At 36.7% G+C, this 72,089-nt stretch overlaps 1 protein-coding gene and 1 pseudogene across 2 annotated transcripts in view; both read left to right on the forward strand.

Annotated features, from left to right (window-relative positions):
- The first annotated feature begins 17,069 nt into the window (after window positions 1-17,069).
- Window positions 17,070-54,719, forward strand: LOC105540831 (annotated as a pseudogene).
- Window positions 54,720-64,633: 9,914 nt separating this feature from the next.
- The window catches only part of ASZ1 (ankyrin repeat, SAM and basic leucine zipper domain containing 1), a 70,019-nt gene continuing 62,563 nt past the window's right edge, over window positions 64,634-72,089 (forward strand). Inside the window, exons 1-4 of one of the 2 annotated variants that reach the window (XM_011981583.1) lie at window positions 64,634-64,801; window positions 65,218-65,317; window positions 69,975-70,097; window positions 72,055-72,089. The exon at window positions 72,055-72,089 is cut by the window's right edge and continues 77 nt beyond it. Coding sequence is in view for 1 of the 2 variants with exons in the window: in XM_011981582.1 (XP_011836972.1) it covers window positions 64,697-64,801; window positions 65,218-65,317; window positions 69,975-70,097; window positions 72,055-72,089 (363 nt within the window). In the remaining variant the exon portion in view is untranslated. The remainder of the gene's footprint in view (window positions 64,802-65,217; window positions 65,318-69,974; window positions 70,098-72,054) is intronic. The other variant, XM_011981582.1, reaches the window with a different exon arrangement.

Here is a 72,089-nt window from a genome sequence, read left to right on the forward strand (position 1 = left end):
TGACTGCTAATAGGAATGGAGTTTCTTTCTGCAGTGATGAAAGTGTTCTAAAACTGGTTATGGTGATGGACAACTCTTTGAATATACTAAAAAAAAATCATTGAATTGTATGCTTTAAATGGATAAGTTGTTTTGAATATGAATTATATCCAATAAAGTTATTATTAAGAACAACAGCATACAGAAATCAACTGTCAGTGTTAATTTTAGAAAGTTTTACTAAACATTTGATTTTTCACTCCTAGAATGGGTGAAATCAAAATTTTCATTATAGTGACTTTGATACACTAAGGTCTTTCAAATATGTTAAGGGCTGGTGGCTACAGCAAGCGAGTTAAGATTTCATGCATAGCTCATGAGAAGATCTAAGGACTGGTGACATGCACCATGAGTTGTGTAAATTGTCTATTTTCTGTCCTCTAGAAGCAAGGAACTTAACTTTTGGGACAACTATGAATTTATGACTTCAGATAAAAAGTTGTAAGAGCAATAGTATTGTAAAGAAACCAAGGAATGTGTACCATTGGCGTTGAAAGGCCATTTCCAACAGCTGTATCTAACTCACTCACATGACTTGGATTTCAAAGACTTAAGCACTTGAGAGGCAATAATAAGCAATGCTACAAAAAACAAAACAAAACAAAAACAAAAAAAATCCCCACCCATCTTGAAAGATAACAGGAGAAACAAAGCATTGTGATTTATAGATGATGCCCATCTACTTTAGAGAAGCATCCTCAGAGTGCCTTTCCATGATTTTGGTTTGATTTTTATTCTATCTGGGAATGAAGCCACTAACAAGAGCCATAAAACTGTAGCTGGAACAACTGGCTAGAAAGAAGAATGATTAACTACCCTATAAATTGCTGCATCCTGTATAAGTTCACATTTAGGAACTCTTCATTCACAGGACAAGGGATACCATTGCTCTCTAATTTAGGATTTTTATTTCCATTGGCAATAAAAATATATTTGAAACCAAAAAAATAAGGAAGAGGGGAAATGAATTGGCCTTAAGATTTTATGGTAGAAATGCCACTGGGTTACTGGCTGGCATTTTTAAAAGTTTAAAGAAAGAAACTTGTGCAACTGTCAAAACGTCATCACTGTTACTGTTAGACAATCACATTTTAGAGAACAGAAGCAGAGAAACAGTTTTAAGCATGTCCATTCCTAGCTGAGAGGGAAAAAGGAAAACAAGTTCCACCTCTCTTCTGCCTAATATAGAAACAAAATAGACATCACATGAGTGATATAAGGATATCTACCACATGATATATTGATTTAACTTTGCTGGTATTTGTTTTATAATTATTCCATTTATTTGGTATTTCCTCTTTTTTTCTAGACCTCAAAATCCCTTATTGAGGCTCTTTGTTCACCTAGCTTGTTCAGATACCATCACTAGGACCCAAAGTAAACACTCTCTACTAGGTTTCTCTGCCCTTTGACAGAGAAATACCCATATTTTTCTGAGCCATGGTTGTCATTCTGGAATTAACTCAAGATTTGGAATTAAAGTACTTGATTTTTCTCGGCTAAAGTGTGTATTGAAAGGTGGAGGTGGCATTTCTCTCTGGGGACATAAATCCTCTGATAAGCTCTGGGCTGTAGAGTCAGGAACCTGCCTGGCATGAACCACTACAGGCAAAGCGCATGCTAGACTTCCTTACGACTTTCAACAACCAAATGATTTAATGACCTCTCACTATGTGTACAGAAAAATTACTATTTATTAAATCCTTTCTAACACTTGCTTGCAAGTTACTGCCTTGAATCGACTTTTCCCAAAATAATAATTAAAAAAATACTGTGTAATTCCACCCAATAGAGTTTGGGGACTTTTATTTGTTTCTTCACTGGTGAAATAGAGACTAGAAGTGACCTCAAAAATGTTCAAAGATGAAGATGATTAAGAATTAATACTCCAAGGATAATACTGAAACTGATGCTGCATCACAACGGCAAAGCTGATGATTTTTAAAATTCAATTGTGATAAAGTTGGTCTCCAGGATTCTGCCTGAAATCATCTAAACAGACAAAAATGATCAGTCAATTCTGGAATTTTTCTCATCTGTCTTAATCATCCCTTCACCTTCATTTGTTTATATTCTCTGCTCTGTTTTACAGTTATGTTATGGCTATGCATGATTATTCCTCAGAAGGATTCAAAGAACATCATGGCATTGGATTCAGACTTCTCAGTGATAGCTGATTTCCCACTTTCAAACTAAACATGGAATTGGGTTCTTGGTGCCATTTTAACCCTTTTTTTCTTCCACTGTTATTACTTAACCCTCAAGAAAACAAATTGCTAAGTACTGCAAATTAAAGTTAGCATCTTCTTTACTTCTCCTTTTGGGGAGCAAGGGAATGTATGTAGACACAATTGTATGACTCAAGATTTAAGTTTCATCCTGTTCTTGAGTTTGAGGACCAATACTTACACTACTTTCATTTTCTTGAAGCTTTACTATCACTGGGAGGGAGACCAATAGCAAAACTTGAGAGAGGCAGGATTGGACAGCACCCCCGGATTAACAATCCCCCATTCCCACAGTGAATTACAGAAGCAAGGAGCAAGACACAGGCAGAGAATATAGACAATTGGTTCAAGGTTTACCAAGGAATCAATAAGACTCTACTGCTAAAACCTTGCTTTAAATCCCTTTTACTTAATATTTACGTCTTTTTTTTTTCATAAAAGCAACATATACCTAAGTAAAGGTCTGCAAAACACTTAATTTGACATTTTTTTCCAATAGCAAAACACACAGTAAAAGATAATTGATTCATTAACCAATCCTAATAAGCAATTTAATAATTCAAAATGTTCATCTTTGCAATCAGGTCATTAAAAGCACAAATCATGATAATTTGGAGATAATAATTTTTATAGGCATTTCAGAATTTTTTTTGATCTCAAAATGTTATAATCTCTTGCTTCCATTCACACTCTAGGAGAATGAACTTTAAAGGAAACGTTGCGCCAGATTCTCTTCTTTTAACTCTGCAGGAGCTCCCACTGAATGGAACTATTGATTCATTAGGTGGCTCTTAATTTTTAAAAAGATTCTCCTATTACCATCACTGGACATGGCATCTTTGACTCAGCCACATCACACTAAAAAAAAAAAACAAATGATAACTTCCTTAAAATAAAACCTAGCCTCTATTTCCAAGAAACCTCAAATGCACTGAAATAGTCACACATAAATTATGTATGTGTGAGCCTCTCTGAAGTCTAGGTTAATTCCCCGTCGTGTGCTCTATTCTATCCTGTACTTCTTCCACCTGAGCCTTTACCACAAAATGTGTATTTACTTGTCTGCCAATCCCCCATACTTCCAAACACCCTAGACTGTAAGGTCCACAACAAGAAACACTTCATAGATCTTGTTTTTTAAAAACTATTGTATCCCCTGTGCCTAGCATGGAACATGGCACATAATTGACATTACAATTTGTTTGCTAATATCTTTCCCTCAGAAGACTAACTTCTTGAGGACAGTGTAAGTGTAATATTTATCTTTTATCTCCATCATGTTGTTCAGTGCCTGGGACAGAGCAGAAATTGAACAAATTAATGTCAATTAATTAATTACACAAATATGATATGTTTAGAGCCCACATGAGGACACCGATTGCAAATAGGTGTTGCTTAGCCTTCACTCCTAGTCAAATATATTAAAAGCCAAAAAAAAAAAAAGGTTAGAACATTTTTCAATTCTATAGTAAATGCAATGCATATGTGAGGGTGTCTATACTTGTTCAGGGACCATTCTTTAATAATGTTTCTTCTCTTTCTCTGAGTCCTAAAGATGATCATCCTAAAACTTCCAGCCAACATTATTTAATTCTCCTCAATAAAATGTTTTTATATGCAACCTTCTCCATTATCAAAATATTCTTCCTAATATTTGGCCTTCATCCTATTTTTAGTGGACATGTACCAAAATTTCATAAATGGAAAGTCATTCTTCAGTCCTCTCAAGAGCAAAAGGTCCTTTTTCTTATAACCCTCTTGGATTGTTCCTGTATCATATCCCTTAACATCCGCTGCAATGTCTCCATGCTATTTATGGACCACTATACATGAGGTACATATGGCTTTCAAAAGGTTTCAGAGATTAACTCCCTACATGTATATATTTTATGGTTTCAAATTACTTCCATATCTCATTCTGCTCCTAAAGACTGTTATTGATTGTTATAGGTCGAACTGTGTTTCTCCCAAAAAAGGTATGTTTGAGTCCTAAGCCCCAGCACCTAAGGATGTAACCTTATTTAGAGATAGGATCTTTACAGAGGTAATAACATTCCAATGACGTCACTAGAGTGGACCCTAATCCAATACGACTGGTGTCCTTATATTAATAGTAAAGAAGTCTGGACTCAGAGACAGGCACACAGGGAGAACGCCATGTGAAGATAAAAACAGAGATCAGGGTGATGCCTCTGCAAGTCAAAGAATGCCAAGGATTTCTAGCAAACCACCAGAAGGTAGGGAAAGACATGGAATAGACTCTTTCTCATGGCCCTTAGAAGAGATCAAACCTGCCAACACCTTGATCTTGTACTTCTAGTCTCCAAAACTGTAAGATAATAAATTCTTGTTATTTAAGCCACCAAATTTGTGGTATTTTTTTATGGTAGCCCTAGCAAACTAATATGCTGGCCCTAAGCAACAGAGAAATTCCACATTAGGACGATGCACACAAGGGGACAAACGAACAAAGGTGATACTTTTAGTATATAAGGTACAGTCATGCACTGCATGACATTTCAGTCTACAACAGACTGCATATACAACGGTGGTCCCACGAGATCATTACATAGTATTTTTAGTGCATCTTTTTTGTGTTTAGACACGTTCGGATATGCAAATACCACTGGGTTACAACTGCCTGCAGTATTCAGTACAGGTTTGTAGCCTAGAAGCAAAAGGCTCTGTCATATTGCCTAGGTGTGTAGTAGGCTATACGACATCTAGGTTTGTGTAGGTATACTCTATAGTATTCTCACAATGATAAAAATGCCTAAGGACATATTACCCAGAACGCATTCCCATTGTTAACTGACATATGCCTGTAAATTTAAAAGCTAGGGATAAAAGTCAATGGCAAAGGAAGCCTACAGATGTGGAATTGGGAAGGGGCGTTTGTAGGAGTGTGACCTCCATAATTCAGAGAAAGCACTGGGTCTAATTCATAGGAGAGGAGAGATAAATTTAGAGAAGAGAGGTACTTTCTCAGAGCCCAGACAGAAAGATCAAAAGGTGCTAATTATAATAATCCTGTTGTTGCTGATAACAGTGCTTACCATTTATTAAAGACACCCTATGTCTGGCATTATTTGCTATCACTTAATGCATAGAAAGTGCTTACAAAGAATGATGGTTAATTTTATGTGTCAATTGGGAGGGTGTTTTTGGATGAGATTAACATTGAAATCAGTAAACTTTGGGTAAAGCAGATTGTCCTCCCTAATAAAGGTGAACTTCATCCAATCAGTTGAAGGTCTGTATAGAACAAAAAGACTGGCCTCCCAGAAAAATACTGAATTCCCCAACAGACTGCCTTTGGACTCAAACTGGAATATTGACTCTCCTGGGTTTCCTGCCAGCTGAACCATACTGCAGATTTTGGACTTGTCAGCCATCATAATTATGAAAGTCGATTCCTTATAAAGTGTGTGTGTGTGTGCATGCGTGCATGTGTGTGTACCATTGGTTCTACTTCTCTGAAAAACCTTGACTAATATGCAGAGTAAATACTCAATGAATATTTGATATGAAAATAATACTGTGCCATGTTAAGATAAGGATAACTCATCGTACTGATGTGAATAGCTGAGGTTCAGAGAGATTAAGTAAATTGCCTAAGATCACGTTGTTAATAAGTGACAAAGTTAGGATTCCAGCTAGGTCTGTCTGATTCCAAAGTACATGCTTCTTCTATCATATATTGCTACCTGAGAGTTGACAGTGAAGATAAAGATGAAGTAGAATATGAGATCATTTTCTAAGGATACAAATGGGTGAAATAAAGGACACAAGAGAAGATCAACAACCACCAAGATGGGGCAAGAACTAAGTCAGTGGTTTTCATACTGTGAACCCTAATACCGAGTGTTCTCTAAGAGATATATCAGAGAATTCACCAACTTCTGATTTGAAATGTATATATTTTAAAATATTATTTTATAGATAGGAACAAAAAAAATCACACATTCTCAAACGTAGGACTATATGTTAATTTGAGCACACTAGATTCATCCAAACACGATCCTGGGCTGTCAGGCTTACTTGTTTAGTATCCACTCTGTAGGAAAGCTTCTGCTGACATCTCTTTGCACATATTTAAACCTGTTATGATCTGTTACTGGTTATCTCTGCACTGCAATAGTGAGCATGTCACTACACCATATGTGGGTCAAGCTCAGTTAACAGTCCATCATATCTTTGACATACCTGTTTGCATGAGGTCTCATCACAGCATAACAGAGTTGTACAACACTCAGATAACAATAATAAGCCACATATGATATTATCATGGTTTTATAATACTTTACCATGCTTACTTGCTTTAAGGTGATATTGGTTATAGAATTTACCATCAATTTAACAATAGCCTTTCCAAAAAGAAGTACTACATTAACTACACACAGTTTTTAGAAATTAACAAATATTATGTACTTATTCATGCAATCACCTACCACTTTCTTCTTCAGCATCATAAAGTTTTAGTCTAAGCGTTCTTCATATTCAGAGCAAAAATATTCTTCTGAGTCACTCTCAGCCTTTCAGAGCTATGAATAGGGTTACAGTGACAAGCTGCATTCATAACACCTTCACCTGTAGGACAGGCAGTATAATTTCAAGGCATAATAAAGTGCTGAGCTTAGGCAACTTCTACTTTAATTACACTGCTTAGTATGTCAGACAAACTTCAGACTAAATATTACCTGTTTTTTTCAAAACTAGATCACAAAGTAATATATCCCAAGACATTTCAAGCAACAAACTAAATATAAGAGTCAACCTTGTGGGATGCAACCAATGCAAATAATTCAACTGAGGTCACAGGAGTATATACCTTTATGTATTGCTAAGTTCCCATATTACAACATATTTCTGGGTCTGGTGGCTGACAAGTTTCTTTTGATATCAATTATGAAAGGTGTCTCAATTTCAGAAACATAACTCTGTGAAAAACACAAGCATGCAGGATCAAGAAAACTGCATATAAATGTTACACAAAATCACTGTAGCCTTTACTTTAGAGCACTAGGTTAACTGTTTCTTTGTATTTATGGGAGAGTTACTATTTTTTATTGTCACTGCTATTTGTATATACTGTGGTCCCACGGAACATTTTATTTGAAAATTGATTACAGTATAGTTCTTTTAAAAACCTGTGAAAAACATTGCCCTGGGAAAATGTAAGACACAAGATAGATAAGATAGAGCCTTTGCCTTGAAGGACACATTAAAAGATGCATATTCCAAAAAAAGAGGCAATGAAATGATCAACAGAGGCTTATAAGTCAAAAATTATTCTGGACAATAATCTAATAACTATTAGGCTATCATTTTCTTCTCCTGAAAAGTTCATTTTACATGTCTAAATATTTCATCGACTTTTAAAATTATTCAGTTACTGAAAAAAAAGTTATAAAAGCCTTAAAATTTTTTCTAGATTTTATTTTAAGCTAAGAAAGACTAAAAACTGTATCATTGGCCAGGCGCGGTGGCGCACACCTGTAATCCCAGCACTTTGGGGGCCAAGGAGGGTAGATATTAAGGTCAGGAGATAGAGACCATCCTGGCTAACACGGTGAAACCCCGTCTCTACTAAAAATACAAAAAATTAGCCGGGCGTGGTGGCGGGCGCCTGTAGTCCCAGCTACTCGGAAGGCTGAGGCAGGAGAATGGCGTGAACGTGGGAGGCGGAGCTTGCAGTGAGCCGAGATCGCACCGCTGCACTCCAGCCTAGGCAACCAGTGAGACTCCGTCTCAAAAAAAAAAAAAACAAAAACAAAAACTATATCATTCTAAAGCATATTGCAATAGAATTTAAATAAAGAATATTTTGCAACATGTAAAAGTTATATGAAATTCAAATGTTAATATCAATAATAAAGTTTAATTGAAACACAGCCATGCCCATTTGTTTGCATATTGTCTATGGCAGAGACTTAGGTGGCCCACAAAGTTGAAAATATTTACTGTCTAGCCCTTTACACAAAAAAGTATGCAATGGACTTTGGTTGAAAAAGTGATGCTTTTGTGTTGGTATTGTTGTTTTAATTTCTAGAGTTTATAGAGATGTTTAAAATAAATAAAATGTACAAAGGGAGCCCCCTATATAGTTTCTCCACCTTGCTTCCTCTAGAACTGTGGTTGCTAATCCCAGCCAACATAGGCTTCATTTTCTTGTCATACCCATAACCAATGCTGGACTCTAAGGTCTGGCCCTTGAATCACCTCTAAACACAGCTGTCAGTACCCATGGGATTCTGCCTATTATGTTTAATTTTCACATATTTATCTGACCGGTACCAAATGAAATTCTAGAGTCCCTTTTTGAAATTCTTAAGCCTTCACTAGGCATTTGGGAGTAGATGTGAAGTCAGGTAGGAGGTAGCTGCACCTCTGTAGGCCATGCTAAGAAAGAGAACTCTGTGTATTTAACAAAGCTCAAAGTTTTAACATAAAACAAGGATACATAACCTTTTCAAAAGTAATGAAAACTTTCTTTTAACACACATAAAAACCTCATAATAGTAGGTGAGCACCTATTTTTATTCAATCACTGGAGACAATATCTGAAGTCCTAAGCAGATTTTCATACCTCATGGAATTTCTATGATCTCTCATATGTTGTGTCCCATGATCTGAAAAGCACTCCCTAAAGGAGTGAAGTTATCAGGAGGTTCAGACATCAGTTAGCAGGTTATATAGGAGAGTTCTAAGTATAATTTCTAAGTAGAATTTAACCAATACTGTCCCTAGAACTCAGCTGCTTCTTCCTAACACTCTCAGGTCACACCTATGCCACAATAAGGCCAAACAAGTGGGCACTCTACATGTTTATAAAACTGTCACCTCAGATATCTTATATCTCTTACCTAAGACTAAGCTCTAAATCACTTTAATACATTTTCAAATAACCATATTACCTGACCCTGAGCCATATACATCATTTCCTCTTCTTGTTTTGAGAGAAGTAGAGTCACATAGGTCTGCACTCCTACTCCATGCATTCTCTGATTAAATTTTCTCATTCAGTAAGCAGCACCACTATCCCCTCTATTATCCAAATCAACAAATATAGATGTTATCCTTAACTCTTCTCTTTCCTTCACCTTCCACTGCCAATTAATTACCAAACCAGTTGATTTTACCTCCTAAATGTCTTTAAAATCTCTCTCTCTCTTCACCCCACCCCCGCCCCCACCATGGCCACTCTTTCAGCTCATCTTTTCTCTTACAAAACTGCAACAGTATGTGAACTGATTATGTGCCTCTCCTGTTTAAAACCCATGGCTCTTCACTTCCAGTATGATAAAGCCCAAGCAAAGCCTACAAAGCCCTTTATGATCTGGCCCCTGCTAGAGTTTTCAGACCTATCTCCCACAAATCTCTGTCACACATTTTATGTTCCAGTCATAGGGAACTTCTCAGGATACTTTGAAGGTGCCATGCTTACTTATCCTGTCAGTCCTCCACACTATCTGTTTAAATTTTTCCTAGCCCATCCCCACCCTCTTTGGATAATTCTAATTGAATAACCTCCTTTAGGTGTGAATGCAAAAGACACTTCCCCCAGCAAGCCTTCCTTAACCAGCCTTAGACTCGGGTTAAGTGCCCCAGTTGAGTGCTTCTATGAAGCCCTTGAGAAACCTGGGTTTCAGATAATGTGTTCCATAAAGGCAGCAACAATTTCCTTCTTGTCCACCTCTACCTTCTTAATGTCTCACATAGAATACAGAATACGAATGAGGTCATCTTTCAAGTTACCCAGAATCATGACCTAAAAAGGAAGTACTGCTTTATCTCAGCTCCCTGGAGCAAGCTATGGGAGAATTTTCTGGCTATATCCAGGCATAGCTTCAGGCCTGAGAGTCCTAATAATCCTACAGACCTAGCAAAAATCTTCATTTCCTTACCCCATGAGCAAGAAATTAGCAAGCATGCTATCCTACAAAGGCTAAGGCAGAAGGGACACAAGAAAACTTTGATGGAATAATTGTTCTAAGTACTAAAAATCTGCCCACAGTCCCACTTGCTTTGACCCCTTTTTATCAAAATGATGCCACCACTGCAGGACTGTTGAATGTCATCGATCTACAATATACATAGGTTTCTAGGGTTGATCACCATGAACTCATAACCATCACAAAAAGATCTTTATTAAATCATCCCATGGAAGAGTCCTGAAATGGTCTGAATATTATACTAAACAAATTAGAAAAGGCCCTGACATCCAGAGCTTTACAATTTGAAATCATAATTTATGTCAAAAGATAGTAATAAGTTAATAGAGCTGCACAGAAAATAGCAAACTTGACAAGCCTTGCAACTTGAATACAGCTGTGAAAAACTCTGAAAAAAGATTTTTCAGAGCTCCGTAGGAATGTAATTCTCTACATCAAGCAATCTAATAGTAAATTAAATTCTTACAAGCTTCTTGCTAAAAGAAGCCTAAGCTCTTTGCTGACACAAAGCCCTAAAATAAAGCCACTTTGTAATGCTAATTCCACACTGAAGCAACTATGTGGTAAATCGATTCTAGAGGTCTAAAGAGAACCAATAGAAATAGCAATGTTTTCCTCCATGATTCATGCACTTGACATATTTGTAAATTAATCTTTCTGCCAAGATCTCCAAACAACCAGACCTTTATCATAGTCTGTTTTCCCCCTCTTGACCTCATTGCATCTCAGAGGTTTTTCGCCAGGAAGATGCCCTACGCAGATGCATCAGGATCAAAATTGCCAAAATTGCTGCTGAGTCAGAGATGTTTTTAAAGTTTGACAACCAACACATAACTGCAAGCTAAATAGTTAACACCCTTCCTGATGGTTTTGCAATACTATACTTACATTGTAGCTCTATCACACTGAAATTATAGGCTCTTGTGAAATGACACTAGCAACAATAACGCATTTTATAGCGGTATTCACTCAAGGACCTTCAGACAAGCGTTAACATTTATGTATTGAATATTATTACAATAAGTTCCACTCCCTCCTATAAAACATAAATGGAAAACTGGAAAACCATGATTTCCCTAGTGTAACAGTTAGCTGTGAGAGATATTTTGACTGTCACATCAAACATAAAATATTGATGAAGCAGCTAAGAAAAATAGATTCCACTTCTCTCTTTAGCAAGGAATTAAATATTAAAACTATACTATTCCTTATAAGTATATAAGAATATTCCTTGAATCAAGTGATTAATAATTAAACTAGCATATAAAAAACTACAGGAATAAACTTCAAAACAAAGGTGAACTTTTTAAAACTTGCAAAATTAACTAAAAGAAACTTAATCATATAATCATATATACACAGATATTTTATATATAAACATATGTGATTATAATTTTAGTCATATATCATGTATAGGAGGTACTTTTAGAACTCTGAGAGTTAAGCTAATCAAAATTAATACAAAATTAACACATATTCCCAGTTGAAAAATCTCAACTGTGTAATAACAAAACATGGTCAGCAAAAGGAAGATAAATAGAAAAGACTATTGAGGAACTGGTGTAGAAAGTCAACATTTGTTAGTGTGCAGGCAACATTGTTCAAGACAGAAGGGCTCCTATCCCAGAAGTAGAGCCCTCCAATTCCTACAAGATACAAAGCCAAGAGAGAATATGGAAACCCTGGGCTTTCATTGATGACATTTGCTCATGGACTGACTAAATAGACTCATGGTAATCAGGAACCCTTGGCAGTTGTATATCACAATATAATTGTTCAACACATATTGGCCTTTGTTTTATGCATCTATTTTATTTTGATTTGGATAGCCTAAGGTTTGTCTGATAGACAAACCTGAGATAATGCATATGTATTGATCAGACCTAGATTAAACCCTTGTTTGAGTAGTCAACTGGTCTTCCTTGGCAACATTTTTACAAACACCCTTGACAAACTGCAAAAGTATTTATGGCTCAGCCATAATTTTAGCTTTCCTCACAAATTGCCAACATGTAAATAAAATATAAATATAAAATAATCATGATGAATTTTTAATAGTGTATCATAATTTATATAACCAAATTAAGTGTAGTCCCATTCAAAATGGCCATTTTTAAATCTTTCATTATATAATTTTAATTATACTTCCATTGCTCAAAGCACTTATATTTCTCTTCATTAAGCATTGTCTTTAGGCTGAAAGGGTGAAGTGGCTTATGCCTGTAATCCCAGCACTTTGGGAGACCGAGGTGGGAGGATAACTTGAGGCCAGGAGCTCCAAGAGCAGCCTGGGCAACATAGTGAGATACTGTCTCCATAAAATTTAAAAAAAAAAAAAAAAAGCCAGGCATGGGGGTACACACCTGTACACCTGAAGACCCAGCTACTCATGAGGCAAGATGGAAGGCTCACTTAAGCCCAGGAGGTGGAGGTTGCAGTGAGTTATGCTTGTGTCACTGCACTCCAGCCTGGGCAACAGAGTGAGACACTGTCTTTTAAAAACAAACAAAGAATTTTCTTTAAAGTTTGCAATGTATTTTTTTTTAATGAAAACACCTAAAATTAGGTAGAATTTGGCTGTTAACAAAGGAAATTATGATGAAAAATCTTTATATTTTCAGAGTGAATTTGATTTTGTGGTACAGTCAAAAGTCACTTGAAAGCAAGTCCAAGAGACCAGTCTGGGTAATACAATTTTTAATCTAAAGCAAGCTATGAATATAAAATAATAACTATAAAATAATGAGGCTAATATATACTTATGAGAAGAAATTTATGGATTACTTAGAAAGGCAATTTCATAATGAGACCCAAAATTATTTTGATCAAAGGCAGAATGTTTAGAATACGAGTGTGGTTTTTATTAGGTAGCTATTTGGAACCACCATACCTATTCTAATATATAAATTCAGGTGTATTGGTTTGTTTAAAAATCTCTCATTACTTTGTGTGTAATAATTACAAAAGTATCTCAAATTATCTTACTGTTAACTTGAGACTTAGACTATGTGATTCTTTGCTGAATTTCCACCTTAGATCCTAACAATATTTTACTCTTTGGTCTTACTTGAGACTTAATCTGCAGAGTTTATAAGAGACCCCACATCCCTTGTAAGAAATCAATGGCACTGTATACTTTGATTCTGTGGGGTTCCCACAATTCCTCATTATAGACCTAGACTTATAGCACAGATTTCATGACCAAAATTCAAGCATGTCATCTGACACACGATTTGATATACACTCTTACAACTAAGCGAAATATGAAAAATTCAGGGCATGAGAGAAGAGACAGAGAGGAACAAACTGAATAACTACCTTAAAAGTTGTGAGAAACTGTAAATTTTTAAAATTTTCCCAAATTAAATAGCACAGTCTCCATTGGTGACCATTTATAAATCAATCCCACTTGTATATGAATTACAAATTTTATACTAATATATCACTTCTAGTTTAAAAATGGCTTCCTATTTCATAAATGTCATTTTCATAAAAGTTTCTATTTAATTTACTTGTTTGCCATGATAGTCATGAACTACCTGAATTTTTCATGGTAAAATTCTCTCTTAGATTATGTTTATTGTTTATATATTTATATATATATATATATGGATTATGATAGTTCAGATGTTCTTCAAATTTTATACTTGCATAAAAATACATTCCAAATTGAGTATTAGGAGAATACATAAAATATATATATGATTTATATATGTTTATATACATATTTATTGTTTATATATTTATATATATATATATATGGATTATGATAGTTCAGATGTTCTTCAAATTTTATACTTGATGAGAAATCCATGCAAAATTAAGAAAGTAAGAAATAACTTAGATTTTTTTCCAAACTTTTTTGGTTTTCCAATGACAAAACCTAGACCTATAAAGAGATACTCAATACAATCTATAACCCATACCATAACAATTTTACTGTTGTATGACTCTCAAACTGAAGAGATCCTATTCAGAAAGTTAAATTCTAAGGCATTTAACAACCTATGATAGAAACATATGATGTGTTTCCTGTATATCTGGTAAGGCCATGTGAAACACAATTTTTCATAAATTAAATTCTCATCCAGGCCCACTCATTGCATATCCAGATTAAGAGTCACAAAATTATACTCAAAGATGAATTGAGCATCTTATATTAACAAGGTACATGTACTGTAATGAATGTAAAAATATGGTAATCCATAATAATAGCAGTTAACATTGGGCTAACCCTTCACATTCGTTTTCTCAAGGGATTAACCCCTATGACAGTCTCCAAATTTTAAAGGTCAAGTCACACACAGAGATGTTAAGGGACCTGCCTCAGGCAACACAGCTACTAAACAGTAGATGTAGGATCTGAATCGAAATAATCTGACTCCAAAATCTACCACTTTTGAAAACTAAGCAATACTGCCTAACTTAATGCAAAAAAAATATGTTTTTTACAAGAATTACAGTCCAGAAGGCCAGAAGGAAGTTTGTAATCATTGGTATTTTAGGTGATTGTCAGTTCCTATAAATAGTAGGAACTTAACTTTTAAAAACATACCTATTCTTAGAGCAACTTATGAAGTATTTTGGAGAACAGAAATGAGTATGCTCTTAACACACTTAGTAGCCTTTGTAATACATTTTCTTTGCAAACCAGCCTGATAGCATTTTTTAACCTATATTAAATGTGTCAGGTGATTTGTAAAAAGAAAATTATATAAAAACCCACTTTGACAGATCAATAGTAAGCTATTTTAAAGTTCATTAGTATTTAGAACTATCCACGGAATATTAATTCTTCTGAAAACTGCATTTTTAGACTGATTGGCATTTAGCTTCCTCAAAGTTCTCTGCTAAAAAGGTCTATAATTTATGCCAATTAACATTCTGATTTTATAAGGAGTAGGAAAACAGATCAATAGATAAGCCGATTTTATAGAACAAGTAACAAAAGGTGCTATAACATCAATACAAAAAGGTAATTCCAAAGAGTAAAGTCCTTCTCTCTCATCCACCGGGAGGAGCTCTCCTTCAAGGGCCACAGTCTCTCCTTAGCACCGGAGTTCCAGGATTAGCTGCACATGCAGAGAACTAAACATAACAGAAATGTGAAAGCTAAATCTCTTCCCTCCTACACACATATATGAGCTATTTATAACATATTTCACTTTTTTGATACCTCAGTATGCTTATTCATTGGGTAATTATGAGTCAAGTAATGTCCCATGAGAGAGAAGTACCTACTCATTCATTCACACAGGTATAACAGGAACAAAGTAGATGCAATATCCAAAGAACACTTCAAATATGAAGTGCTACATCTAATAACACTTTACCTAAGATTCCGAACTTAGACGCTGTTTTTCAAAATCTCATTAGATAAAGTTTGCAAGCTTCTATGGCTCAAAGTTTGCAAACTTCTATGGCTCATCACATTAGGCTAGGAATACAATTTATTAAATGTCAGTTGGACATAACTTCAGTATCTATTCCTATGGCTTTTAAAGTTTATAGCTTGTAAAGTTAACTTTTTTCAAAATAAATATTTCAACAAATTTGCTTTCAATTTTTAAACAACAATGTACTTGTGACAAATACTAGATTTATCCAGTATCATAACAATAAATATTTTAAGCACATATCTTCTACCTACCCCAAAAATTTTTTTGGCAGAATTCAGTCAAGAAATGTTTTCTGAGCACCTACTATATGCAGGCATGGCACCCGTATGTGCCAAGAAGATAATCAAGTGTCCAAGGCATGAAGGGGGAAAACCAATAAACCACACTTAAGTATTTATTATTAACAAGTTTTTTTAGTTTCTTAGAAAAATCAAATAAAATAACTGCATAGTAGCATACTTGGGTCTTGAGATTCTAACTTTTCAGTTGCAAGTAGATGTGGCTGTCTATTCAATCAGCTTCAATTCATTCTTCAACCTCTTCTTAACGCTTTCTGTTTTATTCCACAATACCCACACTTTCTTTCAAAACAATGAATGATAGCGCATCTTTTTAAAAACTGCTTATTCCTTTTCCCCAAATCCAGCCCATACACACGCCCTAATCTTTCGTGGGCACGTGTCTTTCCAAAGCTCGGTTGGCCACCCTCTCACCTGAAAAAAAGTTTGGAGACAAAGCTGGCCTTTTCCAGAGGCGACCTCTGCATGGTCTCTCGGGCGCTGGGGTCCCCGCTAGGGCCGACTGGGCTCAAGCTCCTAATGCCAAAGGACCTATTACTCTGGGTGCCTGCCGCTCAACCCTTTTTCTCTGACCTGCTGTGATGTCATTTGCTTCCAACTCCCCCCACCCACCCCTACTCCACACACCACCCCTTCCTTTTGCTCCTTCCCCCGCCTTCACTGCCCAGGTTAAAAGCCGAGTGCTGCCTGGTCCGGCCCCAAATTTGCGCTAGCGGCTTTCTCCACCCACTACGCACCCCCGGCAGCACCCCGCCCGCTCCTTCCTCCTCTCCTCCTTCGCTCCCTCGCCGCCCCGCACCTCCCTTTCCCGATTCTGACTCCCAGCCTCCCTCCCTCGCGCGCGCTCCTTCCAGGTCCGTGTCCTTACCGCCCAGCACCAGGCCCATCCCGCAGGTGGGCGACAGTCGCGGCCGCTCTTTAGGTGCGGTTGGCAACGCTGGAGGACAGAAGAAGCCACCGGCAGAACTGGCTCCCCGGAGAGCCTCCTAGACCGTCCTTCGCGGCAGGGTCCGCCAGACCCAGCACTCGCTGCCACCAGCTTCCCCCAAGCCTGCCTTCCTCCTCTTCTTCCTTTTTCCGATGATCCTAGCTGGGTTCCTGTTACGTTTGCAAGGTGCATTTTGAAAAGGGAAGGAAAATGTGCCTTTCATGTATCAAAATACAGCCTTAGAGAGCCGAAAAGTTCCGCGGCAGTGTGGGTCTGATGCATTCACCTTAGCGCTTCCTCTGCGTGTTGGAGAAAAGAACCAAGCTTTATTAGTTTCAGGCTTAGGTGAGTGAACTCCAAGGATGGCAAAGAAATCTGAGGACACGTACTTAAAGGGGGAAAAAAAATCTACAAGGAGGTAAGAGGAGATAGTGCTTCGCCTAATTACCAGCCCAGGATTTGTTCCTTGTCTGTGTTTTTAGTCCAGTGTGCATTTTTAAGGAAGGCTTTGGAGTGTTTTAGTGACAATGACAAGCAACAATGTAAACTAACCCGCCCTCCTATAGGTTTCCTAGTCTCAGTCAGCAAAACATCTTGACTAATCCACCGAAAGGAATCCAAGCAGTCTTTGAAGCGAAGGTAATCTGTTAACTTTGACCTGACTCAGAGAAACGCCATCTTCAACTCTCTAAGGGCAACTGGGCATTCCCAGGCGTAGGCGCCTTCCTTCTGAGCACTTGGTGTAGGATTGCCTGTGTCTCTGACGGTATTTAAAGAGCCAACCCTCTAATCCCTGAACCCTATTGTGTAAAAGCAAGCACACATTGTGTTTGAATTGAAAAATTCAAAGGAAAGTAAAAATTTTGGCCTGATTACTTCATTGTCGACACATCTAAGGCAAGGGTCTTGTGAATGATCTTATTGTTAACTTGTGGTCACCCAAATACAGTACAAATAAAACATGCATTTCATGATGGAAAGACAAGAACATGTGTTGAAAATAAAGAATGTGTTCAGCAGGTTTTCATAGCTCTGCTTTGCACTTCAGTGGACAAAAGCATACCTTTTTTCTTGAATATTGTAAAGTAAGATTTAGAAACATTTAATCTTTATTATCCTAAATTTGAATAGTAGAGAAAAGGGAAAAGAGATAAACCACATTGCATTAAGTTAGACACCAGGAAAGAACTTTAGCATTTTTAACTCACCATCCACTCTGTTGTTTGAAATCCTCTACCTGTGTTTTCATCTCTCCAGTATGACAAAAATTGAGACTCTGTCTTCACTATTGACTTTTCCCAGACATGTGACTGAACTCACTCCATCCACTTCCCCATCCCCAATCTGTTGTTTGGTTTATAACTATTAGTGTGGCCCATCAAATATAATACATGCGTTTGAAATAAATTATTTCAAAAAATTATTTTTGAAATAAATTATTTTGAAATAAATTATTCTTTGTTATCAACAAGCAAGTGAAAATAAAGGGATTAAGAATTAAGCTCCAAAGAGAATCATAGAAGCTGACCAAGGAATATGGCTGGAGGAGACTCCAAATATTTTTCAGTCAATCTCCTTCTGGAAAGAATGAAACAGTTACTTGAGTTCTTACTATTTGCCAGACATTATTCATATAACGCTTACAACAACCATGTAAACAAGTGTTATTATCTTCAGTTTTCAGTTGAGTAAGCAAACAAGAAAAATTAAGTAAATGCCTATAATGATAGAGCTAAGATTCAAACCTGGGTCTAGTTCTAAACCATTACTCCTATCACTGTGTATTACTGCTTCTAATCAAATCATCCCTCATGTATTTTTATAATGTCACTTATACATCAACCTAGTCTCTTTCCTCACATTAGTTTCAAGAAATAATAACTTTTAGGCCTGTTTAACAATGAAACAGGAAAGCCGATATCTACAAACCAAGTAGCCAAACCAAGTAGCCACTGGAGTTATATACTTGTAAAGAATTACATTTAACTATAACATTCCATTTTAAGCATGTACACACACATGTACATAGGAAGACCATAGATTTTTATCATAAAACATTACGGTCCAAATTTGTTTTGGTAGAAATAAAACTTTACCATTATTCAGAGTTTTAACACAGTTAGCAAGCATGTCCAAATGCACTAATTGCGACATGATATTCAGGATTTGCATCTAGGTACATACATAATGTGGGAATAAGGACTTATCCATCAGAAAACCGTTCAAAAGTGACTTAAGGTCATGACTGAAATCCTAAACGTATCTTTGAAATGTCAGGAACAGGAAAGAGATTAATGGGCCAGGGTGAGAGTAGGTGAAATAGTGAAGCTCTTCTTTCATGCTGCTCAATGATAGCTCATATCATTTTATAACAATTTTATAATAGCCTATGGTTGTTGGGCACTTACCATATATGCCAAATTATAATGACAAATACACAGCCTAATTTGCCTTTTTTAATCTTTACAACACCTTCATGGGACAGGTAACTTCTTCATTAACTATATATTACAGATAATGAACCTGAGGAAAAACAAGTTTCATATTTTCCCAAGCAAGTTGCACAATTAATAACAAAAGAGGAAACTTGGATTTAAACCTAAACAATCCGTGGCCTGAGCCCAAGCATTTAATGATTACACATACTTCCCCTATAGAATTTCCTAATGCCCGAACTGATCTTAAATATCGAAGACTGTGTGGCCATTTGTGTGGCATCATTTTAAAGGTATATTAAAAAGAAGAGCAAGGAGGAGTAGGAGAAAAGGAAGCCAACATTTATTTAATACCTACTTTGTGTTCAGCAATGTGCTGGGTGCTTCTTACACATGATCTCAATATATGAAAGATTATGAGTGATAACCTTCTTGTCAAAGATTACTCACCCTGCCAGGTTTCGCCATTAGAAATCATGAGAGTGAACTTTCACAATACTTTACTTATCCATCATGTTCAACTTAATTTGAGAGTGTTTCTCAGATTCTCTCCTGAGTAGACTTTAACAGTAATAAGTGGGTAGCAATCACAAGTACACTAAAACCTGAAAATGTGGAAGAAGAAAAGAAATAGTCACTCCTATTGGGAAGAAAAGCTCATTTAAAAAAAAAGACAAGGTCTCGTCAGCTTCATATATGTAGTCTGGTTGTGCTTATAAATTTATCTAAGCTAGAAGGGTAAGAACGGCCACAGCTCTTCAGTAGTGGGCCACAGTGATTACCTAGGATGTAAACACACATTACAGTCTTACAAAGATGTTTCAGGACTTGAAAGAGGTGTCCTGGGAAATGGCTAGGTCAGATTCTAGTTTACTTTTACTGCTTCCAAAATAATGTTTGGTCTGACAATTCTGTTTATAAACACACACGCACGCCAACTTCTATTTACATACATACATAACCCCTCTTCCCTACAACCTCCTTGGAGGCACGAATTGCATCTTATGTTTTCCTTTGAATTCACCCCTTATTTTGTAATACAGTATATGCACTCAAACAACCATTTTCTCTTGGGGTTACTGACCTAATAGTTGAAATGTCATTCTAAAGGGGATATTTGAAGATGCTCAAGAGATGAATGGTTAACATTAATTTTTCACCAAGCAAGAGCTTGGATGCTAAAGCAGATGTACAAAATAAGGCAGTGTCTCCATCCTTCAAAATTCAGAATCTACTGATGGACATCAACATTCTCTGAACATGACAGAGTATAGTGGAAATAGCTTGTGCTAAAGCAATAAAGAATTAGGTTTTCAACCCTGGCACCACACTTAGCTCTGTGACCTTAAATAAGTTACTTAACCTTTCTGTGTTTTTTTTTCCTTGCCTCAAAACAAGGTTAAACATACCCACCTTAGCCAGGTGCCATGGTTTATACCTGTTATTCCAGCACTTTGAGAAGCTGAGGAGGGAGGATTGCTTGAGCTCAGGAGTTTGAGATCAGCCTGGGCAACACAGTAAGACCTTGTGTCTACAAAAAATAAAAAATAGCAAGGTGTAGTGGTACATGCTTCTGATCTCAGCTACTTGGGAGGCTGAGGCAGGTAGATGGCTTGAGCCTGGGAGATCGAGGCTGCAGTGAGTCGTGATCATGCCACTGCACTCTAGCTTAGGCGACAGAGTGAGACTTTATCTCCCCCGACCAAAAAAAAACAAAAAACAAAAAAAAACCCCACCTCATAGGGTTGTTGAACAGATTAAGTTAGGGTCTCTCAACTTCAGTACTATTGACATTTGGGTGTGGATAATTCTTTGATGTGGGGGTTGCCCTTGTACTGTAGAATGTTCAGCAGTATCTCTAGCTTCTATTCCTTGGATGCTCGTAGGACCACATACATCCTAGGTTGTGACAACCAGGACTATCTCCAGAGATTGCCAGATATCTTGGGGAGAGAGATACAAAACTGTCCCCAGTTGAGAACCACTGGATGAAATAAATTAAATGTGATATATATATCAGAAATAAAGCACTTAGAACCTAATAAACAATAAATGTTAGAAATTATCATTACATACCACTGGTTATAAATTAGAAATTTGTGTAGGATTGCAAAATGGAATGCTACAGAAAACTGAACTCTCTAAAAGCTATCAGAATTCTCAGGAACACTGGAATTTCTCATTCCCTAAGAATTTATTGGTATTGGAACTAAATGAAAAGGGGTAAATCAAGTACTCTTGCAATTGTAAAATCATTTTTATTTACAGACAAACTTCTATTTTTATATGGTGAAAATGTCCTCTTGTATTGAAATAGCATTTTAAAGCTCTGTTGTTTGGTTGCTCTAATTTTCAGCTCATAAACCGTGGTGTATTTGTAACTCTGTCCAGATGGAATTTGGCACCCTGATGGGTCTTCTATAACTTAAAGGTAGTTTCTCATTAAGGAAGTCTTAAAGATCTTCAAGCTGTTCAAAATGGGAGCTTATTAATGCTGCTAACGAACTGAAATAATTATGAACAATATCAAAAATACAATTTTGTCATAAATGTAAAAGCTACCAAATCCTGTAAGATTTTCTAAAACTGCCAGTCATGAAATGTTTTATTCATATGGGTTCTCTTCCCATGTTCCCGCTGAAGCCTTTCTAGAAACAAGGGAATTCATAACACAGATTAAATTTTCATTGGTGATATCATGCTGAAACTCAGATGCTATCTATAGATGTAGATAATTATAAATTTGAATTCTAAAAAGAAAAGTAACCATTTTTTTCTCAGAAGAGTTCTGTGATAATTTACATGATACATAGAAGAGTTATATTTAGAAAGGCAGGGGTGCACAGTAAATAGAACAGTGAATTATTTATTTATAACTGTTTCCCTCTAAATAGATAATCAGTAATCAAAACAGTTAAAACAGGGCATTTGAAATAATAATAATAAGAGAGACATGATAGAAAAATTTCATTGCACATGGGCACTAGCAGCAATTCTGAAAGTCTTGGCTGTCAAAGCCCAATCCATTGTATTATTCTCATGGTCTGATATCTGAGTAAAGGCAATATGTAAGTTCACCTGGAAAGAAAAACCATCCTCCCTCCACCCCATTCATGGAAGAGTTTGCTGTTTAGAGACTTCCATCATTGAGTGGCATCATGAACAGTATTTTCAGCAATAGTTTTCTCAAAAACATTTATGGTCATTTCTTATACCAATCTATGATCAAAAACTAAGTACAGGACATGAAGTCACTTAAAGAAGGCTTGTTGACCTGGAAAACTAAAATTCAAGAATTCACAGGTTTAGGGACTCCTTTCTGATTTGCTTTAACTTCCACTACATAGAAAGAGTCTATGAAATCTCATTGTTTTAGGGTCATTTATTGATCTTCAAGTTCAATGTGATTCGTGAAACTACAGTGATTAATCTGTATGGTCAAAAGGATAGTCAATTCCCAGTTCGGTGACTGTGGCTCACTGGCCTCCACAGCCTGCATCCTTGTGTCTGAGACACTGACTGGAATCTCCTCACTTCAAAGGCTGTTGAGAGGCAACACTGACAAAGTGATGGCAAAACACTTTGGAACTCTTATTTACATGTGCAAAAATTATATTTAAAGACATGTATGAAAATTGCCTAAGTCCTTTCTAGAACAAAGTATATCATGCTAATGAAGAAAAATCAAATTGATAAATTGGTATCATGTTTTTCATCCAAAAAAATTAACTTACAAAGTTTTACCTAAAAATATAATTTTTCAAATAAAGCAAATTAAGTTTAGTATGGTACTGTCTTTGTAAGAAAAAAATGTCTGTTATGTATACTTGTTTGTTGTTTAAATTGCATTATGTGCCTCAGGAAAGACCCTATAAAGTTAGTACATTTTATTATTAACATCACAATTTAAAAATGAAGAAACTGAGGTACAGAAGGTTAAATGCCATGCCCAAATTCAAGAAAGAGTGCCAGAATCTGAACAAACCCAGTTGTCTGGCTCCAGAACTGAGTAGTTAATCACTGTGATCTCTGTGTAACTAGACCACATAGAACTCTTCTGTTTATTTAAGAGAAAGGTGCCTTACATAATTTGTGTTCTTGCTTCTCTGTTTAGGTGAAAACAAGGACTTATCACAAACTAGACTTGTATTTTTTTCTTCATTTCTTCTGAATGTATTGAATGGACCATCTTCATTAGAAGAATGAAAAGTATGTAGGTGTCTAGGAGGAGAAGAAAGAAGAACAAGCTCTTTTCTGTGGCTTGACAAAGACTACTTCTATTTCTTTTGAGATTCAGTGTAGTTAGAATCTGTTTGGTGCATTGAGATAATCCCAACTGGAGTGAGCAAACAGAAATACCGAAGATACCGAGGAGAACACACCACACCGTAAGAGAGAAGTTTAATGCCAACACCTACTATGTGGTGGGAGATGGGTTCTTGTTTCTGCAGCTGAAACTGGAAACTTGTCTTTACTTACCCATCCTTAGGTGCCAGGTGGGCTTTGGAAACTACTATAGCAACTTTGAAACTCCAACAATGAAGTATTACTGGCTGATATTAAGGCTGGGAGAATGAGTTTCATCTTCCAGGAACTACTGTGACCCGTGCAGGGATCTGTTCCAACAGGGTGATAATAGTAGCAATAGACTGCGATGCATCTGACTCTGTGGGAGGACCTATTTTCATCAGTGACATAATGCTGTGGTGACAGAGGCTCTTGCAGCAGAAAATGGGGTGGGGCATGTGACAATGGACTAGTCAGATCCTTCATATTCTCCTTTTTCTAGTGTTTAGAAACAGAAATTACCTATTTGAACCAAGAAAGACTTGGAGTTCTTGGACAATTAGGGGTGGAAAAAGTTCTTTAGAAAAAGTTTCTGGACTTCTTGCTAACTTCAATGTTTTAAACATTTAAAGTTAAGAAGAGATGTGACCTTATTTGTACTCCAAAAACTGGGTAAAAGGAGACCTACAGGTCACATATACATGTTTGCATAAGCACTGAAGAAAGTCTGGAAGGATGTATGTCATAATCATATCAAAAATGTATAAACTTTTTAAATATTTATCTTTCAAAATAAAGAATTGCATCTTGGAAAGTAAAGTGACTTTCTGATTCCATTCCACAGATGTTTTTGGAAAGCCTATAGTGTTCCATCTCTGTGCCAGGCAGTGGACACAGTAAACAAGACAGGATTCTGCTACAACTTCCAATGAGCTTCTTAGATCTAAATTTTACTACAACTCTGACAAAGCAAAGCATTACTTCTCTGAGCCCAAAGAAAATTACCAGCATCTTTGCCTCTGGTATTTATTCTGACTTTCCTCAGCCCTGCAAAATCTACAGTAACTCCCTTGTCTCCTTTGGTTTCCCCTTTTTGTACTTACCGAGGCCTGCATTTTTCCCCCATTCCTGTTTTAAGACTGAAAACAGAATCTTCTCAGGAGTCATAGTTACAAAGATGCCCTGTTGGGAATAGAAGACAAACACTTTCCTCATCTAACTTTCAATGTTAATTAGATCCCTCTACTGTTCATTAGCAGTTAATATTCTTATAAATCTTTTAAGTTGTATTATCTTGCATAAGTGCCAGAATTCCACTGCACTTTACTTTTTACGTGTTAAGAGCATTAATTTTGGCCAGGCGCAGTGGCTCATACCTGTAATCCCAGCACTTTGGGAGACTGAGGCAGGTGGATCACCTGAGGTCAGGAGTTCGAAACCAGCCTGGCCAACATGGTGAAACCCCGTCTCTACTAAAAATACAAAAATTAGCTGGATGTGGTGGCAGGTGCCTGTAATCCCAGCTATTCAGGAGGCTGAGGCAGAAGAATCGCTTGAACCTGGGAGGCAGAGGTTGCAGTGAACCGAGATCATGCCATTGCACTCCAGCCTGGGCAACAGGAGCAAAACTCCATTAAAAAAAAAGAAAAGAAAAGAAAAAGAAAGCATTAATTTTTTAAATGCAAATTTAAAATCTAAAAATTTTAAATTTTTACAATTCATTTTGGCTTTTATTCTTAACAAAAGGTACTAGGAAACTAAAAAATGAAAGTGCCTCAGTTCTGTTTTTCTAAGAGGAAACTCAAACTCCCACTCAAACTCCCTACTCATCTCAAAGGCCAGGCTAAGACATGTGAGGTGTAAGAGCAGGTTCTTGAGCCCCTGTCAATGCAGATTTCTTACCCAAAGCAAAGCAGGAACTTCACTTTTCATGCCCCTCATGTCAGACGACCTGCATGCCCTCAACACTAATGGGGAACAGAAACCTTCATCCTTTCTGCACCTGCCTTGTGATTGGCACTGTGGGAATCCCAGCGACTGAGAGCTCCCTGGACAACAGCCAAGCTGTGGTGGAACACCCAGTCCCATGCTGCAGGCTCATCGCCAGCCACCAAGCCAGCCACCAGCTATGAGTACTGCTGTTTTTAAGACTCAGTTTGGTTATGATTCTAATTGTCTTTAGGAATTCTTTTTGTTAATTACTTATCCAATAACAAAGCAAATGGCTCTTGGAAATTATCTGCTCTAAAATGGGGTGGGGGAAAAAACCTATTTGATTATTACATTCTATCCTACTTGCCTTGAAGAAAGTAAAGATGAAAAAAAGTTAATGTGAAATAAATTTTAACATCTGGGAAAAACTATATACTTCTATCCAATCACCTAAATGTGTTCTCATACAAACAAAAATGAATTTGAGGCTTGTAACAATTTGGATAATTCAAGAAAGATGGACTATTTCCTGTAATCTGTTTCTATAACCACTCATTATTAAATTTAAGACATACTTTCCTTTAGCTCTGTAAGTAAACAAACCTTAGATCATCTCATTTTAAAATATATTTTCTATCAGACAGCACTGCATAGGGGTTTAGAACTCTTCTACTGAGTGTGATCTAAGGTTTCTTCCTTTATAAAATGGTGGGAAGAACAGCTGCCATTACACAGGGCTGTAGTGGGAATTAAATGAGTTAATATAAAAGAAAAAAATTTAGCACACTGATTGACATAGGATAAGTGCTCAATAAATTGTGTGTGTATCAAATTTTACATCCTCACATTAATGATTCACTGAATACTGAACTGACTCTTCCATGATTTTTCCCATGAAATAATAGAATGTGTATCCTACAATTCATTATGATTTTTTAAATGCATATCTTCTCAACCAGTTTTATTGTGTTTATTTACTCCATTCAAAAATGAAGGAATATAAAACTCAATGATAAGAAAACAATCAGCTGGGCATAGTGGCTCATGCCTATCCTACTTGTAATCCTAGCTTTGGGAGGCCAAGGCGGGCAGATCATCTGCAGTCAGGAGTTCAACACTAGCCTGACTAACACGGTGAAACCTCGTCTCTACCAAAAATACAAAAAAAACAGCCAGGCGTGGTGGTGGGCGCCTGTAGTCCCAGCTACTCAGGAGGCTGAGGCACAAGAATCACTTGAACCCAGAAGGGGCAGCTTGCAGTGAGCCAAGATCATGCCACTGCACTCTAGCCTGGGTGAAAGAGCGAGACTCCATATCAAAAGAAAAAAGAAAAAGTAAAAGAAAACAATCAACACAGTTTTTAAAAGTAAGCAAAACATCTGAACAGACACCATACTAAAGAAGATTTACAAATGGAAAACAAACATATGAAAAGAAACCCACCATCATTTGTCATTAGAGTATTACAAATTAAAATTACAATGAGATACCATCACTCACCTTTTAGAATGGCTAAAATCCAAAAAACTGACAATACTGGATCACTGGCAAGAGTTGCTGGTGGCACAATGGTACAGCCACTTTGAAATACAGTTTGGCAGTTTCTTGCAAAGCTAAATATAGTCTTACTATATGATCTAGCAGTCATGTTCCTAGGTATATTGGTATACTTCAATCAGCGAATGGATAAACAAACTGTGGTACATTTCTATGATCGAATACTACCCAGCAGTAAAAAGTAATGAACTACAAGCCACATAAGGACATGGAGGAATGTTAAATGCATATTGCTAATGAAAGAAGCCAAGGTGAAAAGTCTACATATTGTATGATTTCAATTATATGCATTCTGGAAGAGGCACAGCTCTATGATAAACAGATCAGTGGTTGCCAGGAGTGTGGGAAAGGGGGGTAAGGGTTGAATGGGCAAAGGACAAGGGATATTTTTAGGGCAGTGAAACAATTCTGTATGACACTGTAATGATGGGAACATGACACTTTGCATTTGTCAAAACCTATAGAACTTTACAGCACAAAGAATAAACCTTGATGTATGTGAATTAAAATAATAATAATTTAGGAGACCGGAGAGGAGGGAACCCTAAAATGGAATGCAGACTGCAAAAAAAGAATCTGTGTTACTAACATATGAAACAACTTCACTAGGAGGAGCATGAGTGAAATGTTCTGGACTAAACAACTTTGGAAATGAGTAGAGTCAGTAAAACTAAAGATAACAGAACCTGCATAAGCACCACTCTAGTTGACAAAGTTGTATCCCACACGGTTATATGTAATAATTCTGAAACCACTACATACATAAACTGGAAATGAGAAATTAGGTAAGCAGATAGTAGGTGGTGGAAGACAGATTTTTCACTGTTTGAAATAGGAAGTTATAGATAAGCAAGAGGAAGAGGCTAGAATAATCTATACTGTAATTGATTAGAATTGAAGACACTATATGAACTCATATTTAGCTTAATAAAGATACAGATGTTACATATCAAAATAATCATAGATGTATGTGTATACATAGGTTAATATACACACATATATTTCTTTGCTCTGTCAGCTGGGAGAGAACCTAAAAGTAATGACATCTCGACAGCAACCACCATACCACAGGGCCCAGACCTTAGTTTCTAACACCATTCTCCAATAAAAAGAACCCTGACTTTAGTTAATACTAATGTATCAATATTGGTTCACTAATTGTGACAAACATAACATACTAATGTAAGATGTTAATAGTAAGAGAAACTGGGTGGGGGTTGTACAGAACCTCTTTGTAGTATTGTCATAATTTTTCTGTAAATTTTTATTTAAAAAAAAGAATTTTTTTATTTACTGACATTTAGCACATTTTCTATGCAATAAGTTACTAACAATTTAAACCTTTAATAATTTTAATACTTAATATCTCAAGCCCAGTGAGATCCCTTTATGTCATTTTAGCACTTTCAAAATTAATGCTCTTCATATTTAATTTTTTCAATTAGATATTTCTCTTGTAAGGGTGACCATGAGATCTAGGGCTTACAGCATGAACTGCCTAAGTCTGAAAAACTAGCTTGAAGTTGGGTTACTCTGTGACTTACAAAAATACATTTTATGCCCAGTGGAATTTATTTTTCAGTGGGAAATAAATCATGTAAAAAATAGTCAATAAACATTTCTTAAAAATTAAAGAAAAAAACGCTAAATTTCTTCATCCCAAGAAAGCTCACAGGAAAAAGTAAATCTTCATGTTCTTATGCCAACCCAGGACCATCAAACTGGTCTGCAATTATTCAAAAATCTGTAGCAATTATTAACAGGATGCAATTCATCAACCATACCAAACTTTCAAGGTAATATTAACTACTGGCTATGAGAGTTGTATGACTTAAAAATAAAAAGTGTTAAATTAAATTAAAAATAACACATTTACCTATGTAACAAACCTGCACATCCTGCACATGTATCCTGGAGCTTAAAGTAAAATTTTTTAATGTAAAAATAAAAAAAGAAAGAAAAATGAGTTTGAGCACAGAGTGGTGACAAAATCTACTCCTATTGTATAGTGTAAAAACACTTGCATTTGAGAAAAACATTACATTAAAAGAGATTCAACCTCAAAGTTCTACTTTTTATTTTCTCTAGGAAAGTATTTTACTTAAATAATTATATTCAATCTGTACCTTTCCATCTCTCCACTCATTTTATCCTCTAATTCTTCTATATTTACCATTACTGAGTTTCAATTTTAAATATTTCAGTATTATTGCAATGAACTAACAAAGAGGTGTAACATCTCACTCAAAAAAAGCATTTTGGAAGTAGTCAAAGTTGACCAGCAATAGTTTTTACATCCTTACTGAAAAACTTTTAGTAAAACATGTTTTGAAAATAAAATATTTTTATTTGTAGAACTAATATACATGTGTGTGGGTGTGTGTGTGTGTGTGTGTGTATGTGTGTTTGAGACAAAGTCCCACTCTGTCACTCAGGCTGGAATGCAGTGGCATAAACGAGGCTCACTACAGCTTCAACCTTCTAAGGTCAAGCAATCTTCCTGCTTCAGCCTCTCGTGTAGCTGGGATCACAGGTGCACACCACCATGCCTGGCTATGCTTTTTATTTTTTGTAGAGACAGGGCCTCACTTCATTGCCCAGTCTGGTCCCAAACTCCTGGGCTCAAGCCATCATCCTACCTCAGTCTCCCAAAGTGCTGGGATTGCAGGCATGAGCCACTGCACCTGGCCAGAACAACTAATATTTTAAGTCACTGAAGCATGAAACATGGATCCTTGTTGCTATCTTGTTTTCCAATCTGACACAAACCCATGGTATATCCAGGATAAGCAAAATGCAAGAAATTTATTTGTATTAAGTCTCTAATATGCTAAGCCTTTTATGTGGTTTTTATTCCCCATTTAATGCTCTCAATATCCTTATGAAATAATCATTACTACACATACCATTTTACTCTTGAGTAAAATAAGATTTCAAAGAATCTTTAATACACTTGCCTATAGCCTCACATCTAGTATAAGCAGTCCTGAATTACGTCTAACCAATCGCAAAACCACACTTTTTCACTATATTGTTGTAGGGTAAAATGTCAATAAATCAAAATCATTGAGAATAGGAAATTGTAAAATTAATTTTCTTTAAATTTTTAACAAGAGACCTCAAACTGAAACCAAAAAAAAAAAGTCTTTTGGTTTTTTTTTTTTTTTTGGTTGTTCTTTTTTTTTTTCTGAGATGGATCTCGCTCTGTCGCCCAGGTGACAGACAGTGCAGTGGTGCGATCTCGGTTCACTGCAATCTCTGCCTCCTGTGTTCAAGCAATTCCCTACCTCAGCCTCCCGAGTAGTTGGGATTTACAGGTGCCCGCCACCACGTCCAGCTAATTTTTGTATTTTTAGTAGAGACTGGGTTTCACCATCTTGGCCAGGCTGGTCTTAAACTCCTGACCTCGTGATCCACCCAGCTCAGTGTCCCAAAGTGTTGGGATTACAGGCGTGAACTGCCAAAAAAGTTTTCTACTGTGTAACACTTGTGAAACAATTTGCACTGAAAACTTCAACTGGCTTCTTGATTTTTGGCATTTAGCAAAGAGGCTGTATGGTTTGTTCCCTTGAGTCCCAAGAGAGTTATGTTATAATGCAAATAGTAAGAAAGGAGTGAATAAAGAAGCAAAATCCCTTACCTTTTCAACACTCAGGAGAAGTCCAGCTGATGGGGCACCTCTCATTCAAAAGTTCAGACTAAGACCTCAAATCATTGTCCAACACCTTTGGTTGGCAGAAAGAGCGAAGGATAAATTATGGATGTGGAGGGTAATGGAAGTTTTGTTGGGCTTCAGTATAGAATTCCATGTGGTTATATATATAAATCAGGCCACATACTGGGTTTTGTTTTATAATATTGTACAGAAATATTAAAGTTTATAGTCCTTCCAAATAAGATACATTTTAAATTTTCATTGGAGACTTTGACATGATTGGGACTATGTTGCATGTTTCACAATTAGATAATTAACAGAATTTTGTCTACAAATAAGTGTGTATTTTCAGATGCCTGTTGGACATATACATGCCTACTCAACTGTAAAGTAGTAGGCAGTATGAAAACTATCCTTTCAGGCATATTTTTGTTTGTTTTGTGAGACAGGGTCTCACTCTATCGTGCAGGCTGGAGTGCAGTGGTGTGATCTCAGGCTACTGCAACCTCGACTTCCCTGGCTCAAGCAATCCTTCCACTTAAGTCTCCTGAGTAGCTGGGACTACAGGCATGTACCACCACACCCAGCTAATTTTGTTTATTTTTTGCAGAGATGAGGTCTCTCAATGTTGCTCAGGCTGGTCTCAAACTCCTGGGCTCAAGCAGTCTTCCCGCCTCAGCCTCCCAAAGTGCTAGGAGTACAAGAATGGGCCACCGTGCCCAGCCTCAGGCATATTTTTGTATGTACAAACTGTCCTCTTGAAATTCTTCCTTAGGTTTTATGAAACTGTCCTCACCTTTTTCCATAAAATCCTATTTTGATCGCATCTGCATATTGATATTCAGTTTTCCCAAGGTTAAGTTCTATTGTGATTTATTTAAAATGCTTTTGTGTGCGTTAGTTAAAAACAAATTGTAGGTTAATAAAATGCTTTTTACTTTTGGTGAATATAAAAATTTGTGGATAAAAATGAGAATATGAAAGAGGTGTGAGAATGGCTTATTCAAATTACAACTTACTTCTAGTCATAGAAAAACCTTTAGGGCTATTATGGATTTTTAAATGTTTTTAACATATGATACATTTTACATAAATGTAAATAAATTAACATTTAAAATAATCAATAAATTTCACAAATAACAATCTTTCAAGTTTTTCTGTATTTAACTATGTATCTCTTACATGTGATTCTTGCAGAGGACATTTCAGAAGCACCTGCATTTAGTACAAGTTAATTAATTCAAACATCATCACCCTTTATGTCCAATCCATCTCTATCCTTGCTCCTTGAGTGACCTCTGCTCCTTGAAAAAGCATCAGATATCTCAGTTGTATGGAGGTAGGAGAAAAACTTGATGCCTAATGTTTAAACAACCAAATTTCCTTTCTTACTGCTGAATTATAACAACTCATTTCTTGTTCTCCTTTTCACTATAAAATAATTTTATAGGAAAGGTTGGGTTCATGTTAATTTAGCAAAGTAGGGCTTGAAACATATCATCCTACTAACTAGTCTAAGGGAATGAGATTATATCATTAAAAAAATCTAAATACATACATGTCAAAAAAATAAACAATGGTAATTCTTACGATGAGTTCTTACACACCCAGGTGTGCCTGATTTATATGCTCTATACTAGAAAGAGAATTACAAAGACACATAATTCATGTATTTATGCTCCTCAGGTATCCCATACCTCTACGCAAAATTAAGCTGTATTGTCCAATAACAAAGAATGATTGAGTATTCATATCAATTTGCACTCTTATGGTAATGATTTCTAAATACACTGAAGTGATAGAATTCTTCATTATTTTCCACCTGTAGGGCAGTTTTGAAAAATAAATTATACTAATTCTCATGAAGCATTCATCTTTGTTACTAACTCAGAAGAGTCATAGAAAATACAATTTGACTCTTCATGTGCCTCATAGGGCAGGGAAATATAAAATTAGTTAATCAGGCAGTAAAAATGAGTACTTTTTTTGGAAAAGTGTCTGTTCATATCCTTCACCCACTTTTTGATGGGGCTGTTTGTTTTTTTCTTGTAAATTTGTTTAAGTTCCTTGTAGATTCTGGATATTAGCCCTTTGTCAGACAGATAGATTGCAAAAATTGTCTCCCATTCTGTAGGTTGCCTGTTCACTCTGATGATTGTTTTTGCTGTGAAGAAGCTCTTTAATTTGATCCCATTTGTCTATTTTGGCTTTTGATGCCATGGGTTTGGGTGTTTTAGTCATGAAGTCTTTGCCGATGCCTATGTCTTGAATGGTATTGCCTAGATTATCTTCTAGGGTTTTTATGGTTTTAGGTCTTATGTTTAAGTCTTTAATCCATCTTGAGTTAATTTTTTTTATAAGGTGTAAGGAAGGGGTCCAGTTTCAGTTTTCTGCATGTGGCTAGCCAGTTTTCCCGACACCATTTATTAAAGAGGGAATCCTTTCCCCATTGCTTTTGTCAGGTTTGTCAAAGATCAGATGGTTGTGGATGTGGGGTGTTATTTTTGTGGCCTCTGTCCTTTTTCATGGGTCTATATATCCGTTTTGGTACCAATACCATGCTGTTTTGGTTACTGTAGCCTTGTAGTACAGTTTGAAGTCAGATAGCATGATGCCTCCAGCTTTGTTCTTTTTGCTAAGGATTGTCTTGGCTATATGAGCTCTTTTTTGGTTCCATAAGAAATTTGAATTAGTTTTTTCTAATTCTGTAAAGAAAGTCAATGGTAACTTGATGGGAATATCACTGAATCTACAAATTACTTTGGGCAGTATGGCCATTTTCAAAATATTGATTCTTCCTATCCATGAGCATAATGTTTTTCCATTTCTTTTTGTCCTCTCTTATTTCCTTGAGCAGTGGTTTATAGTTCTCCTTGAAGAGGTCCTTCACATCCCTTGTAAGTTGTATTCCTAGGTATTTTATTTTCTTTGGAGCAATCGTGAATGGGAGTTCACTCATGATTTGGCTGTTTGTCTATTACTGGTGTATAGGAATGCTTGTGATTTTTGAACACTGATTTTGTGTCCTGAGACTTTGCTGAAGTTGATTATCAGCTTAAGGAGTTTTGTGGCTGAGACGATGGGGTTTTCTAAATATACAATCATGTCATCTGTAAACAGAGACAATTTGACTTCCTCTCTTCCTATCTGAATACTCGTTATTATGCGGCCAACAAACATATGGAAAAAAACCCTCATCATCACTGGTCATTAGAGAAATGCAAATCAAAACCACAATGAGATACCATCTCACGCCAGTTAGAATGGCAATTATTAAAAAGTCAGGAAACAACAGATGCTAGAGAGTATGTGGAGAAATAGGAACACTTTTACACTGTTGGTGGGAGTGTAAATTAGTTCAACCATTATGGAAGACAGTGTGGCGATTCCTCAAGAATCTCGAACTAGAAATACCATTTGACCCAGCAATCCTATTACTGGATATATATCCAAAGGATTATAAATCATTCTACTATAAAGACACATGCACACGTATGTTTACTGCAGCACTCTTCACAATAACAAAGACTTGGAACCAACCCAAATGCCCAAAAATGATAGACTGGATAAAGAAAATGTGACACATATACACCATGGAATACTATGCAGCCATAAAAAAGAATGAGTTCATGTCCTTTGCAGGGAATGGATAAAGCTGGAAACCATCATTCTCAGCAAACTAACACAGGAACAGAAAACCAAACACTGCATGTTCTCACTCATAGTGGGAGTTGAACAATGAGAACATATGAGCACAGGGAGGGGAACATCACACACCAGGGCCTGTCGGGGGATGGGGGGCAAGCATTAGAAGAAATTACCTAATACCTAATGTAGATGACGAGTTGATGGTGGCAGCAAACCACCACAGCACATGTATACCTGTGTAACAAACTTGCACCTTCTGTACGTGTATCCCAGAACTCTTCCCCAATATCTAGTTCTCTGACCTTCAAAGTGTAAAACAACTGAAAGTTAAATTTAGATATTAAATTAGATGTTAATAACTTTCAAGCTTATTTCTGAATAATATGATTATACAAAAATAGAAATTCATTGTATAATATTTATATATAGCATCATTTTGGTGTGTAATTAAACTGAACTCATTTCAGTGAACATTTATCAGACATCTACATATGGGGACCCCTCACATAGAGTCTAGAGGGTCCTTTGGTCGAGGCCTCAAATTAACAGTCCTAGAGGCAAACTGACGAAACAGAAAGAAGAAAATCAACATGCAAAACATACAACACTACACTTGTGTACAGTTATCAGACTATGCCAACTGAAAAACACTGTGAGTTAAATATTTTAGAAATCCTGTAATTATCTTATGCAGCACACAATTACACTGGGGATTCTTGTGGGCTGTATGTGTTTTTATCACATCCATTTTTTGATGTTAACATTTAAAATATGCCACAATTTTGTAACCCTGGCATTTTTCAGTTTTTAATATACTGAGGGCCTGAAAAAATACAAAGAGCCCTGGTGTCTCTGAATGACTCTGCCAGTTGCAGGACACCATGTTAATCTCTGGGGACACCAAGACACAGTCCCTGCTCTCAAGGAGTTTATGGTTGGCATATAAAGAGAAACGAATATACAAATACCAATAATAGATAATAGAATATGATGAGGGCCACTCTAGAGATGCGAATAGCCATGAGACTTAAGGGCACCAAAGATCATCCACTTAAGAATAAGATATGTCTTCAGGAGAAAATGTCATTGACAATGGATCTTGAAAGACAAGGGGCCACTGACAGGCAGAGATGACTGAGAAAGACATGAGTGGAAAGGGACATACTTTTGAAATAGAACTGTTTTGTGGTTTGTGAAAAGCAGAGGAAGGAGTAAATGTAGAAAATCAGACTGGGACCTTGTTCAGAGTCTGAAACGGCAGAAAAAGAAGTCCCACGCCTACTATCATTGGCAAAAGGAAGTCAGCATGGGGTTTTCAGTAAGGAAATAACATCAACGTGTTGCATTTTAGAAAGAAAAAGGTAGAATAAATACACATGGTGGCCTAGTGGAAAAGGAAGACATTGTATGGGCAACCAGTAAAGAGGCTGTCACAGCAACCCTAGGCCTGAAGCTTCATCACTCTGCCTAACTGGAAGAATTTCCTTTTTGCTTAGTCCGGACGATCCTTTCCTTGTGTTCTCCCCTACACCTATGTTCTTAGCTATAATAACTGTAAGCTTCCATTCATTAGGTGACCTGAGGAAGTTCATTTTTGTCCAGTATTTGGAAATATTCCTTAGTATGACCAAGGGGAGTCCTCATACATAACCTTACTTGACAGTTAAAAAAAGACTCTTAAAGATGAGGTTCTCAATAAGCAAAGGAAAGAAGTAATTTCTAGTACTTGGAATAAGCAATATGGGGATTTATCTTCCCAAGAATTACTCAATCTCTCCCCACTACTGAACTTCAGAACAATGCCATTATTCAAGGTGAAAAGGCAAAAATCCAAGTTGCCACCTGACTTTTGATTTAACAAAGGTTATGTGCAAGGTGTTCTGAACTGCTGAATTACATAGTTTATCATATCATCTAATGTTTTGAAAAAGATGTTTTATTATTAATTAAACATATTTAAAGTTTCAAGAGAAAACATCCTAATATACCTACTAAACTGTATTTAAACATTCCTGTAAAGTATATTGTTGAAAACAAAAAACAAAAAACAAAACTCTATCACATCCCATTTGAGTTTCCTTCAATTATGTTTATAAGATACATTACTTGATTAATAAAACTGAAAACCATGCTTAACAAATCTGCATGTTGAAGGAAATGACCAAATGGCTATATTAAGATGTCTATGGAAAATATTCACATAAACTTACCCATAATTGAACTAGAAAACCACAAAAGGAAAAAGTCTAATTAATTGAATTACCCAACATAAAAGGGGATATTTTTTATCGCTTCAAAATATAAAGAATATTCAGACTTTTCAAGTCTGAATTTATAATTCGTTTATAAACTTAATTGAAAATTCAAAGTACTAATTTCATTGGAGATTCATTAAGCCAAATATATGTAAGAAATTAAAATTTATACTTAGATCGATTGTTCTCAAAATATAAAAGAGAAAACAAAACAGCTCACTTTGTAAATATATCAGAGAAGTGTTTTAAATAGTTGAATGGAGGACGAGATACTTTACAGTATTTTCTTTTCTCTGCCTTACCTGCCCTCTGCTGGTGAAAAGAGAAAATTGAAAAGTAAAGAAGCTTCAAACACCACCCCGGAAAAGCACACTTTTATACAAGGAATATTTAGTGTTATAAAATTTTTCATTAGACCAGATTAATTTGCCATCATATTATCCCACCACTCTTCTTGGAAGCAATATTCATACATAAATGTTGCCTGAGAGTTAGGATTGGAGTAAAAACAATTAGGAGACTTTGGAGATATTTCACTATTTTATATAGTTTAGGTAAATGACCATGTTAAAATAAGAGTATAAACATCTAACAAACCTCTAAAACATCTAAAAATACTATGAAAGATAGTTTATGTCATTTCTTTTTTTTTTTTTTTTTTTCTTTTTTGGGATGGAGTCGTGCTCTGCTGCCCAGGCTGAAGTGCAGTGGCGCCATCTCGGCTCACCGCAACCTCCGCCTCCCTCGTTCAAGCAATTCTCCTGTCTCAGTCTCCTGAGTAGCTGAGATTACGGGTGCCCACCACCATGACTGGCTAAGTCTTGTATTTTTAGTAGAGACGGGGTTTCACCATGTTGGCCAGGCTGGTCTCGAACTCCTGACCTCAGGTGATCCGCCCACCTCAGCCTCCCAAAATGCTGGGATTACAGGTGTGAGCCACTGCGCCCAGCCATTTTATGTCATTTCTATCTTTATATTCTTATTGACCAAATAAGCATGGACTAGATGTGAGTTCCATTAGCAGTAGTCATAACTGACTGACCATTTCCAAAAGGGTCTAATGTCTCACTGTGAGCCAAGATAGAAGTCAATAAGGATGGTCTACAGGGCTTTATCTTTAGTCCTCCCTGACCAACATTTTCACCAATGTTGAATATAAAATTAAGTAAATCCCAATCCATAAAGATTTCAACAGACTGGAAATAGAACAAATTGTACCAAAATAAAACAAGAATTACTACACAGGTTCAAAATTTGCAGAAGCATGAGGTTTGCAGTGGTATCATTTGTGAAAGAGACTCTGATATTTCAGTTAGTAGCAAACTCAAGAATAAAGTGGGATGCAAATATCAAAAATTTAATAATAATTTATATCTTAAGTGCTTGATATGTGCCGAACCTATGTTGAACAGTTCATATATGTTCTAAAACCTGAGCCTAAAACAAATTTAGATCAGTAATTGACTCATTTACTGCCCAGCTCTTGTTCTAGAAAAGGGATGAGCTAGAATTCTTTTACTGGGTGGGGGAGAAGGATTAGGAAATGACTGTCTCTGTGTATTTTTCAGATTTTCCCAATACAAAACTTACTTTGTTAAGTGCAGCACAAGTTTCAGTGTTTTTATATTGTGCTTATTATGAAAGGATAGACTCATCAATTACACAATATGGCAGCCCTACATTTTAGGTTAAGTGGAATTTTTAGACCCACCTATGGCCAATTTTTCCTTCTAAAGTTAATTTTTTTGAAATTTAATATACATACAGAAAAGTATAGAATTCATATATATATGAGCTATATAAGTATATATGAGTCATATATACCTATAGAGAGACAGATACATAGATATACATCTCAACAAACTTTTACAAAGTGAATACATCCAAGTAGCTACCACTAGATCAAGAAATAGAGTACATCAGCAAAACAGAAGCCTCCCTCCTGTCATCTTTCAATAATTATCTCCTCCCAAAAGAAACTATTCTGACTTCTACCACTATCAATTTTTTTTTGCATGTTTTTGAATTTCAGGTAAGTGAAATTACAGTATGTACTATCTAGTGTCTGGCTTCTGTCACTAAATTTGTGTTTGTGGGATTCATTCATGTTGTTCTATATAAAGGTAGTTATTTCCTTACTACATAGTGTTCCATTGTATGTGTACTCTTGATAAATATATCATTCTACTCTAATGAATATTTGGATTGTTTTTGCATTTTAAGGAATATGCAAGGAGGAAAAAATCTGTGTCATAGGATTTGTATATGTTCAATTTTAGTAAATATTTAGATCGTTTTCCAAAGTGTTAGTACCAATTCATAATTTATAATCTACCAAGAGCATATGGGAGTTCTAGTTGTTCCACCTCTAAGACAATACTACGTACTATCAGGGATTTTGTTTTAATGTTAGTCATTGTGGTAAATAGAAGTATTTTGTAGTTTAAAATTATATTTTCTGATCATTAATAATTTTGAGTACATTTTCATATGTTTATTGTCCAACTGAATGTATTCATTTGTGAAGTACCAGTTCAATTCATCTGCTCATTTTTCTGTTATCTCATATGCTACCTCTTGTTGATTTTTAGGAGTTCTTCATATATTCTGGATATAAGTTCTTCATCAGATACAGTATACTGCAAATATCTTCTTTCCCTCTGTAAGTTGACTTTTCACTTATATTAATAGTATCATTTGATGAAAAGTTCTTAATTTTAATGAAGTCTAATTTATTAATATTTTCCTTTATAATTAAGTGCTTTTGTAGCCTGTTAGAAATCTATAAGCATCTTAAAAGCAAAATCTGAACTTTATTCTCTAGTATCTTGGCCTCTCTAGTCGTGGCTACTAATCTTGAGCCATGATTAAGATTAAGAGGAAGAAAGTAGGAAATATTTGACATTGTCTTCGAATATTTGACAAGCTCATGGGGTGAAAACATTAGACTTGCTCTGCACAGTCTCATGAAAGGAGTAAGACCCTAGGCTGGAAAGTCAAAAGATGAAGATATACTCTCAACATAAAACAGTATGTCTGGCTGGCCGCAGTGGCTCACACCTATAATCTCAGCCCTTTGGGAGGCCAAGGCAGGCGGATCACGAGGTCAGGAGATGGAGACCATCCCGGCCAACATGGTGAAACCCTGTCTCTACAGAAAAAAAAAAATATATATATATATATATATATTAGCTGGGCATGGTGGCGCGTGCCTGTAATCCCAGCTATTCGGGAGGCTGAGGCAGGAGAATTGCTCGAACCAGAGAGTTGGAGGTTGCAGTGAGCCAAAATGGTGCCACTGCACTCCAGTCTGGCGACAAAGCGAGACTTCATCTCAAGAAAACAAACAAAAACAGTATGTCTGAATAGTCCAATGATGAAATGAAACTGTGTTCTTTCTGACATTGGAAGGGTTAAAGTACAGATTAATGAACAGTTTGTTGGAGATTGAAAGTTTAACAGATAACCTTTAAGCTAATTCATCTGGCTTTAAAGATGTGACTACAGCATGTGATGTGGGACAGTATAGTTGCCTTACATGCCATCAGCTTAAGGACTGCTTAAGGCCAGGAATTCAAGACCAGCCTGGGCAAGATGGGAAGACCCTGGCTTTACAAACAAACAAACAAACAAATTAATGAATTAATTAAAAACAAGTTAGGGTTGAAGTCTCATAATATCCTTATTTTTTCTTAATAGAATATTTGAACCTATATAAACCCTTATTTATAACTATCCATATTTTCAGTCTCTATGACTTCTACTTCTTAAATAATACAGTAATTCTCTTTACTTAAAATTTTTCTTTTGAAAAAATTTAAGGGAAGATCTCTATTTCTAATATTCCAGGATTTATCAAAAAAGATTCTATTTATCCTAAACATATCCTTCAAGATTTAACTCCAATCATTTTGCCTTTCTACCTTCATCTATTCAAAGAAAAATTATCTATTTGTTAGTTCCTGCAACAGCAAATCCTTCAATTCTGTTTACTCTAAAATTTCATTCCCTACATGTTCTCCTATAGCTTTATATATTTCTTCTTAAAATTTTTTTGTGGGTACATAGTAAGTGTATATACTTATAGAGTGCATTAGATATTTTGGTACAGGCATGGTATGTGTAATAATCATATTATGGAAAACAGGGTATCGATCCTCTCAAGCATTTATCCTTTGTGTTACAAACAATTCAATTATGCCCTTAGTCATTTTAAAATGTACAATTAAATTATTATTGACTATAGTCCCCCTGTTGTGCTATCAAATGCTAGGTCTTATTCATTCTTTCTAATTTTTTTTTTTTTTTTTTTTTTTTGCACCTATTAACCATTGCCACCTTCCCACTTCCCAACCTCTGGTAACAGCCATTCTATTCTCCATCTCCCTGAGTTCAGTTGTTTTGATTTTTAGATCCCACAAATAAGTGAGAATGTGATGTTTGTCTTTCTGTGCCTGACTTATTTCACTTAACATAATGACTTTTAGTTCCAACGACGTTGTCATAAATGACTGAAACTCATTTTTTATGGCTGAATAGTGCTCCATTGTGAATAAGTAACACAATTTCTTATCCATTCATCTGTTGATGGACACTTAGGTTGCTTCCAAATCTTGGCTATTGTGAACAGTGATGCAACAAGTATTGGAGTGCAGCTATCTCTTTGGTACACTAATTTCCTTTATTTTGGGTATATACCTACCAGTGGGATTGCTGGATCATGTTAGTTTTAAGTTTTTTGAGGAGCCTCCAAACCATTCTCCATAGTGGTTTTACTAATTTTCATTCCAACTGATAGCATACAAGAGTTCCCTTTTCTGCACATCCTTGCCAGCATTTGTTATTGCCTGTCTTTTGGATAAAAGCCATTTTAACTGGGGTGAGATGATATATCATTATAATTTTTATTTGCTTTTCACTGGTGATCAGTGATACTGAGCACTTTTTCATATGCCTGTTTGCCATTTGTATGTCTTCTTTTTAGAAATGTCTATTCAAATCTTTGCCCATTTTTAAATCAGATTAGATTTTTTCCTATAGAGTTAAGCTCCATACATATTCTGGTTATTAATTTTTTGTCAGATGAATAGTTTGTAAATATTTTCTCCCATTCTGTGGGTTGTATCATCTCTTCACTTTGTTGATTGCTTCCTTTGCTCTGCAGAAGCCTTGTAACTTGATGTGATCCCGTTTGTCCATTTTTGCTTTGGTTGCCTATGCCTGTGGGGTATTGCTCAAGAAATTTTTGACCAGACCAAAGTCCTGGAGATTTTCCCCAATGTTTTCTTGGAGTAGTTTCAGAGTTTGAGTTCTCAGATTTAAGTATTTAATCCATTTTGATTTGATTCTTGTGTATGGCAAGAAATAGGGGTCTAGTTTCATTCTTTTGCATATGCTTACACAGTTTTCCCAGTAACAATTATTGAAGAGACTGTTCTTTCCCCAGTGTACGTTCCTGGAACCTTTGTCAAAAATGAGTTCACTGTAGATGTGTGGATTTGTCTGTGGGTTATCTTTTCTGGGTTTTCTGTCCCATTGGTCTATATGTCTGTTTTTATGCCAGTATCACGCTGTTTTGGTTACTATAGTTCTGTAGTATAATTTAAAGTCAGGTAATGTGATTCCTCCAGTTTTGTTCTGTTTCCTCAGGATAGCCTTGGCTATTTTGGGTCTTTTGTAATTCCACATAAATTTTAGGATTCTTCCAATCCATAAACATGGAATATCTTTCCATTTTTTGGTGTCTTCTTTAATTTCATCAGTGTTTCATAGTTTTCACTGTAGAGATCTTTAACTTCTCTCGTTAATTCCTAAGTACATTTTTGTGGCCATTTTACATTGGATTACTTTTTTGAATTCTTTTTCAGATTGTTCACTGATGACATATAGAAATGCTATTGATTTTTGTATGCTGCAATTTTACTGAATTTGTTTATCAGTTCTAATAGTTTTTTGGTGGAATCTTTAGGTTTTTCCAAATATAAGATCATATCCTCTACAAACAAGGATAATTTGACTTCTGGCTTTCCTACTTGGATGCCCTTGCTTTCTTTCTTTTCCCTGATTACTCTAAGACTTCCAGTATTATTTTGAATAACAGTGGTGAAAGTGGGCATCCTTGTCATGTTCCAGATCTAACAGAAAAGGCTTTCAGTTTTTCCCCATTCAGTTTGACACTATCTGTGGCTTTTATTATGTTGAGGTATGTTCTTCATATACCAAGATTTTAGAGTTTTTGTAATAAAGGGATGTTGAATTTTATCAAATGATTTTTCAGCATAAATTGAAATGATCATATGCTTTTTGTCCTTCGTTCTGTTGATATGATGTATTACATTGATTGATTTGCATATATTGAACCATCTTTGCATCCCTGGGATAAACTCCACTTGGTCATGATGAGTGAGCTTTTAATGTATCATTGAATTTGGTTGCTGGTATTTTATTGAGGATATTTGCAGCAATATTTGTAAGAGATACTAGCCCGTAGTTTTCTTTTTTGATGTGTCTTTGTCTGGTTTTGGTATCAGTGTAATACTGACCTCACAGAATGAGTTTAGAAGTATTCCCTCTTTGTCCATTTTTTGGAGTATTTGTTCTATAGTGCAAATTAAGTCCAATGTTTCTTTGTTGATTTTCTGTGTGGGAGATCTGCCCAATGCTGAAAGTGGGTTGTTGAAGTCTCCAGCTATTATTGTATTGGGGTATATCTATCTCTCTATTTAGCTCTAATAATATTTGCTTTATATATCTGGGTGATTTTGTAGATTTCAGCAGCAATGCTATTAATATATATTGTAAATATATATGCACTTGTTGGGTGCATATATATTTACAATCATTATGTCCTCTGGCTGAATTAACCCCTTTATCATCATATAATGATCTTGTCTCCTCTTATAGTTTTTGTCTTGAAATCTATTTTTCTCTGATATAAGTGTGGCTACTCCTGCTCTATTTTGGTTTCCATTGGTATGGAATATCTTTTTCTATTCCTTTATTTTCAGTCTATGTGTACATTTATAGATGAAGTGTGTTTCTTGTAGACAACAGACCACTGGGTCTTGTTTTTTTCAGCCACTCTATGTCTATTGATTGAAGAGTTTAGTCTACTCACATTCAATGTTATTATTGATATGTAGGGACTTACCCTTGCAATTTCATTATTTGTTTTCTGGTTGTTTCACAGCCTTCTCTTCCTTCTTTACTTTCTGTTTTCCTTTCAGTGAAGGTGATTTTCTCTAGTGGTATGATTTAATTTCTTGCTTTTTATTTTTTGTGTATTGTTGTATGTTTTTCTATCTGAAGTTACCATAAGGCTTGCCAATACTATCTTATAGCCCATTGTCCATTATTTTAAATTGATGCAACTTAACACTGATTGCATAAACAAACACACAAAAAGAAAATTAAAACTTTATACTTTAAATCTGTCCCCCTGCCTTTTAACCTTTGTTTCTTTATGTCTTATTGCACTGTCTAGGCCTTGAAAAGTAGTTGTCATTATTAGTTTTCATTAGTTCATCATTTAGTCTTTCTACAGAAGTCAAGTTTACATACCACAATTATATGTCATACTATTCTGTGTGTTTCTGTGTGCTTGCTATTACCAGTGAGTTTTGTACCTTTAGGTGATTTCTTCTTGCTCATTAACATCCTTTTTTTTTATATAGACTGAAGAATCCCCTTTAGCATTTCTTGTAGGACAGGTCTTGTAGGACAGGTGTTGGTGATATCCCTCAGTTTGTGCTTGTCTGGGAAGGTCTTTATTTCTCCTTCATGCGTAAAGGATATTTTTGCTGGATATACTATTTAGGGTAAAAGTTTTATTCCTTCAGTACTTTAAATATGTTGTGCCATGATCTCCTGGCCTGTAAGATTTCCACTGAAAAGTCTGCTGCCAAACATATTGGAGCTCCACTATATGTAATTCACTTATTTTCTCTTGCTGCTTTTAGGATCCTTTTTTTAATCCTTGACCTTTGGGAGCTTGATTATTAAATGCCTTTAGCCAGTCTTCTTTGGGTTAAATCTGCTTGGTGTTCTATAACTTTATTGTAGTTGAATGCTGATATGTTTCTCTGGGTTTCAGAAATTCTCTGATACTATCTATTTGAATAAACTTTCTACTTCTATCTCTTTCTCTACCTCATCTTTAAGGTCATTAACTCTTAGATTTGCCCTTTTGAGGCTATTTTCTAGATCCTATAAGCATGCTTTGTTTTTTTATATTCTATTTTTCTTTTGTCGCCTGTGTATTTTCAAATAACCTGTCTTCAAGCTTACTCATTCTTTCTTCTGTTTGATCCTTTCTGCTATCAAGAGACTCTGATACATTCTTCAGCATATCGACTTTATTTTTCAACTCTAAATTTTCTTGATTCTTTTTAATTATTTCAATCTCTTTGCTAAATTTATCTGATACAATTCTGAATTCCTTCTCTGTGCTATCTTGAATTTCTTTGAGTTTCCTCTAAACAGCCCTTTTGAATTCTATCTGAAAGGTTACATGTCTGTTTCTAGGCACCAGGATTCGTCCCTAGTGCCTTATTTAGTTCATTTGGTGAGGTCATGTTTTCTAGGATGTTATTGATGCTTATAGATGCTTATATATGTTTCCTGGATGTTGTTTATAGATGTTTCCTGGATGTTGTTGATGCTTATAGATGTTTCCTGGATGTTGTTGATGCTTATAGATGTATAAATAAGGCACTAGGATTGGTCTCTAGTGCCTTATTTAGTTCATTTGGTGAGGTCATGTTTTCCTGGATGTTGTTGATGCTTATAGATGTTTGTCAGCATCTGGGTATTGAAGAGTTAGGTATATTTATTGCAGTCCTCATTGTCTGGACTTGTTTATGCCTGTCGTTCTTGTGAAGGCTTTCCAGGTATTTTGAGGGAATTGGGCCCAAAGCCCAATAATGCTGTGGTTTTTGCAGACTCATAGAGGTACCACCTTGGTGGTCTTGGATAAGATTTGGAAGAAGTGTCTGGATCACCAGGCAGAGACTCTTATTCTTTTCCCTTTCTCCCAAACAAAAGGAATATCTCTCTATGCTGAGCCACCTGGAACCGGGAAGGTAGTGATATAAGCATCCCTGTGGCCACCACCATTGGGACTGTGCAGGGTCAAACATGAAGCCAGCACAGCACTGGACCTTGCCTAAGGCCTTTCCCTTCAGAGTAGTGAGTTCTCCCAGGCTGTGGGCATGTCCAGAGATGCTGTCTGGGAGCTAGGGATTGGAGTCAAAACAATCTTGGCAATTTACCTGATGTTCTATTGTACTGTGGCTAAGCTGACACTCAAATCATAATACAAAGTTCTTCCCACCTTTCTCTCCTCTTTCTACAGACAGAAGAGCCTCTCCCTGTGGCCACCAGCACCAACGGTCCCCAGGGGGGTTCTGCCAGGCCACCGCCGATGTTTAAAGCCCAAGGGCTCTTCCACCCAGTTTGTGGTGAATGTTGCCTGGTCTGGGACTTCTCCTTCATGTCAGCAGGCTCCTCTTCTGACCCAGGGCAGGTCTATAAATGCTGTCCAAGAGCCTAGGCCTGGACTCAGGGACCTCTGCTTGTTGCTCTACCCCTACTGTGACTGACCTGTTGCCTAGGGTGCAAAGCAAAGTCCCCTTTACCTTCCCCCTCTGCTTTTCTCAAACAGAAAGAGTCTTTCACCATTCCCACCACAGCTAAGAATGTGTTGAGTCACCCCTGAAGCCAGCACATCTCACAACCCAAGGCCCATAGCATTCTCCCGGGTTATCACTGGTGGTTATTCAGAGCCCAAGGGCTCGTTAGTCATCAGGTGATGAATCCTACCAGGACTGGTCCTTCCCTTCAAGGCAGCAATTCCCTTGAAATATCAAGAAATATCATCCAGGAGTTAGGGCCTGGAATGGGGGCCTCACAACTCTCCCTGGTGCCCTATCCTACTGTGGTGGAGCTGGTATCCAAGATGCAAAACAAAGTCCTTTTTACTCTTTGCTCTCCTCTCCTCTAAGCAGAAGGAAGGAGTCACTTTTGTTGCTGTGAGCTATGCGGCCTGGGGTTGGGGAAGGGATGGCTCAAGCACTCCCTTAACTGCAGCAGCTGGTGTCTTCCTAGGTCAGGTGCCACCCTAGTTCACTGGCTCTAAGCCCAGCCTAGCACTAGGGGTTGCCTAGGAATTGTAGTCCTGTACCCTAGACAGCCTTTCTAGTATACCTAGACCCCAGAACACTTAAGCCTACAGTGGCGAGGCTTGCTGAGAAACTCACATTCCAACCGCCAGGATGGTGATTCATCTCTGGCTAGGGCTGGTCTAAATGCTCCCTCCCTGTGCAGGCACTGGCTGAGCCCAGCATGGCTTTATTCTCTGCTGTGACAGGGCAGCACTGAGTTCAATGTAAAGTTTCCCATTTGCTGTGCTCTTCCTTCCCCAAAGTGCACAAATTCTCTCCCTGCACCACACTGGCTGCTGCTGGGGAATGAGGGAGGGGTGGCATCGGCGATTCAAGACTGCCTTCCTCAATGTCTCTTTCCACAATACGAAGTTAAAATTAGGTACTGTGATTGCTCACCTGATTTTCGGTTCTTGTGATGGTGCTTTTCTGTGTGAAGATAGCTGTTAAAATTTGGTATTCCAGTGAGGGGGACGAATGGCATAGGCTTCTATTCTACCATCTTGCTCTGCCCTCATATAGTTTTTGAAGTTCAGGATTGTCAATTGAACAGTAGAGATAAACAGACCTAGTTTAAATCCCATCTCCACCACTTACTAAAATATGGTATTTAAACCTTCTAGGGCAAAGTGTTCTCATCTATAAATTGGAGATAATAATATTATCTACTCTATTAGCTGTAGTGAGGATTAAATGAGATATTAGCCATATAATATTTAACATAGTGCATGGCTGATAGTATACACTTTCTTTTTAAAGAAAACATATAAGCCAGGCACAGTGGCTCACATCTGTAATTCCTGTGCTGTGAAAAGCCGAGGCAGAAGGATCGCCTGAGCCTAGGAGTTTAAGGTTACAATGAGCTACAAGAGTGCCACTGCACTATTATAGTTTGGCCAACAGAGAAAGATCCTGTCTCCAAAAGGAAAAGTAAAAGAAAATATACATACAATGGAATATTATTCAGTCATAAAAAGGAATAAGGTTCTGATACATGCTATAATATGGATGAACCTTGAAAACATTATGCTAAGTGACAAGAAAACATTATGCTTGAAAACATTGCTAAGTGATCAGACAAGAAAGGACAAATATTATATGATTCCACCTATAGGAGTACCTACAATAGGTAAATTCACAGAGACAGAGAGTAGAGGTTACCAGGGCATAAGGGGTAAAGGGGAATGGGGAGTTTCTGTCCAATGGATACAAAGTTTCTGTTTGGCATGATGAAAAAGTTCTGGAAATGGATGACAGTGATGGCCATACAGTATTGTGAATATACTTAATGCCACTAGAATTGTTATAATGGTAAATGTTATGTTATGTATATTTCACCACAATAAAGATAAAATTAAAAATGTTTTAAATGTGAACCATCATTTTTAACTTCCAAAAATCTGTAGGGAAGGTCTAAGACCTCATAAGATCATGTCCCCACAATTATAATTTGAATTATTTCTAGCCATACACCTTATTTTATACTTAGCCATACCAAAGTTCAACTCTCTTCCTTCTGTTCTCTCTCCTGGCATCTCAGACTTTTAAAACCTCTTTGTTAATTTCTTTTCACATATAAAAATCACTTGTTTAATACAACTGTGAATGCAAAGATTTAATATAAGTGCTTGATCTGTAAAAAATTTAGATTAATGTCAGTACCTCATACTGCGGAAGCCGACTACCGGTTTTCTTTTTTAAAAAGCAACTGTTCCAACTCTTCATTCCTGGTTTCTTAGTCAATTTCTAGATAAAATAAAGCATTTCCTCTAATCTTGTAGTGTATCTTTTTAAGAAACAGTTTGCGGGGGATGTGTGGGTGTTGGGATGTGTGTGGGGATGATAGGGCACAGCAGGGAAAAGGGAGACTTTGTCAAAGGTATTTTTTCTAATGTTAATAAGTTACATCTAATTCTTCCTCTTTTTTTTTTTCAAATAGCTATTTATCATTTTATTAAACCAAACCTGATTGGTTGGCATGATTTCCCATTACGTAAATCATACTGTTCACCTCCAAATAGACTGTGTTTGTTTAAATGTTCAACAATTATACCATTCATTACAAATTCTATCCGCTTCCCTGACCTTGAAGTAAAAATGGACAATCTGTAATCAACAAGGACCTCCACTGGAATGCCTTGTGTGGATTGATTACACAGAAGTTATTTGTAATGATAAGACGTACATTTCAGTCAGCCAATGGTAGAATATTAATGTGTGCTTGGAAAAATAAAGTTCTTTGTGAATATCATCTAGTATTCTGTTATCAAAAAGTATTCAAATTTTCTAATTTTGCAATTTTTACTATCAGAAAAAATTGTGAAGTATTAAACTTAATTCTATCCAAAGGAATGCAGTCTAAAATTTTTACTAGAAATCCTTGGGCCAGCAGTTCACAAGACTGATTACAAATATTCATCTATGTTCAACTTTAGAATACTGTCCATGAAAAGAACAGAGTGTAAGAACAACTGAACCCGATCACAAGATGCATTCATCATAGAGATTTACTGTATTGTACTATCCATTTACATGAGCAATTGAGGCACTTTATAGTAAGGAAAGAAATAACTGAGTAAACTCTCTTGGTCTTATAAAAAAAGAGGACAGTGTACTGCAGTAGTTAAAAAATTGGATCATGGGTCTGGTTTAAGTCAGGTTTCCTAGGAAAGCATGAGATGAGTTTTCTTGTCCAAGTGATTTATTGGGCTGTACTCTCTAAAGAAGAAAAGTGAAGGAAGTAGGATAGGTCAGGAGAGGCAAGAATGTGGCTCAGTTAGAGACTAGTTTCAGTTTGATCCCACAGGAATGCTCTGGAGCACAAACTGCACCACAGAATTAGCCCTACCTTGAAGCAAGTGGTTAGTCCTTTATAACTCCCTATCATTGAGTCATTGGTCAGGATCTGCCGGTAGGAATTGGAAGAAACATAGTCTCTCAGAAGAGAGTAACTCTCTGAATTATCAGCCCACAGTCATATGAGCTGGAGGATGAAATGGACAGCAGGGTAAAGTAGATATAGCTGCACATCATCTTCTACAGGGCTTAATTGTTCTGGCTTTTAATCACCACATAGCTATTACCTATGTGACACTTGGTGAGTATTTAAGTTCTCTGGTCTTGGGTTCCTTATCTATAAAATTGAGGAGAATAACCCTTGTTTCTCAAGGTTATTTCAAGGATAAAAAGAAAATAATGCATAGGGCTGGTGCTGGTAAATGTGCTCAGTAAATAGATGCTTTACAAAATGCTAAATGGCTAGAAGGCAAGAAAGATTTAATGAATGATATGGTTTTTTTTTTTTCAATAAGACACTGTCCTTGGCAAAACTCCACAAGTAAGGAAATATTTTTGGGTTCCCTTCCAGTAGAGCATGACACAATAAAGACATTCTTGCCTATTTTTATAGATGTCTGTGCAAGTGCCTAGTCTCCAGCAACTCAGTGGTGGTACTTAGTGAAAAAGCCCAAGTGGTGGGGTTAGTATGTGATTCTCATGACAGCAGCAGCCTCGCCAAGAAGATATGGAAGAATTTGCAGAAGTCATACCATTTAGCATAAGGGAACTAGAATGGAAAGAAAGAGAAAAATGGTTGAACCCTTGCAGTAGCTGACCAAACTTGTTTGTGAGGATATGAGACACTTTTTGGTGGTGGTTGGGCAGGCAGTAGTGGGTTAATACACAAGACTCAGATCCTGTAATAGTAAAGAGGGTTGGTGGTGAGCTACAGAATAATAGCAATAGGTGCCTAAGGACTACTGCTTTGTCATTTTTATTCATGTGATATATATTAGACTAGGTTAAAGATACAAGTACAGGTTCAGAGGTGACATCTGTGATTGGCATTAACTTGGGCCAGCTTGCCTAGAGCACTATTCTAGGGTATTAAAATATATCAAGGAATAAAACACAAATGCCTGCTACATGAGTTTATACTTAGCAGAAAATAAACATAATATATAAGCAAATAATACACTGTAATATGTTAGAAGGTGGTAATCACTATGAATTTTGGAAGTATATACAGTAGGGTAGGACATGCTGGAGAGTGAAGGTGGTAACCACTATGAATTTTGAAAGTATATGGAGTAGGGTAAGACATGCCAGAGGATGAAGGAGTAGTTTGCTGTATTAAATAGGATGGGCATGAGAGGCCTTACTGAGAAGGTAAGAGTTAAACAGACACATGGAGAAGGTAAATGAATTAGTCTAGTGAAGATCCCCAGGAGAGCATTTCAGACAGAAGGAATAGCTACAGCAAAGGACTTAAAATAGGAGAGAATCTAGCATGTTTAAAGAAAAGAGAAAGAGGAGTGAGCAAAGTGGATAGTGGTATGAAATGAGGTCACAAGGGTAACAAGACGAAGAGGAATGAATGAAATAGGGGGATTAAAAGTAGAGGGATGCTTTGCATGGTTGTTGCTGACCCTCCTTTTGTGGCCTGGCTCCTGCTCTCCATACCTGCCAGATTGGAATAAGCTACCACTGTTTACTTCTTGAATGTCATCTATTGCCTGCAATTACCTCTTGTTGTGCCTTTCCTAGAACAAACTTAGCACTCTCTCCCCCATCTCCTAGTGCTAAATCCTACTTAACTTTGGGGTATTCTTAGGATTTTCCTACAACTAGGATATTTTTCTTCTTAGCCTTTTCACCTCACCCTTTTCTACCTCACCTTCACCACCATGACCACCACCACCCTTGCACCCTCCCCTGATCCAAGAGCCTTTTATTTTTTTAAGAGACAGGATCTAGCTCTGTCACTTAGGCTGGAGTGCAGTGGCACAATCATAGCTTACTGTAACCTCAAACTCCAGAGCTGAAGTGATCCTTCTGCCTCAGCCTCCCAGTGAGCTGAGATTACAGATATGAGCCACTACATCCAGCCCCAAGAGTCGTCTTCTGTTGTATGCATTCCCATGCTACTGAGTGGATCCTGCCATCAGACTCTTAAGGCCATTCCCATTAAAATATAATTAAGTTTAATAAGGCTTTTATGTTTCTTACAGGTATCTTCAACCAGCACATAACAACTCACCTTTGTTATCTAAAAAAGTAGAGAATTTTATGGAATGACTATAATCTGAAAGACGATGTTTAAAGCATAGTAAAGACATTTACAACACAATATTCCTTCTTTGTCTTTCTCAAAGCCTAGTTTGGTGTCAAGAAATATTTGTTGAACAATTGTGGAACAAAACAGACCTGGTTGCAAATCCAAGCTCAAATTTAGTGATTCTAGGCAAGGTAATTAAATTTCCTGACCCCATTAGGCTGCAAAATCAGCCTAACATGTAATTCTCAACGTGATTTTCAGACTTAAATAAAATAGCATGAAAAGGCCCCACATTTTATAGGTGCTTAATGGTCATTCCATTTGCATCTTAAATATACCTTCCTCTTTGTGTTGCTGCTTTCAGTTTACCTTGCTCACAATACTCAGCAAGAACCTATGAAGCTTCAGAAAATCTATTCTTTAGTTCATTACAGTTTAATAAATCACATAAGTCTGTTCAACCTGGCTACAAGAACATAAGAAAAGTGTTGGCCATAAAGTCAAGTCAGAGCAAGGAGACAGCTGCTCCTCTTTCCCAAAAGATAATAAATACCATTCAATTAGCCCTTTTTGAAGATGTTTGTTATCCATATAACGAATTATGAGAGACATGTTTCTAAAATTTTTCTCAGATGTCAAAAACATCATATCTATATTACCATTTTATTTTAATGTGACAATTCCAAACATGGTTTTAAGCCAAACACATGCAGCTTATAATGAACTTAAATTACTGTGTGCATAGAAATAAACATAAACTTTTCTAAACGAAAATGATATGTGCCAGTGGTCATTTTCTTCAGTTTCGTAAAAACTGTTTTAAGAGCATTCTATGGCAGCAATAACTGCATAAATCCATTTTCTAGAGTTAAGTTGACATTTTCTACAACCTTGAAACACTGAAAAATGAAAGCTATTTTGACATGGTAGCAAACAATCAAGTCTACTAAAGATAAATAATCATCTCATTTTGTTTATTTACAAAACATTGTAGAAATGTTAAAATTGGGGCCTTACTTCCTGGTAGACCCTCGCCATCTTAGAATTCCTGGGTCTGTAGAGGCAAGTGACCTCAGGCCAAACCCTGTAGGTCAGACTCCATCATGGGTCCCAGATTGGGAGGAAGTGGCTTCTCCACTCTTGACTATTAGGAAGGCTGCAGGCAGAACTCCTAGGTCTATGAGTGACCAGCTAGTGGCACAAGGCTGGAATTGCATGCCCTTTCCCCTTACTCCTGTTCACCAGACTCTCTAATTTATAGGTTTTTATTACCTACTTCCCCTTACTGTTGCCCCTGGATCCTTGGGTTCAGAATATCTCTACTGCTTTGTGCTTAGAGCAGTAAAATGTAGTGCAATGAAAAACAATGTGGAACCTTTGAATTAGAATATCTGGCCTTTCAATTCCATTGAAGGGTCCTTGATTTAGGGCAAGTTGTTTTAATCTATCCAAATTTCAATGCCTTCACCTGTTGATATGGTTTGGCTCTGTGTCCCCACCCACATATCATCTTGTAGCTCCCATAATTCCCACATATTGTGGAAGGGACCCTGTGGGAGATAACTGAATCATGGGGGTGGGTTTTTCCCATGCTGTTCTCATGACAGTGAATAAGTTTCACAAGATCTGATGGTTTAAAAATGGGAATTTCCCCTGCACAAGCTCTCTCTTTGCCTGCTGCCGTCCATGTAAGAGGTGACTTGCTCCTCCTTGCCTTCTGCCATGACTGTGAGGCCTCCCCAGCCATGTGGAACTGTAAGTCCATTAAACCTCTTTCTCTGCCCGGTCTCAGGTATGTATTTATCAGCTGCATGAAAATGAACTAACACATCTGTAAAATGGAGATTATAGCCCCACCTGTCACTGAGTTGTTTGTGATAAATTGACATAGTTCACATCTCTCCCAAAATGGAATATGCCCTTTAAGTTTGGAAAGGCATCCTATTAATTACTGACAGAATATCAGGAATATCATCAAATCTTGATGAATAAAATAAAGTAGATATAACACATCTCTAGAAAGATTACTTATACTATTTATACCCTGGCATTTGAAGTACTTTTTATTTAGAACAGTAGTAAAAATGGATAAGGAAAGTGAATGATGATGGAAAACCAGACCAAGAAAATTCCTTGAACTTTTTTGAATACCTTAATCAAATTGAATTGTTAGAAATACAAGAATACCTTATTCCCACTGGTACTCAAAGTCTCTGAATAAGCAATTCTGATAAAGATGAGGAGCAAGATGAAAAAAATGAAGAGTGATATGAATTGCAAGAAAAAAATGTGTGAAAAGATCTAAGTAAATTGCTTATTTGGGCTACTGAAATAAATCCACTTTTTAACAGGAGCGCACCATAATCCACCAGATGTTCATAGAAAAAACTGAAAATCATGAACTGAAGGCATGTTTCTAGCCTTACTATAGTGCGAAGACTACTTTCTGAAAAAGCCAATCATGTGAACAACACTAGGGACAAAGATGAATATACCCTTCTTCATCGAGCAGTCTACAATGGACACTTAGATATCATCCATGAGGTGACTGCACAAGGGGCAGATGTTCATCCAGTGACTGTGGATAGCTGGATACCCCCGTACAACGCTTGTAAGTGTAATAACACTAGAGTGGCTTCTTTCTTCCTTCCACATGATGCAGCTATGAATGCCCAAACAAAAGGCCTCTGAACTCCGTTGCATCTTGCTTCTGGGAACAAAGATAGCAAAGATACCCTAGAACTCCTCCTGATGAACCCTTACATCAAACCAGGTCTGAAAAACAACTTGGAAGAAACAACATTTGATATCACCAAGAGGATAAGTATCTATTACTACCTCTTTAAAACTGTGGAAGGCTGTACAAATTTTTCACCTCAATCTTAACAAGTACATAACCCTCTTACTTGAGGGTAGAGGGTGAGAGGAGGGTGAGGGTTGAAAACTACCTATCAGGTATGACTACACTCAATACCTAGGTGACAAAATTATCTGCATATCAAACCCCAGTAACATGCAATTTTTTTCATCTCAATCTTAACAAGTAAGTAACCATCTTACTTGAAGGTGGAGGGTGAAAGGAGGGTGAGGGTTGAAAACTACCTATTAGGTATGGCTGCACTCAATACCTAGGTGACAAAATTATCTGTATATCAAACCCCAGTGACATGCAATTTATCCATATAACAAACCTGCACATGTACCCCTCCACCAAAATAATAGTTGAAAAATTAAAGGGAAAAAAATCAATCTGGATAGAAACAAAAAGTATAAATATAAATATTCAAGAAAAATAAGCTATAGCAAAAAATAAATTTTAAAAAATCAAAATATGAAAAAATATGAAAAAACTTAATAAAAATGACTTAATTTTATTATAAGAAACAAACTCATGATTAATTCCAACAGAAAAAAATACTTGACATGAATCATATCTGTGAGTTTTTAATTTCAAAAAATAACAACAAAATATACATTACTTCCTGCATATAATTTATAATTACTCAGGGTAATGCATTTTATAAAATAGAGCTATAAAAATGTTTCAGAAATTCTACTAACCAAGAGAACTAGCTTTCATAAAATATGGTATCTCAGAGACCATTGTTAAGACATTAAGAAATATTAAACGTAGAGTTTTAAAGTTTTAAACCTTTGCCTTGGTGAGAAAATTTGTAACGTTAACATTTGTTTCAATTCTTCTGCAATTTAATTAATATTTATCCTAAAGTAAAGACATCTATACTGGCAGGTATCTAAGGAAGTACAAATGGTCTAGTTCTATGTAAATCTAGGTTTAAGTCCCAGAACTTTTTGATACAAGCTTGATCTCATATTCCCAAATTATCAAATGCAAATAATCACATCTACCTCTATTTCTCAAAGGATTTATGAGGAAATCAGAAGTATATAATATGTATGAAAATACTTAGAATTATTTGAAAGGGTGACTTTACAAATTTGAATTAACCATGTGGTTTATTATTATTGGCATAATTAGAAAGAATAAGAGAAATAGCACACATTTATTTAGTTTTATCATTAGGTAATGCACTGCCTATTATAATAAATATATCATTCATGAGAATGTAAGGAAGTTATATGGAAGATCACTCACATGAGAAGGCTCAGTGTTAAATCTGTCTGTGGCTTTATTTCTATACTACAGTAGAGTAGGCTGAGAAGAGAGTCAATTCTGGAGACAGACAGACCACCTGAATTGATTTCTAGTTCTACATTATTTAGTTGTGTGATCATGGTCAAATTTCTTAACTTCTCACTGTCTTAGTTCCTCATTTGCAAAACGGTAATAAACAAAAGTACCACTTTGATAGGGTTTTCACAAGAAAGACATGAATTTGTGGCAGTCACTGTTGGCTGTCTAATTCAAAACCCATTCTCAACCTTCTTTTCCTTTCTCCTATTCTGCTATAAAGGCAGAAAAAAATGTAATACATGATTTCCCTACCTCCCTTGCAACTAGGAGTGCTAAGTAATAGTGCCAGCAGAGGAGACCTAAGCAGAAATCTGTTGGAGCTTCTAGGAAAGCTTTGGTTTTCCTGATAAAAAGAGACAGATGTATCCAGGTCCATCCTTTCCTTCCTTTTTCTTGTCTTTAACACAAACATGCTTCTTGGACCTGGAAGTGACATCTTGCAACCAAGAGGATGAGGCCAAGAGAGCAATGTAGATGCTATGAGAAACCACTGTGCCACTGAACCAATGCCAGTTTCCACACTCCTTTTAACATGAAAAGCAATGAACCATAGGTTTTTAAGTGACCAATACTAAATACTGTCACTTGTAGCTAGAAGTATTCCTTAACTGATAGAGTTAATGTATGTAAAATGCTTGGAAATTGTTCTTAGTCACTGTAAATGCTCAATAAATTTTAGTTATTAGTATTATTTTCCAGTTAATGACATTTTGATATTACAATTGATATTACATTTGATATTACAATTGAATTTGAATAAGCGATATATATTTGTCTAATTTATGTATTCTTTCTTATAATTTCAACATACAGCTATGTTATTTAAAATTCATTGTATTTTATACACATGATAAATGATTCTCTCTTGTACTGAATAAGCTGTCTAAAAGTCCATTTTTTGCTATCTACTTTAATTCAAGAGCCCATTAAATCTGTTGAGTTCTTTTTGGTTTTCATTAATATATTAGAATTTTCAACTGTTCTATAGTGAAGCAAGTTTTGAAAATGATGTTCTAAAATTTCATTAGTTACCTTTTAATCCATTTTTAAAAACTTATAATTTTGCAATGTTTTTAACACTAACATGTTCATGCATTTATGTGTTATTGCTCTTTCCCAGCAGTCTATTGGGACTACAGTTTACAAAATATAATTTTGTGTTGAAGTAAAGGTTAGCATAGTCTTAAGACACTCTTCTACCACACCTATATGCAATGTAGTAGGGTATACATTAAAAATCTAGGAAGAAAAAAAAATGAGATAAAAGTAAACAAGTTCCCTCGTTATTCAAACAATAAATAGACATAAAATCAAAGAAAATTATTCCAGGAAACAGATCATTCAAATTGTGAATCTATATATCACTCTACACTTACATTCATTTTAGAGTTTAATTAGCACTGTTTACATTATAAAGTCCAAACTGATACTCTTAATTTCAATATTTGACCTCCTCCCCCACACAAATACATCCCTACTTTTCCACCGCTTTCCCCCGACGAAGTAAATGCAACAATTCACCCAACTGTTCAGGCTTAAAATTCGGATGTCATCCCTGACCAGCCTTTCCCTATCATCCCACTTCCAATGTATCAGTGAATCTTAATTGCTATCTCTACAAAATGTATAAATCCTGAATCTGACATCTAGCCACCTCCATAGATAAGCACTAGAGACTCAGTTTCCTACATCATCCTTTCACAACCATTTTCATCCATGGACTCCATACTAGAATATTTGAAGAAACAAAACAAGGCGAACATTTTCATTTACCACTACTTCCTTGTAGTATATTAGTTAATGCTTCTTAGCCAAAATCCATCTTCATCATGTTCTGATAAATTTTTTCCTCTTTGTTTAAGAATTTGTTTTGTTCTCTGACCTAACCATATTCCTTAAAGAAGAAAATAAATCCAGAAAAGAAGCCAGTCCTGTTTTCACAGCTTCCATGTTCCTACTAGATTTAGACTTGTGGTCTGATATCTTTCTTCCACAACCTTTTCCAACCTTGGCTATATATTAAAATCACCAGAGGAACATTGAGAAATATCAACTCCTGGACTCTACCCTCAAAGATGTTGACATACTGTACATGGTTTCAACTGGGGTTGACTAGAATTATCTCCAGGGAATTCTAAGCAGCAGATAAGGTTGAGAACCTAGACTGTTATATTAGACTCTTAACTGGTGTTCCTGATTCTACACTTGCTCCCATAAATACAGTCTCTTCTCCTTGTAGCTAGAGTTACCTTTTAAAATGGTAAATCAGAGCCTTGAAACTTTCTATCACAATAACAATAAAACCTCAAAGAGGCCTTCTCTGAAATTCCTATTTTAATTCTGATTTGCTTCCATTATTCTCTATCTCATTTACCTGGTTAATTTTTCTTTGTAGAATTTATCATTACCTAGTATTTAATTATGTATTTATTAATTTATCTTGCTAGACTATAAACATTTGGAGGTCAAGGATCTTGCCTTGTCTTCCTCACAACTTTATTCCTGATGCCTAAACAATATAGTAGCAGCATAGTAACTATTTGTGGAATCAATTAATGCTATATTTTAAAAAGCAGTTGCTAATCTTTCCCCTTGACTATCTTGTGCACATAATTTCTAATAATTGGAAAAAAATTGATTTACCATTTTTATGCCTCTAAAATTATCTCCAAAAGAGACAATTAATCCCACTAGATCTCAGTCAAAATTCAGAATTCAGGATCCCAACAGAACTTTTTCAAACTATTGAAAATAAGAATTGTAAAAATATGATAACATTAACTTTAAAACAAATTCCCCGCAAAATCCACCATCATCATTTGTAATATTAAAACAAACTACTAGCTAATCATTGCATATTGTCTGAGTGAAAGCTTGAAAGTTTAAAAAACAAACTCAGGAACTAGGAAGAAGAGCCTAAATCTGAGTAATATTTATTACTGTGATACAGCTGGTTTCTCACCCTCTTTGTTTTACCAGTTTCCTGTCATCAGTGAACCAAGCAGAACACTGAAGTCATTAACCCAGTGTGTAGGTGGCATTCTGACCCACTCCAGGAAATCGTCTTGGGGGAATTCCCAAATCTCTTCAGACAAAACCAAATTACTGATTTCTTATCTGGCCAGGAATAAAGCTTGTGATTTACCTGTAAATGAATCATAGCTCATTCTGAGTCTGATTTACTAGTCCGAAGATGAAATCTCCTTTGGAAAGGAATGTTTCCCTCTACAGAGAGTAAAACAAATGGTGGAAACAAGTATTCCCCTAGGGAGAGAGTGCTTCTGTGAGCATTATACTTTCCAAGTAACATCTGAGTACCACTATGAGGCCCAACAGTCTGGTGTTAGTTTAGAAAGTTCCACATCTACGACCTTGGGCAGTTGATATGACCTTCCTTTTCCTCAGTTTCCTCATCTATAAAATGGAGATAATGATAGTATTTACCTTAAAAAGCTATAGTGAGAATTATATGAATTAGTGACTACAAAGTGTTTAGAAAAGTGTCAAGGCACATGGAAGCGCTATTTAAGTATTGGTAATCACTAGCCTGGTGCAGTGACTCACGCCTATAATCCCACCACTTCTGGAGGCTGAGGCAGGAGGATCATTTCAGACCAGAAGTTTGAGATCAGCCTGGGCAATGCAATGAGACTCCATCTCAACAAAATTTAAAATTAGCCTGCATAGTGGCATACATCCAGCTACTCAGGAGGCTGAAGTGGGAGGATTGCTTGAGCCCAGGAGGTTGAGGCTGCAGTGAACAGTGTTCATGCCACTGCACTCCAGCCTGGGCAGCAGAGTGAGACCCTGTCAAAAAACAAACAAACAAAAATCGCTAAAAGCATGGACTGCAGAGCCAACTGTTTCCTGTCCTCCTGGGTAGATAATATTGGGCAGATAACATTACCTTTCTGTGCCTCTAATTCCTTCCGTAAACTTGAGATAGCATATACCTCAATAGGACTGTGTGAGTATTAAGCGACTTAATATAAGAAAAGTCCATAAAATGAATTTATTATCATTATTATTGCTGTGATTGTTATTATCTTAGACTATGATTCAGTGAAAGATTTTTGAGGCATTGATCTCTTCCATGTCTCCTGCTTCTTTAGTTACTATTTCTTAGGCCCTTGAAGTCATCCCTTTCCTTTAGTGGCTTCCTAAAGAAATAATCAATCCCCAAAACAAGAAAAGTTCATTATTACCTACCTTCTGAAGTTTACTTCTACCATTTCAGCCATCTCAGCCGCAGCCTAGTTCTGAGCCCTTGCTGGAGAGCACACCCACAACCATCTAATCTTTGACAATCCTGACAAAACCAAGCAATGGGGAAAGGATTCCCTAGTTAATAAATGGTGCTGGGAAAACTGGCTAGCCAAATGTAGAAAGTTGAAACTGGATCCCTTCCTTACACATTATACAAAAATTAATTCAAGATGGATTAAAGACTTAAATGTTAGACCTAAAATCATAAAAACCCTAGAAGAAAACTCAGGCAATACCATTCAGGAAATAGGCATGGGCAAGGACTTCATGTCTAAAACATCAAAAGCAAAGGCAACAAAAGCCAAAATTGACAACTGGAATCTCATTAAACTAAAGAGCTTCTGCACAGCAAAAGAAACTACCATCAGAGTGAACAGGCAACCTACAGAAAGGGAGAAAATTTTTGCAATCTACCCATCTGACAAAGGGCTAAAATCCAGACTCTACAAAGAACGTAAACAAATTTACAAGAAAAAATCAAACAACCCCATCAAAAAGTGGGCAAATGATATGAACAGATACTTCTCAAAAGACATTTATGCAGCCAACAGACACATGAAAAAATGCTCAGCATCACTCGCCATCAGAGAAATGCAAATCAAAACCACAATAAGATACCATCTCACACCAGTTAGAATGGCGATCATTAAAAAGTCAGGAAACAACAGGTGCTGGACAGGATCTGGAGAAATAGGAACACTTTTATACTGTTGGTGGGACTGTAAACTAGTTCAACTATTGTGGAAGACAGTGTGGCGATTTCTCAAGGATCTAGAACTAGAAATAGCATTTGACCCAGCCATCCCATTACTGGGTATATACCCAAAGGATTATAAATCATGCTGCTTTAAGGACACATGCACACGTATGTTTATTCTGGCACTATTCACAATAGCAAAGACTTGGAATCAACCCAAATGTCTATCAATGATAGACAGGATTAAGAAAATGTGGCACATATACACCATGGAATACTATGCAGCCATAAGAAAGGATGAGTTCATGTCCTTTGTAGGGACATGGATGAAGCTGGAAACCATCATTCTCAACAAACTATCGCAAGGATGGAAAACCAAACACCGCATATTCTCACTCATAGGTGGGAACTGAACAATGAGAACACTTGCGCACAGGATGGGGAACATCACACACCAGGGCCTGTCGTGGGGTTAGGGGACGGGGGAGGGATAGCATTAGGAGATATACCTAATGTAAATGACGAGTTAATGGGTGCAGCACACCAACATGGCACATGTATACATATGTAACAAACCTGCACGTTGTACACATGTACCCTAGAACTTAAAGTATAATAATTGAAAATAATAATTAAAAAAACAGGAAAAAAAAACAAATAGTCCCTAAGAATATATTCCTGACCCTCTCATCTTATCCTATCCCTTCTCCTTTGATAACATTATTACTTTAATATGTCCATTATTACTTCTTAGGAAGATGACTTCTAAAGCTGGATAGCCCAGGCCTCTCTGGGGAACTCTGGACCTTAACTGGACATGGATGTTCCTTAGCTTTTTAGATGTGTCTCTGCAGAACAAAGCTTACCTGTTTCCTCAAACTTTTCCTCCTTCTTCTTCTTGTCTTACCAGCTTTGACTCCCCTCTCCTGCTCATCCTTTATATCCAGTCACCAAATCCTTTTTTTTTTTTTCAGCTTAAAATTTTAATTTATTCAGTTCATTTAAGAGTTAAGTGTACTCTCGGGGTTGGATTACATCACTGTAACATGAAAATGAGAAATGTTGGCTGGTCTTTTGAACACACAATATATAAACTTGAGAGTACTTAATTGCTTAGTATTATCTACTATTTTGATTTGGAAACAGAGAAAATAAGTATTCAGCAAGGGGGCAAGGCATGTAAAAAGCCAAAGAGGAGACAAAATATATTTTGAGTTCAATAATGCATGCCAGTCCAGGCTTGTTCCTGGAGGCTTATTGAGTGTTGAATTCTTTGCTTGGTGCCTAGAAGTGTTTTTTTGTTTTGTTTTATTTTTTTCTTCCCAACTTTTATTTTAAGTTCAGGGCTACATATGCAAGATGTGCAGGTTACAGAGGTAAACATGTGCCATGGGGGTTTGCTACACAGATCATCTTATCACCTAGGTATTAAGCTCAGCATCCATTAGCTAGTCTTCCTGATGCTTTCCCTCCTCCCAACCCCCACCCTGTGACAGGCCCCAGTATATGTTGTTCCCACTTGTGTCCACATGTTCTCATCATTCAGCTCCCACTTATAAGTAAGAACATGCAGCATTTGGTTTCCTGTTTTTGCATTAGCTTGCTGAGGATAATGGCTTCCACCTCCATCCATGTCCCTGAAAAGGACATGATCTCATTCCTTTTTATGGCTGCATAATATTCCATGGCATATATGTACTACATTTTCTTTATCCAGTCTATCATTGATGGGCATTTGGGTTGATTCCATGTCTTTGCTATTGTGAACACTGCTGCAATGAACATACATGTGCCCATATCTTTATGAAGGACTGATTTATGGTCCTTTGGGTGTATACCCAGTAATGGGATTACTGGGTCAAATCCTATTTCTGCCTCTAGATCTTTCAGGAATCACCACAGTGTCTTCCACAATGGTTAAACTAATTTACACTCCCACCAACAGTGTAAAAGAATTTATTTTTCCCCACAACCTCACCAGCATCTGTTGTTTTTTACTTTTTAATAACTGCCATTCTGACTGGCTGACATGATATCTCATTGTAGTTTTGATCTGCATTTCTCTAATGGTCAGTGATGAGCTTTTTTTCCTTCTGTTTGTCGACCTTGGTAATATTCCTCTCCACTGCCAGGAAAGCTCTATTCTTCCACTCTTATATGGCTTGTTATTTAGGACTCTGCACAGGTCTGACTACCCTATCTAAAATCTACCTCTTACATTGAGACAGACCTTATTTCAAGCCTATTACTTCATTTAGTCCTCATAACAATTCTATTTGGTGGGTACTATCATCACCTCCCTTCTACAGATAAGTTAGCTCATACCCAGATAGATGCTAAGTAAATTGCCCAAGGGCACACAGCTACAGCTAGTGACTCCTCCGGGAAACACCAAAGTGGTTTGATTCCAGAAACTGAGCACACTTGTTTCTTTTGAAGCACTTACAATCTGCAATAGTGTTTTTGTTTCCTTGCACATTGTCTAACTCTACTTATTAAAGTGAGCTCCATGAGGCTCCATGGTTTATCTTTGACGCTGTCTCCCCAAACCCAGTTGCACTTGGCTGTACTAAGTAATCCCTAGCATTTATTGAATGAATGCATTGAGAAAGACAGATGTGGCCCCCAAATAGCTAAACTACTTAAAAATACTTACCTCTGAGTCTCTGAAGTACATAATTTCAAAATCTTTTATCAAAGAATCTGCAAGAAAAAAAACAGCAAAAGCTTTCAAATAATAGTGCATGGCTATTATCTTGAGATACATATAATACGCCCTGTTTCGTGGTAGATCTACTTTTCTTTGGTGGGGAAGAAAATCACTGTGTTACCAGCATCTATAAGTTCTACCGTCTAGAACCTTTCTACATTTCTACCATGTAGAAAGATGAGTTTGAGCTTGGGCCACTTCCACCTGGAGCTGTTTGAATTATTTGCTCTCTGACCGTTTAAGTCATTTCTTTCTTTCTGGCTCTTTGGATCCACTGTACCCAGAAACCCCCTCCTTTCATATTTTCCTCTAGGACATCTACACTACATAGCGGTGAAGTGTTTTGATGGTCTGAAGCTTCTAAATCTAAGGTGAAATCTAAGATCACATGAAATGAAAAAGAAGAATTCTTTGCGGCAGTATTTTCTCCTGGCTCCTTTGTCGGCATCTACTTGTGTAAGGGCTTCTTGAATGTCTGACTGGTGCTCCTGAGCGAGGTGCTCCGAGGAAGATTCCGTCTCCCAGGGGATACAGATTTAACAGACGTTTGGCAGGGAGGCAGATGAAAAGGATGGCGGGGAAAGTCTAGTCTTACTTGCCATTAAATCCTAGTGTGCTCCTGCCACACGTAAGGCATTCTTTGCCGAGCAAGAATTTCATCAAGCAAATACTTTAAAGAGGTCGAAAGGTAAGTCTCTGAGAGGAACTGGAAGTGCCAGCAGGAGCCTGGCGCACGAACTTCGTCACCAGTGTTAGACACGCCAGGTTTTCACCTCAAGAAGCCTCAAGGTTAGGGACGGGGTAGGTAGGTGAGCAACGGGCCGCTGTGCGCCTGCGCTGGAAGGCTCCAGACCCGAGCACTTGCACGTCGCTGCTTCCCGCGCATCCCTTCGCACGCTCCGCCCCACCCCGGTGCGCATGCGCCTGGAGAACTGAAGGACGCGCGTTGCCCACAGGGAGCTGCCTTGGGTAGCATGGCGGCGGGAGCGCTACGCGGCCTGCCAGTGGCCGGCGGAGGGGAGAGTAGCGAGAGCGAGGATGACGGCTGGGAGATTGGGTATCTCGACCGGACGTCTCAGGTAGCAGAGGAGGCCTTGTCTTGACCACACCTGGTTTCGGCCTTCCCTGGCCCTCGAAGGCGAGGCCCAGCCTGGTGAAACCTCTCACTTCCTCGCATGTATTTTCCTTTTTCTCAGTGGAAATACGGGCGTTTGTAGTTAACCAAACCCGCACAAATTTCCTCCTGTTCCCCAACTGTGGTTACCACCAAATACGCTTCTTTAGATCGTCGTAGCTCTTCACTTGGGTTTGGATCCATCATTACCTATTCCCTTGAAAGATAATTTTCGACACGAATTCTTTTCAAACTTTGTATCTCGGTCAGAATAAAGCCAAGAAAAAAACCTATGTACTTAACCAAACATTATTGTTTCCTGATGAGGTGGAAACAAAACTATATATAACAAGAATTTTTTAAAACTGTTCACTTTTCTAGAAATTGAAAGGGCTGTTACCCATTGAGGAAAAGAAAGAAAAATTTAAGAAAGCAATGACCATCGGAGATGTTTCATTGGTCCAGGAGCTCCTAGATTCTGGTGAGAGATAAGGACAGTTTCACCTGAACACAACTGTCTTTAAGTTTGCAAGGATTCCTTATTTTTAAAAGATTTATGTTGCTTTTCTAATGGAAACACAACAAATGTTAATATAAGTTATCATAATATCCTGCATAATCTTCGTTGACTCTGAGTCCTGCCTGTCTTATTTTCTTACTCTCTCCTTACATTTGGAATGCCACCCTATTTATCTTCCATCAGTTCTTCCACCTCCTTCAAGCAAGAGGCCTACTCTAATCCTGTCCCACTCTGATCATTCTTAATTTACTCTGCTGTAATGTTGTGTGTTTCTTTTTTCTTTTCTTTTCTTTTCTTTGGGTGGTGGGGGGTGAGGGAGAATGTTATCTCACTCTGTGGCCCAGGCTGGAGTGCAGTGGCGCAATCTTGACTCACTGCAACCTCCACCTCCCGGGTTCAAGTGATTCTCCTGCCTCAGCCTCCTGAGTAGCTGGGACTACAGGCACCTGCCACCACACCCAGCTAATTTTGTTTTTGTATTTTTAGTAGAGACGGGGTTTCACCATGTTAGCCACTATGGTCTCGATCTCCTGACCTCGTGATCCGCCTGCTTCGGCCTCCCAAAGTGCTGGGATTACAGGCATGAGCCACCGTGCCCTGCCTGTTGTATGTTTCTTAAGAATTGGTTCGAGTACGTTTTAGTTTTTCTCGTTACAGTTTTTTGTTTTGTGCTGGTGGAATGAGGCCTGAGCTAGGAATCAGAATAAGTATATGGATAATTTCTTCCAGCTTATTGCCTACTCTGGTTTCTTGGAAGAGGCATTTAAGCTTTGAGAGCATCAATTTTCATTTTGGGGGGTTGAGGGGAGGGGATGAAGCGTCGCTCTGTCGCCCTGCTGGAGTGCAATGGCACCATCTTGGCTCATTGCAGCCTCCATCTGGGGGCCGGGATTCAAGCGATTCTCCCACCTCAACCTCCCGAGTAGTGGGGACTAAAAGCACCTGTCGCCAAGCCCAGCTAATTTTGGTAATTTTAGTAGACACGAGGGTTTCACCACGTCAGCCAGGCTGGTCTTGAACTACTGACCTCAAGTAATCACCCACCTTGGCCTTCCAAAGTGCTGAGATCTCAGGCATGAGCCGCCGCGCCTAGCCAGAGAGCATCACTTTCTTTATGTAAAGCATCATAATTCTGTCCTGGGCTTCATGACTTTTTTTGTGTGTGTGGATTAAATGAAAAAAAATTTTAATTACCTTCACATAGAAATGTAAATTATTGATTATAATGATTGAAATTACTCAAAGGAATAACAAGCATTTACTTTAGGTTGGTGCAAAAGTAATTGTAGTTTTTGCCATTGTAGATACAAAACATTCACACACAGGGTAGTTAGATGTGATTATATATAGCATAATGTTTTTATTCTATGCTAGAATCAATGCATAGTTTACTGAAAAGTAAATAATTTTGAAAACAAGACAGATCTGGGTTTGATTACTAACTGTGCCACTTGATGACTTTGTAACCTTGAATAAATTACCAAATCTTCCTAAGTTTCCATTTCTGTCCGTTTTAAAATGAGGATTATTATATCAAAGTGTTGTTGGCAAGGGGGAAAATTAAAATACACTTTTAAAGGACTTAGAACACATAGAAATTATGTAAACATTAGCTGTTATTCTTGTAAGATATGAGAAGGATCTGTATGACTTTTTGGACAGTGGAACTTGAGTTTGTAATTGAAAAATGAAATGGAATAAACTCTGAATAAGTAGAAAGAGGCCTGAATACCTAATGTTAATATATGTATAGTGTACATAGCATGGGGTGGAATAAGCAGAGATTTGTTTTAGAAAAGAAAATTTGCCTTAGGAGTAATGGGACTAGGTACAGTTAACATGATAGAGGCTTTTGAAGGATTAAGACTTGATATGATTGATGGGCAGATTAGAGGTTTACAGTCTCTTGAACAGAGCCTGCTGCTAAGTAGTTATTTAGTCAACCATTTGAAATTTGTTTTTAATTACAAAAATTTTTAAAGTTCATTTTTAAAAGCCAGTAATAGAAATGTAGGTAGAAGTAGAAAGATGTCTTTACCATTGTCCTCACTCTCGTTCCCCTTACTGCTGATGCCTCACTTTCACAGGTTAACTCCTGTTTTAGGGTATTTCCTTCCAGATGTCATTATGTAACTGTTTTTTAAAATATTGTTAATTTTTTGCCTTTCAAAGTCATTGTTGTTCTTGAAACATGTTTCTGCACCAATTGAAAACTCTAAAAATAAAAGCACATTTTGAGTCAACCACTTTTAACCATTTGAAGATGTCTCCAGTTTTTGTTCTGTGTACTATGATTTTCAATTTTCTTTAAAGTATGACATATTTTAGACATTCAGAAAAGAAAGGTACCCCCTCTGGAGATAACTACTTTTCTATAGTTGATGTTTATCATTCTTATGAGTATCTTTATACTTTTACTATATCCCTAAACAATATAGTATTACTTTGAATGTTTTTGAGCTGTGTAAATATACGGTGTTCATCTTTTTGAAACCTACTTTTTTTTGCACTATGCCTGGAACATAATATGTGCTTAGTAATTTATGTTAAATATTATAGGTTAAACATTAAGTTAGAATTTTAGTAAGAATTTTATACTATAATGCCACATTTGCTGCTTTTTTTTTTTTTAGACGAAGTCTCGCTCTGTTGCCCAGGCTGGAGTGCAGTGACATGATTTCAGCTCACTGCAAGCTCTGCCCCCTGGGTTCACGCCATTCTCCTGCCTCAGCCTCCCAAGTAGCTGGGACTACAGGCGCCTGCCTCCGTGCCTGTCTAATTTTTTTTTTTTTTTTTTTTTTTTTGTATTTTTAGTAGAGACAGGGTTTCACTGTGCTAGCCAAGATGGTCTCGTTTGCCTGACCTCATGATCCACCCACCTCCGCCTCCCAAAGTGCTGGGATTACAGGCGTGAGCCACCACACCTGGCCTTTGCTTCTTTTTCTTCACATCTTTTCCTTTCTATCTTTGCTATCACAGTTTGAGCAGTACTCTCAGTAAATTGAGAAAACAATGATCTTTTCTCTGATCTCATTGATATGCTTTCAATTGAAGCAGTTTAAAGAGGAAGACTTGTTAGAGAAGACAAGTAGGGCTGGCAGTATATGTCTATACTAAGATGGTTTAATGTTTTCTCCCAATGATTATTATGTACCTTATATCAATTAAAATTAGACAATTAGAAATTAGACATATGTAGTCTTTCAGTGACCCAGTGTTTATACAGTCAAAAAAGTGACACCCCCACCCCCCACCAAGTCTGCATTTCTTCTGTGATGTGACCTTAATCTGTGCGCATAGGACATTTTATAGCCAAAGACAATAGAACCTGTAAATTACAAGGTATTAAAGGCAGGCCCACCTTCAGTGGTGTTTCACATGCAAGTTTTCCTTCTTTGAAACAAAAATGTTGTTTCCTTGCGGTTAGCAAATATTTCATAGATTTAAGAGAAAGATTGCTACTTAAGTCATGATCTCTTGGCCAGAACCAGTGACTCACACCTGTAATCCCAGTACTTTGGGAGGCTTAAGGTGGGAGTATTGCTTGAGGCCAAGGGTTTGAGACCAGCCGTGGCAACATAGTGAGATTCCACCACTACAAAAAAAAAAAAAAATTATCCCGGCATAGTGGCACGTGCCTATAGTCGGAGCTAGTTGGGAGGTTGAGTATGCTGTAAGCCATAATCCTGCCACTGTGCTCCAGCCTGGGTGACAGAGTGAGATCCCATCTAAAAAAGAACAACAAAAAAACAAAAACAAAACTTACTTTCAGTACCTGATATCTCCTTTTATTTTAGCTCACTGCTTGTCATTCGATTGTCCAAGATAGAACTTGATAGTCATTTTTAATTTGTTCTTTTCCATCATACCTCCTCCTCAAAGTAATTTTAAATTCTGATGACCCTGTCTTTGAAATGTCCTTTTGTTTTCCTTCCTTTCTCTCTCCACTGCCCTTTCTCTGATTTTCTTATAAACTTCCTGCCTTATAACTAGTTTCCTTGCTTCCTGTCCCATTTTCAATAGTGGTATCTATGTTGTCTTTATAATACATATGTAATGATGTCATTTTCTGGATCAAAAACAGAGTCTGCATTTCTTAAGAGAGCTTTCATAATCTAACCTTAACCTGTCTTTTTAGCTTCATGTTTTATAAGTCACCCATGGGTAAGTTTAGTGTTAGGAGTAAAGTTAAAGGTTTTTGAGGGATATATGTGGTATTTTCAACCATAGAGATAATTGATATTGCCCAGGGATAATATTCTAATTTAAAAGGCATTTTACCTCTGTGAAACCTTTCCCAGCTCCCCTAGAGAAAAAAAGGTAGCATGTAAAAACCTGTTATAATATATACATACTCAGTTACATATTATATGATTAAACATCAGTCAGATCAGTCTCTTGGAACGTAGTGCCTGTAGCGAAACTGAACTTAGCAAATTGTATTAACGTCCCAATAGAATTATTTTCTATTTTTTGGAAGCCATTATTACCAAAACTTCCCGTGGTGGAATAAAGTACTTGATGTACGTCACTTTACACAGTACTTTAAGCATATAAGGTGGCTGATTTTTTTCTTTGGTGGTAGTGGGCTTTTAAAAGCTTGTTTTTATATTGACAGGCATTAGTGTAGATTCCACCTTTCAGTATGGATGGACTCCCCTTATGTATGCTGCTAGTGTTGCCAATGCAGAACTGGTTCGGGTCCTTCTGGACAGAGGTGCTAATGCAAGCTTTGAGAAGGGTAAGATGTTTCAGATAACTTAAATGATTATGCTTACTGTGATTCCTTATTTCCAAGTAGCTATTATATGAAGTGAAAAAAAACTAAAGCAGTTTGAAGTAACCTTTCTATTTATTATATTATGTAAATAGTATACAAAATCAAATTAGAAGCCATACATATTCTGAAAAACTCTTTCCAAAAACATAAATTCCAGTTACAGTATCTTTATAACTGGTTGTTATTATATACCTTTAACTTTAAGGTTTTGGTTGTTTTTAAAGGAAAAATTCTTTGGAAGAAACATTAAAAAGCTTGTAATTTAGTGGCAAATTACTTGAAAATCAGTCTGGAATTTTAAACTAAACTCCAAATTACATCACTTAAAGTTGTTTCAAAGATAGTTCATGAAATCCATCTTTGTCCTTGTTACTAAATAATTTCCATTCAGTAGTACTTTGAGTGTTAGAAGAACAAGAGTATATGAGCAAATCGAGTTTAATTATTACATTGAATTCCTGATTACTTATTTGTAACATATTTTCAATAGACAACTAAATTTGCTTCATAATTTCAGGTATAGGTTTCATTTTAGAATTGATTTTTACATTAATTTTATACCTACAATTTTATTCTTTTTTCTCATTTATATAGTTTACATACATTTCTGTCTTAACAGTTTCATGTTTAATTTTTTCTGTTAAGTTTTTCTTTTTATGGTATCATTTAAAAATATCACTTGGCCAGGCATAGTGGCCCATGCTTATAATCCTAGCACTAGCACTTTGGGAGTCCTTGGCAAGAGGATCACTTGAACCCAGGAGTTCAGGATCTGCCTGGACAACATAGTGAGACTTTGTCTCTGCTAAAAATAAAAAAATATTAGCCGGAGGTGGTTGCACACACTTATAACCTCACCTACTCAGAAGGCTGAGGCAGGAGGACTGCTTGAACCCAGGAGTTTGAGGTTGCAGTAAGTTATGATCATGCTGCTGCACTCCAGCCTGGACAACAGAGTGAGACACTGTCTCAAAAAAAGAAAAATTACTCAATGAAAGCTATGCTTAGGAATGAGGTTTTCAAAAGTGTATAAAATATTCTCAAAAAATTAATAATTGTTAATTTTATACTTCTCCCTCCTTGTAATCAGAGGGATACTTAGAGTTATAAAATATATTTTTCACAGAATGTACATATAAGTTCCTTTATGTGTCCCACAATAACCCTATCACATACAAAGGGCAGATATTAGGTTCTTATCTGTATATTAGATCTAATGAGATGTTAAGACATCACAGAACTTACAGTTTCTCAGTGGCAGTACTGGGACTAGAATATGCTCTGTCAATATTGAGCCACTAATGTGAATCATAGCTGTGGTGACCTGTTTTGAAGTTTTAATTCAAAATAGGTGTTTTTTGTGTTTAATTTACTCTAATCTTTGCTGACACCATGAGAGCCAAGGGAAGAAGAGTTTTAGGAAACAGTGAGTTCAGAAAGATCAAGTACAAAAGTACTGAAAAGAAACCAAACCAATGGATGTGGCAGTTACAGCAATTTCAGTAGGGTAGTTTATAAGCCGGATTTCAGGAGCTTTCAAATGGGTAAGAAGTGAAATCAGAGAATATAGATCATTGTTTCCCAAACATGAGTTTAGCAAGGCGAATTTTAACAAAAACTGTTCAAATCCAGACAATGTGGCTATGTCCATGTCCTTAACCACTTTCTGTTCTCTTGAAGTAATGGGAATAAAAGGGGAAGGAAGTTAAATGACTTATAGATAAACTTTGGGGACTGAAGGGATTCATGTCTAATCTCATCTTTTGATGAAGGAAGACAAAGTTATCTGCTAAGAGAGAGATTTAGGAGGAGGTTATAGAGTTTTAGAGTGCAATAATAGAATGTTTTGAGTGGTAAAGACATCAAATAGATGCTCTTGATGTATGGGGGTTTTTCCTCACTTTTCTATTCACTATAGATAAGCAAACTATTTTGATAACTGCATGTTCTGCT

The sequence above is a fragment of the Mandrillus leucophaeus genome, unplaced genomic scaffold (genome assembly GCF_000951045.1).
Source record: "Mandrillus leucophaeus isolate KB7577 unplaced genomic scaffold, Mleu.le_1.0 Scaffold2281, whole genome shotgun sequence".
Lineage (NCBI taxonomy): Eukaryota > Metazoa > Chordata > Mammalia > Primates > Cercopithecidae > Mandrillus > Mandrillus leucophaeus.